General features: G+C 38.1%; 2 long non-coding RNA genes across 2 annotated transcripts; both read left to right on the top strand.

Moving 5' to 3' along the window:
• The first annotated feature begins 13,496 nt into the window (after nucleotides 1–13,496).
• On the top strand, nucleotides 13,497–49,626 carry LOC122327855. Its single transcript, XR_006247728.1, has 3 exons — nucleotides 13,497–14,450; nucleotides 16,043–16,397; nucleotides 49,129–49,626. It is a non-coding gene; the product is annotated as an uncharacterized LOC122327855 (long non-coding RNA).
• A 2,791-nt stretch (nucleotides 49,627–52,417) lies between these two features.
• On the top strand, nucleotides 52,418–58,283 carry LOC122328197. The gene is made up of 3 exons (XR_006247777.1): nucleotides 52,418–52,482; nucleotides 55,263–55,307; nucleotides 57,386–58,283. It is a non-coding gene; the product is annotated as an uncharacterized LOC122328197 (long non-coding RNA).
• The last annotated feature ends 13,806 nt before the right edge of the window (nucleotides 58,284–72,089 follow it).

Genomic DNA, 72,089 nt, shown 5'->3' with positions numbered 1-72,089 from the left:
TATTATCTTATCTTATATTTTAATATTTTGTTTTCATTGTTAATTGAATTTATTAATTGTATTATTTAATCTGAATACATTATTGTATATTATTTTTAATTTTTTATAGTAAGTTGTTTATATTCATAATTTGTTATTTATCATTTTATTTTTATTATTTGTTATTTTTCGATTTATCATTTTTATTTATTATTTTATCACATTTTCTTACATTTTTATATTTGTAATTTTTTTTTTTTCTTACGTTCTTTTTTGTTCGTCTTAACTGAATTAATCTCCGTCACGGATAGCTAGCACGTTAACAGTCAGAATAAAATGGAAAAACTAATATTTTACTGAATGTGCATTTACCCGCTTGAAAAGTAAACACACATCCCATAAGCATATTTATTTTCTCCACACTTTGTCACACGCGTCCTCTTCCAAAGACTGACCCCCCGCTGCTGTGTTCTTGGGCCGAGGCGCTTCCAGTTCTCCTGCGGCGGCGGCGCATTAGCGCTAATGACCCCACATTATCGACTGCAATAATCCACAAAGCTGAAACGAGCGCGTGTCATCTGTCCATAGGGCTGAATATTAATAGTTTCATCCAGGCGATCGCGCGGGAGAAAGTGACCTGAGCGACCCTCTAGAGACGCTCAAGACCGGACAAACCGTCCTGAAGAGCCACCCGACGGAGATCACTAACATTATTAGTGTTATTATAAAAGAGGTCTAAAGTAAGCAGTTTCTTTTATTAATTAGGACTCATATTTGTTTTATATATATATATATATATATATATATATATTGCTTTATTCATATTTATCTTTTGTACCTGTAATTTTTACTGTAATTTATTATTTATTTATTCTATTTTATCATATATAATTTCTTAGTTTTATTATATTATATTTGTCCTTTTACAACATTTTTCATTTAGTTATCTTACTTGTTTCTACATTCGTAATTTTTTTTTTTTTTTCACAATTATTTTGCATTATTTTTCCTATTTTAGAATTTAATAATTTTATTCTTTAATGTTCTTTTGTGCTTTTTTAATTTATATATATTTTAATTTGGTACAATCATCTAAGTCCAGTTCTATCAGCACATCATTTATTAGCAATATTTTTTTATTTTTTTTTAAATAATTATATTAATTTTTTTCTCCCGTTTGCATTGATTTAAACATTTTTTTTTTCATGGTGAAGCTTGATTTTTATTATTTTTTATTGTATTTTTTTTTCTTATAATTTAATTTAAAATGGTTAAAAACACTGACTTGATCGGTGTGACCAAGAAACAAAAAAATCAACCAAAGATTAAATTTTTTTGCACCGACATGCATTAAAAGGCACTCAGATGTGTTGTATCTGAGCTCTAGGTGGGCTCTGTTCCTCCTCCACCTTTGGTGTTGTTGTCCTGGGACAGCGTGGCACTGAGGCCTGTGTTAATGAAGCCTGAGAAGCTCTCTCTTACTACACCCTCATGCGTGATTACGGAGCTCATTTGAACAGATTAAGTGTTTCTTCCTCCATGTGGCTCTGGGACTTGGCGCTCTGCTCACAATAGAGCAGGCCGTGTGTTGCTTGAGTCTGTCTGGCAGGCGTCCGGCGAACTTTCATCAACATCTGACACCAGATCTCCGAGCTCATCGTGTTTTGGCTGGCAAATGTTTACCTCAGAATCGCTTCATCGGCGTTAGCATACAGTTTACAGTCATTTCGTCCCAAATATCCTTGCTTAATTCGATTGGCGGTTGAGTAGTCATTTTTGGCGATGTTTGTACAAATCAAGCTATATTTTTACTGAATAAATGCGCTGCTAGCTAACAATTGCAATTACACGGCTAACACTGCTATTGCTGGCGTTGTTTCATGCTGCTGCAGCTAGTTCTTAGCTCTAGGTATTAGTGTTTCACCATCAAGTCCAACGATACATAGTTTGTTTTCACTATTTCAGTATATTTTCTCTTTTACAGCAGCGTTAGTTTGCTTACATATAAGCATTAGCATATCGCGATCCATTTAATGGCCGTGCTGCATTATTTAGCTGTAAATATAATTTTTGTGCTCAAATGCCAATATTTTGTTTACATCGCTAATTCGCACATATTAGCAGTGCTAATTGCGCTAAATCGGCGTGTTAGCATATAGCAATCCAGCCGAGCCCACACTGTTATTTTTACAGTGTATATATTTTCTTCTGTGTACTTTTGCAAAAGAATGCTAATGTTGCTAAGTAGCTGTAGCGCTAGTTGCGTTAAATTTGACTATTAGCATATCACAATCCATTCAAGGATCATGCTACGTTATTTTGCAATAAATGTAGTGTTTTTGCTCGAATGTCAATATGTCGTTTGCTAATTTTGATAATTCATGCTGCTCTGACAGCGTTAGATGTGCTAAATTGCCACATTAGCATATGTATCTGTTCGAGGCTCACCCTCGTTATTTCACAATCATTATTCTTTTAAATGCGTGGAAACGTCAAGATGTCGTTGCTAATTTTAGCAATTCATTCAGATGTAACCGTGCTAGTTACATGAAACCGGTCGCGTTAGCATGTCTCAGTAAATACTGTTTTATTCTTAAAGATTATTATAAGATAATTTGCTGCTATAGCAGTGCTAGTTGCATAAAATTAGCATATTGTCATGTGCGGTCCAATCAAGTCCATCCTGCAATTTCTCTCAGTAAATATAGTTTAGCTAAGAAAATGTCAATGTATTCCAACATTCTCGTCAGCTGCGCTTAGCTGTCCTAAATAAGCTAACAACAAATTTAAATTTGTGAACAATAACCCGTTGAGTCTTGCAGATGTTATTTATCAGTCAGTTTTCTTTAATTACAAAAATGTCAATGCCGTTAGCATGATTTGGGCTAATTTTGTTGCTAATTTAGCAAATTCATGTTGCTCCAGCAGTGTTAATTCACGTTAAATTATTTTTAGCGTAACTAACACACTGCTCAAATCCATCCAGTTAGCCTCTCATTAGCCTAAATAATTATTTTTGTTAGTAAAATATTTCAACACTCGTTAGCAGCGCTGAGTCGGTGCTAAATCGTCGAAGTTGGCAAACGATGACTCGAGTCTCACTGAACGTTATTTCAGTATTTCCATAGCATTAGAAATGAGCAACACGCCAACGAGTTTCAGCATCCTGCAATAGTTGCGCTAAATCATTTGCGCTATCTTCGCGTTATTCTCTTCTTTCAGTTTTAATCGTCACGACAGCCCGTTCTTTCCGTACTATACTCTGCTCGCCTCAGTACAGCGGCTAATGATCTAAGCGTTTGCTAATCCCGCATTAGCTGGCTAATTCTCGTCAAGCAAAAGTATTCACCCCCGCAATTAACCGCTAACTTCAGCTTGGATTCCTGTAGTGCAGATGCGCTCATGAACAATTTGGGACGCTGCAGAGCGATCCGCTGGCAGCAAGACGCCGCCTGAACTGGGGCTACATGGCAGTTAGCCTGTAAATACACCATGACTAATGCGCACGTAATGGAAAGCAAATCTGTTGTTGCGCGAGATTATCCCACAACCTGGGTTCAGCGGGACGCCGGGCCAACAAACGCCAACCTCACGCTGAGAGGAGAATATCTGTGACCAATCCACTGAGTATCTGTGACTTGTTGTCTTTAGCCCCAATTACGAGCGTTGGCCAGATATTTTCAATATTCATTTCCCACTCTTGCGTGGCGGCGGCAGTCGTCATGGAGCCGTTCCTCTGGAGAGCCAAACAGGAGGCGAGAGACGCAGATGGTGCCATCTTATCTGCTCTCACTACCCAAACACCATCTTGAGAGACATCCACTCGATTTCTCCTTCCTTTCTCTTGGCAGCACGAGATCAAGACGTACCGTATCTCTGTTTTCAGGTGGAGGGGAGGAAACGTTTGCTTGAGACTCATGCCGAATCACTTGGCCAAATGACATATTAAATATAGAGTAATTCAATCATTTACAATTATTAATATTTGAAATATTCAAGTTTTCATGTTTTAATAGATGTAATAGTGATTATTAAATAATCGGATAAAAACTTGTTTTCAGAGATTATATCTTTTATTAATTAATTTTTCTAATTTTTCCACTTTATATGTATGCAAATCTTTTGCAGCCTTTGAAATATCTTGAAATATTTTACATTTACATATATATATATATATATATATATATATATATATATATATATGTATATATATATGTGTATATATGTATATATATATATATATATATATATATATATATATATATATATATGTATATATATATATATATATATATATATATATATATATATATATGTATATATATATATATATATATATATATATATATATATATATATATATATATATATATATATATATATATATATATATATGTATATATATGTATATATATATATATATATATATATATATATATATATATATATATATATATATATATATATATATACATATATATATATAATATTTTTCTTATGATATATTAATATTTTTATATTGTTATTTTTTTATTTTTGCTTTTTCTAATGCTTAATACAAAAAGCAACCATTTGCCAGTGGACTAAATTACTATATTTTTAAAAACAATATTTTGTCTTGTTTTAACAATGTTTATATGATTTTAAAAGTTTTTAAAAATTTATAAACATAATTATAATATTTTTATAATTATACAATGTATAATACGTAAGATCACATATATATATATATATATATATATATATATATATATATATATATACATTCATACATTTTAATTTAGTAATTTATTATTAATAGCATTACAAAATATGTATTTAAAAAAGCATATATGTGTATATATATATATATATATATATATATATATATATATATATATATATATATATATATATATATATATATATAGGTTATTATATTACTGAGCACACTGTGTTGCATGTTTAGTTCAACTATTTACTATTAGAAATAAATGAAAAATAAATGATTAAATTAGGCTTAATTGACTTTATGCAATATATAATTGCTTATTTTTCTTACTAACTTGTTTATTATACTGTGTACCTGTGCAATGCAGCAATTAATTATCATCAGAAATTAAAAATCAAAAAGAGAGCGAGATTCATTTAATTCATGCAATACATAATTGCTTATTCTTCATTAATTCGGGTATGAAATCGAAATGTTCCTGCCAGGTTTAGCGTTCGATTACGCTTCCCACAGGCGTTTGATTTATATTTCTTTACAGCGTGTTGTTCGCCTTGAATCTCTCGGAGTACAAATTAAGATCCCGTGTGTGATGAATGGAGTCGTCTGGATAACGAAGCGCGGGTGTCTAAACAACTTCCATTGTCCTGTTCAGAGGAAAGAGAAGGTTTCAGTTACGTACCACGCGACTTTGTTTTTGTCAACCATTGCCTGAACAATAGGCGCAAGTGAATAGCTTTCACTTTAAAGTGGCTTTCATTTACTACGTGTATTCACCGCATTCATGCCTACCTGACAATCCAAGAACAAAAAGAGGCGTTCAGCTCCTGAACTATAACGAATAAGCTCAAAACCGACTAGTACATCTCAATGAAGCTTGTTCTTTCCGAGCACCATTTTGCATCGGATTCTCATGTCGCTGCGTGGCTCATTCAAGGTTTTTCAGATCATTGTTGGTTTCTGGGTTCTTTAAAATGCCGCTAAAAGCGGTTCTTTGAGGAACCAGCGCAACTCTTACGTTTTAATTACATCCAGCCAAGCGGCGTACTATTGGTTGGCAATCGGATCGTTTTTTGGATTTTGAGCCAAGATCAAAACCTGAAATGCCATCAAAATAAAGGTATTTCTCGTCCAACCATTTTCCATTGGGTTCTTGAGTGGCTAAATGGTTCTTCGTTGAGTTTAACACGCATTGAAGGTTGTTTACATCGATATCTGACGTTTTGGGCTCTTTAAAGTTGAGGAACTCTCAAATCTCATTTACGTCCGATCAGATATGTCGTGCAACGGGTTGATGGGATTATTTCATGAGATTCAAGAGCATTCAAGTGAGGTCTTTCTGCTAAACATCTCACTTTGTATTTCTTCCAGAAGAAACACAATCAAATGTATTTAGATCGACAAGTCTATAAATGGTTCTTCAGGTTTTTTTAAAAGCTAATCTTTATATGAGCTTGAAGGAAACTCTCAAATTACAAATATAGCATGGTAAAAGTTCACATGATTGGGATTATTTCACAAAATGATGAAAAGCATGTACATTTCAGTCTGTTCCTTCCGTTCTGTTCTCCGTTTGTGTTGTTTTTCCAGAAGAAAAAACATCAGACTGTTTGGAAATAACACGAAGGTGAGGAAACGATGATAAAACGCTTGTTTCGGGTCGTGAAATGTGGTTTTTGTGTTGGGTTCTTCAGTCGCTGTGTGTGTTAAAGTCTTGTTAATTGTTCTTCATATCGGTATTTAGGGTTTTGAGGTTTGTAAAGCACCAGAAGATAAAGTTTACGGTGGAACAAATGCTCTCGAGTCCCATCAAATATAGCCTACAGAGCTTTTTTAAGGCTTTGAAGCTTCTTCACATCAGTGTTTGAGGTTCTTCGAAGCAGAAGAAAATAAAAATGATGTGTGGAACAGAAGCAACTCTCAAATCTCATTCACGTCCAACCAAATATGCACCAATCACAATGGGATTATTTCATGAAATCACTAGGGCACAAACAAATGTCGACACCAATCACGACTGGAATATTTACGAATAAACAGTTTTTTAAGGCTTATTAAACTTTTACTATTTGGGGTTCTTTAAAGCACCAAAACACCAAAAAAATCCTTTATGGAGGAAACGCATCTCTTAAATCCCGTTTGCCTGCCAAGGGCTGGCGTCAATCAAAATGAGATCAATCGCAAAACTTGATCTAAGCGTTATCCAGCACAACATACTAAATTTCCACTTGTGTTTCTTCCAGAAGGATGATCTTCAACCCGGTCTGGAGCAGCGGCGCGGTGAGTCAGCGATGACAAAATGCTCGTTTTAGGGCGCTAGCTCGTCTCTGTTTTTTTGCAGACCAACGCGGTAGCTCGGCAGAGTTTGGTGTCGGAGCGTTGCGGACGGCGGAGGGTTAAGCGGTCTGTGCGTGGTTTCGCGCTGGTGGGCGGCGAGCGGCGTGCCAGCATCTCCAGCTCCATCTGTGCTCGTGTTACAGCGCGAAAGCTCTCCAAACACACGTCGTGCTCCACTCTCTCCTCGCAGACGTGGTCAGTGAAGCTTCACGAGCATGTGATTAGAAGATGATCGTGTCTTAAAGTAACTGCGTGTGACATTTTCACTTGAACTTTTAAGTTGCTTCCTTAAAAACTTTCGTCTGTGCAACAGGTGAAACGCACTCTTCTGGAAATCTTTTCAGACTAACATTTTTAGGTCAACTTATGTAAATGTCAGGTTCCCAAAGTCAACATGATCCTTACATAACCCATAACTTATTCCATAATATACATTTTTGTGTGACATACAGTATATAAAAACATACTTGTTATATGTTATTGGCATATTTTGTTATACTTTTATATTGTACTGTAAACTATATATTTTTAAATAAAATAAATTATATATATATATATATATATATATATATATATATATGATATAATACTATAATACTAAAACACACACACATACACACACATACATATATATATATATATATATATATATATATATATATATATATATATATATATGGTGCAAGATATAAAAATAATGACTAAATAAATGCACACAATAATGAAAAAAATACTACAATGTAAATCATGCAAAAATGATTGAGAAAATATACATCATATGTTTAATTTAATATAATTTAATTGTAGTATTTAACAAATTTATGAAATGAGTCTGTTCAGATTTCACGTTTGTTTTACTAAACTCGCGCTCGTTATCTCTCGGCCTCGACGTGAGGACGCACGTAAACAAATCCTCGCGCGCCCAGGGCTCTTTTAGGCCCCATAAAAATGCTAATTACGCAATCCCAGAATGCATCAAGCGTCGGCGAGTCGATAAATCCGTCCGTTTCGGGGGTCCTGTCCGCTGGTCAGATTTACGAGGTCCCTTATCCCTCCTGTAGAAAATTGGGGAAATCAATCGGCCGGAATCCGTTCCTGTCAGGACGAAACACTCGTGTGAGATTGGACCCTCTGGACCCGGGCTCTTTATTGCGTGGTTTTACGCGACGGATCGTATCGTAATCGCCGTCTCCCGAGGCTTTTATGTAACTGAGCAAGTTTGTAAGTGACTGTAATGTTCTCGTGCAGGGGTTGATGGGCCGTCGAAGAACGGATCCGTGTCTGAACTCTACACCCAGCCTCGTTCGTTCTCGTTCTCGTTCTCGTTCACGACTCCCGCTTCCGGTCCCGTCACTGCTGGGGTTTTATTAAGTAGCTGAGAGTATGATATGCATCATTTTTAGGATGAAAATTTAATGCGTCTAGTTAATGATAAATCTATTATTGTAGCTTAATTAAAAAATGCATAGTTATGTGCGAAGGAACTTCGTGTGAAGACATTTAAGATTTGTGTATTAATAATCATGCATGTTAAAATCGCATGCATATATTGATATTCAAGTTGGTGAATATGCATTTTTGCAGCTTTTACGTGAAATGGCAAATTATTATGCATATAACTACTATATATATTTACTACTATATATACATATATATATATCAGATATATACTATATATATATAATATATATATATATATATATATATATATATATATACTATATATACACTATATATATATATATATATATATATATATATATATATATATATATATATATATGCTATATACACTATATATATATATACTATATATATACTATATATATATATATATATATATATATATATATATATATATATATATATATATATACTACTATATGTACACTATATATATATATACTATATATATATATATATATATATATATATATATATACACATATATACTATATACACTATATATATACTATATATACACTATATATCAGACACTATATATATATATATATATATATATATATATATATATATATATATATATATATATATGACACATGCACTATAATATATACTTTTTCCCCAAAATGAGACTTTTGATGACTATATATCTTCAGGTCTAATACATATAAAATACATAAGAATTTTATATGAATATATAGTAAATGTAAATATTTCGTTTTTAAATTTTTTTTTAAATATTATTCCAAATGAATAACAATTCTATAATGGTTCTATAACAAATTATATCATAATTGCACACAATTATGCTAAATATAACATAAATCAAATCTTCAGGTCCCACGCTTCACTACACTTTTTCGCCTCGACGGATCTTCGTGTTCGTGAGGGATTTTCTCTGGCTATAATTCATCGAAAGTCATCTATTCAAAGTCAACATGAAACCATTTAAACAGTGTTTTCCATTAAATTGGTCTTTAACAAACAGCTCGGTGGCTATTATCATTATGGTGAGCAATGCGGGCCTGTGAACGTGGCCCCGATATCCTCATTAGAGCAGGTATTTCTGGATGTTCGGCCCTGCTGAGAGACGCCGGGCTCAGGAACATTCGGCTCCACGGGACACGCTAATAAAATCCAGCTGGAGAAGCTTTAATGGAAGCCAAACCTATTCTGCCGTCTAACCGGAGACGAGACGTTGTAGGAGAGAACAGAAAGTCACCGCTTCGGGCTCGAGCTGCTGCTTTTACGCTGCTGTCTTCTGTCTGCGGCCAACCCTGATGAATAGAGAGCAATACAGCTTTCTAATTTTGCATGAAAATAAATACAAAAATAATATAAAAACACAATTCCACTTATAAGAATAATATACGATTTGAATAAAAATAATATTCGTGAAAATAAATATAGTATGGTAATCTAACATAGTAATTAATTATATACAAAACAATTACAAACAAAAATAATAAATTGATCATCTTAATTATACATAATGAATAATAATAATATAAATAATTAAATAAATATAATAAAATAAAATCCTAAATATAGTAAAATATAATAAATAGAATTTAATTAAACTTGGTAGCGAACATTTTGATGATGATAATAATAATAAAACAAATAATAATTATTAATTATCATACAAATAAAAATAACATAAAGTTAAAATAATCTAATAAAATATGCAGAAATATAATTTAATAATAATGTACAAATTATAATGCAATTTAAATGAAATTGGTAATAGTTCTAATGAAAAAATATAGTTGTACTAAAAGAACAATTAAACAAATGAAAATAATACAACGTTTTAATCGTTAACGTTTGGTTGGTTATAATGGGAATGATTTAGCGCTGACTAAGTTTACGATTGCGATCCTCATGATGGTGGGTTTCCGCCGCAGGTCTGGGCTGTTTTCTGAATATTTCAGCGTGTTTTTAAGCCGTCTCTTCCTCCATTAGCAGGAAGAGGCGCTCGGGCCGGTCACAGTTCATCCTGCCTCCTCATTAAGACGTCGGATGTATTCCTGAAGATCGCTCTCTCCGTATTTCCCATCATGCTCGGCTTCCATTCACATTCCCTTCATATATACTGATTCTCAGAGTCAAGAATGAAGCTTTCTTCAAAATGTATCCTGTAAGTTAACATAGTTAACGCTTCTCAGCAGCAATCAGTGAAGTCTGTGAAAACGTTTTCCCAACGTTTGTGCAACGTTTACGTACCTTTTCAGATCATTTCTTGTTTGTTAAGACAGTCCTTTAGACAGAAGCTGGATAACAAGCAGTGAACTCATCCAGATGTGCAGCTTCTTTCACTTCCAGGCTCTCAAGAGTCAGGAATCTTTGCGAACGTTTCCCCAACGTTTACAAGCCTCATTTTCAGAAGGTTTCTTGTTAGTTAACAGTTCTTTCAGGCAGGAACTACTAAAATAAACTATCCAGATGTAAATAACGTAACAACTCTTCAACCTGATGTGTAGCTTTCTTCACTTCCGGTCTCTCAAGAGTCATTGAAACATGCAGAAATGTTTTTATGACATTTAGACAACGTTTTCAGAACATTTCCTGCTCACTTTTAATAATAGTCATCATAAAAATGTGAGAAAATAACATTTGCGCAACCTTTACGTACATTTTCAGATTGTTTCCTGTTTTATGACACTGTTCTTTGGGCCAAATCCTCATAAGAAACACTGAACTCATTCAGAAGAGCAGCTTTCTTCACTTTCAGACTCTCGAGTGGCACGAATGAAGCGTAATAACTTTTCCCTAATGTTTACGCAATTTTTACGTACATTTTCAGATTGTTTCCTGTTAGTCGACACTTTTCTTCGGGCAAAAGCCTCATAAGAAACACTGAGCTCATCCATATCTTCTCTCAAGAGCCACGAAGGAAACCGTTTTCCTTATGTTTACACGTTGACATAAATTTTTAAAAAAGCGTTCCCTGTTAGTAGACGCTTTCCTTTGAGCAGAAACCGTCCAGACACGCAGCTTTCTTCACGTCCAGGCTCTCAGACGCGGCGTTCTCTTCCTCCGTCGCTGTAATCTCTCAAATCTCCCTCGTGAGAGCGAGGCGTCCCGCGGCTGCCGTGTGAAAAGCCTGCGCTCGGCGGCTCGGTTTAGCTCTATGTCTGAAAGCGTCGGTGCTCCAGGGTCGTCTAGTTCCAGTGTGAAGTGGCAGGACGCCCCATCCGGGTCCCACAGGTGTGTTTTTTTCATGCGTTGAAGTGATTTCTCTCTCTTTCTCTCTCTTGTGAAGTGCAGACAGGGGACGCCCACTCCAAAAGCCTTTTAATGCGTGTCGCCGGCCCTCGGGGACAGCGGCTCTCACAGACCTGTCCATCTGACAGACATATCAGTCCAGCCTGGCAGAGCGACGCAGTCGGGAGTGCCAGGAAAACGAAGAGGAGGATGACGAGGAAGTGCTCCTGCCAAATAAAAGCTTTTGCTTCACTGCTTTTATATTATGACATGTTGTTCGGGTAGGTGGTTTGGCACTGAACAACGGCGACAACTAAACAATGGCCTCTTCAGCGCCTGCCGAGATTCGGAGCTTAATTGGGCGTTTGTATATGCGAACAATCTCGCTTATAGGCAGAAAAGACACGGAAGTTGTGTTCACGTTTGTACACAATCGTGCTTGTCGAGGCAATAAAGCAACAAAATAGGGTTTTATTTTTAAATCATAAAGCACTTTTGGTTCATTTAACCATTGCGTGAGTTTTGCCGTGATGAATCAAACCATTTTTACCACCAATTACCATAAATTCAATGCTAGTGTGTTACAGTTCGAAATTAGCATTAGAAAACAAGCGAAGTCAAAAAGCGAAGAATGCCTTTGACCCTTTAGTCCTGTTTTTAATAATAACAAATCTTTGGTTTTATTTAAAATGATTAAACCTCTGCTTGCGTTGTTTTTATTTGACTTTTAATGACATTTGTTGAGTGTTGCGTTAACTTAGTTAAGCTAACATGCTAGCATGTGAAATTCAGACCACGGTTTATTTAAAGTAATTCTACGTAGCTTTTCACTTCTACAATTTATAGTTAATTCATGTATTGATTTATTTGCATTAGCTTGGCTAACCTGGAGTTAGTTTTATTGTAATTATTAGGATGCAAAATTTGAAAATGGCGCGAATGAGGAGATCCAAAGCGTCGCTAGATATTTCGATACTTAATATTTAATTCATTTCTGTTTTCTACACTGAATCCATCTCAGATGTCTCAACTCTCCTACACTCGCACGTACGACTCAAAAGGCCTTGGCACATCATTCACTATAACTCAATGAAGGCTTGAATTTTTAAAGGCCCTCATTCCACCTCGGGCAGGACGGCGGTGCTGTTTGTCTGAGATGCATTATGCCGCTCGCTTTGTATTCTTCACAGGGTGTCATTTTGGCCCGATACTGCCTAAACGTGCTTCTAAATCTAACCAAAGATCTTTTACATGATATCAGAGGTTGATTTGTGATTAGATGTTAAGACTGAAGGTCAAAATTACCCTTGAGAGCGTCTCGAAGGTAACGCTTCTCTTTCAGATTACGTCATTATTCGCTGTAACCTTTATTAAATATTAAATCAACGTTAACCGGCATTAAATTACTGCATTAACTAAACTAGTAAATTACAGCGCTTATTAGGCAATGCTAACTGAAAAGTCCTCTCAGAGGCAGATGAATATCAAAAAGATTTCAATTACAACTTTTTTGTTTGAATAACCTTCAACGACAAATTGTTCATAATGAACAAGAACACACATTAGGGCAAAAAATGTGCACCACAACCTTTTTTTTTTACATTTTCAAACTCCGCGATGCCAGACGAAAAAGAAGGAGACAGCAAGTGCTACATTTTGACAATTGTTCACGTCGACAATTATTTTTTTCCCTTGAAATTGATGAATTGTGCGCAGGAAGACAAGAACGAGAATTTAATTAGAGTAAAAAAAGAAATTTGATTCCACTTAAAAGTATTAAATTGACGTTTTGTAACTTTTATAGCGCTGTTTTGTGTTAGCATGTTAGCATGCAAAATTCATGAGAACGTTTCGCCAAAACAAAGTTGTTTTTTTGCAAAACATTGCTGGATTTTCCATAAAATTTGAACATTAGAACTATTCTCACATAATGTTGCGTTAACTCAACGCTAAAATATTAACATGTACACATGACTTTCGACTCGCGTTGTTATGTTAACTTCAAGCTAGCTTGATAGCGAAATAGTAAAATTTTGACGTTACGATTTTTGACGCATATTGTTAACTTCTAAAGTGTTTGCATGCAAAATTTGGACAACCAGGAAACCTGTGCACTACAAACTTTTTCACATGTCGTCGATAAAAAAGATTATTTCTACAAATGTTGCTATTAATACAAACTCTTTTTGTTGGAATAAACATGCTACGCTGTATTGTGCGCAACATTATAAGTAGGGACAGTTTTGATTTTATGTTGACAAAGGTGCTAAAACTTCACCTTCTTACTTACTTTAAGTCATAATACTGTACAAAATTTGTGATTCAACATACAGACGTGTCGCTTTGTCAGCGCTAGGAAGTGGGATTATTTCCTCTCTCTCTTCCTGTCTCTCCTTGATTTTCTGCCGCTCTCTTTCGACGTCTCGCTCGCTCTTTGTACTCGTCGAGAGCCGAAGATCAAAGACTAGCGCCGTGAAGCTCCCAGGCCTAAATTAGATTCATGCTTCCTTGAAAGAACAGAGAAATTGGTAGGATGAAAACTGAAGGTCAATGTCAGCTCGCTCTCAACAAAATGCCGCCTCCACGCGAGCGGGATTAGGTCTCGACGCCGGGGCTCCGGAGAGCAGGGGAACGAGGAGCGAGCGGAGAACGGGCATCAGGTGGAGAGGGGCTCTTATCATCCGCAGCCACATCTGAACTGGTTCCACCTCAGAAACGTGCTTGAAGACACATATTAGACACGGCAGAACAGCAAGTAAGAGCTCAGGGCGCTATTATAGATTAAAGACATCAATATGGTACGTCAATAAAATATTTACAGAGGCTTGTTATCCGTGTTTTTCTTTTGCAAACATGCCTTTAAATTCCTAGCAATTTTTTTGTTATTCAACAAGCTACATTTCAACCACGTAGCAAAGCTGTTGAATGCATTAGCATTGCCACTGTGACTTCTGAACCATTTTTTCAAAAGGTTGTAATTATTACTTCAACCCTTGGATATCATTTACTGTACAAATGGGCAAATATTAAATGCTATTCATGCTAACCATAAATTATCGTCGCATTCCTCAAACAGATTGCCGATGACATTGAGCGTCAGCAGTCTCAATGTGTTTTTTTAGCATGGACATCAAAGTAATTAAAAAGAATAAGTGGTGGCCAATAAGCAGGAAAGCATGTAATTACGAGATGTCTGGGTGGCACTAGCTTTAGCGCTTTAGCCTGTGACCTGTGATGGCTCAACAGACGAATTAATTAACGAGCGTGGTCCTCTGCATTTCATTACAGGAGCTTCTCAACCCATCATTTCATTCTGCTATTCATTTCTAAGATTCGTCTCACTACAGCTGAGCTCTTCATTTTGGCTAATGCTAATCGTGTGGCTTGTTGTCTTTGTGCGTTGTCTTTAAAGTTACTGTCTAGTTGAAGATTACCTGTCAAATGTAGCTTAACAAAACTGTTTATTTGGGAGTTAATGTTAGAACAACTTTAATTAGCAATAAATCAGCTACAAGCTAACTTAATGTAGTCAAGATAGCTTTTTAGACTTGGTTTGACTAGTGAAACAACTAAAAAAACGCTCAGCTAGCAACCTGCTAGGTTGGAAAACACCCTTTGAGTTAGTTTTGCTAATGCTAATCATACAGTAATATTAATGTTTCTATAAGTTTGAAGAAGTCAAACCCTGTCAAATAATAAAGCTGACAAAACTAAGCTAATCCTGAATAAAGATTTTAGACATTTACCATTAAATCAAGTTACGCTTTGGACTGCAGTCGTGCATCAAGCTTTTGTGAATCTTTCTCCTTCCCAGCACTTCCTTCGACTCTCTCACGTAATTAAATCCGGGCAGAACTGTGGAGAAGCAGAACTTTATGTAAAACCTGCAGATGGTCAGTTTTTCAGAGCGCTTCCTCCAGACAGTCACAGTAAAAGCACAGTATTTCGCCCTCACACTGACACTGCAGCACCGCTAGCATACCAACATCACAGTTCAGACGCAAATGACACACTCGATTTCGCGAAGCCAACTTCCTCACACCTTGGCTAGTGCACTGCATGCTTCATCAGTCTGGCTCGCGTTGCTGTAAGCATTATCGGCTAACCAACATGGCACAGTATAACTATTAACGCTAAGCAAATCAGTTAGCTTAGTCGATTTGACAATACCTTTAGGATATAGGGAAATGAGAAGCTTCCTCCCACATTTGCTAGCTTAGTGTTAGCATTAAAGCTAACCTACACAGTTTAACAATATTATAAATCAGTAACAGCAGCTTAGTTCTCATTAGCTTAGTTTGTTTTACTTAACTAACTGGATTTTCCTGCGTGTTTTACTGTCTGCAGTAGCTGATGGGTAACACCACACAACGCTGAACTGAACATTCGCTCGTTTGGCGGATGCTCTTACCCTGCATCTGTGGTACGTGTTTCCAGCTGCATCTCGCCCATCTCTGGTTGCTCGGGACTCTGCAGCGCTAGCTCCGGGACGACGATGGCTGTCCGCCAGCAGGAGACTGCAGGGGATCTTGGCTGGCAGAGCTGCTTGTAATCGCCGCTGATGGGCCCTTATTAGCCATGCTTGTCTGCGGACGTCACCCGGGAGACCGTGTGGAAAGGGACAGGGACACATCTGCTTATCCGAACCACAATCATCTCACATGACTGCAGGCCAGTGGCAAACGCCAAACCCGCTGCCCAGGTAAATAACTAGCAGGGGTAATGTGGGTTTGGAGTTTGCATGTTCTGTATTAATTTATCACTCGGATGTTAGTTTTTAATCTGTTTTACTAAACTATATTGTACGTAAGGCTCTTTGGCTGGTTTTAGCTGGTCTCCCAGCCTGGTCTTAGCTGGTTTAAGCTGGTCAGCAGGGGTTCTGGACACATTTCCAGTCTGGAAAGACCAGCTAAAACCGACCTAGCCAGTCTGGGAGACCAGTTAAAACTAGCCAAGACCAGCCAACCAGATGTTACTGTATGCTTTGTTAATTTTGAGCAATACTGTTTTTGTGAGCCAGTAAAACCATAATGGACATAATTGAGTCTTTACATTATATTCTATTTACGTATATATATATATTATATATATATATATATATATATATATATAATTTATATAGACCTGTGGAAAAGCAAGCATATGCGAAAAGCACCTCAGCTTGAAGAAACAATACGATCAGACAGTAGATGTTGAGACGTTAGCATTACATGGAAAGCTTTGTAGTCTCTGACGTCGTGTGGGAAACAGATGGCAAGTACAGGTTCAATCCGCCGGGAACAATCTCGCCGACTCGCCGTGTTGCGCTTTTCACCAGAGAGGCATTTCGAAGAAACATTAGCCATAATTAAGTTTACAAATATTTGTTTTCACGCAGCCCGAAGTTACGTAACATGCAATATAATCAAATAGCATTCGGAAGCCCATAATTTAGAGCAATTTAACCCAAACTCGTTACACGGAAGCCCAGAAAAGAGCTTAAATTTCATGCAAGCTGTCACGCCGGCCTTTTTTCTTCTCGTCGAGCATTTCCCATGCCTCTGAAAAGTGCCATTCTGATTGTCAGAGCAATTATGTTGCTTATGATTGGGGTAGCGATTACACAGCCTTCATTTGGCGTGATGATTCTTGTCGCTGGATTCTCCGAGTAATTATGCCAGTGTGCCCAGGTACGGAAGACAGCAACGACGTATTACAACGTTTATTTAATCTACCCCCCCCTTCCATCTCCAAAGCATTATTTGAGATGTTGAAATGCTCCTCTCAGATAATGCAGGTGCTGAACTAACCATGATTACGACAATTATCTGTAATTACCCAACTTGCGCAGGCAAGAAAGTTTCACAGATGCATTCAGGAAAGTTTCGAAACGCGGCAATGATTGTAATAATTGGCAACTGAAAGTCCTTCATCCTTCAGTCCCAGAGCGATCGGGGGTGAAGAGGTGACGCTAAGCTTTAACGCCTGGGTTTTTATTCTCACATACGTTTTTCTTTGAACTCCACAGTTTCTTCATCAGATTTGGAAAAACTTGCTCTGCTGTGAACGGGTGCCGTCAGAATGAGAGTCAGATCAACTGATACAAACATTTCAGCAGTCCGTACCAGTCCTGTCCTTCAGTTGAGAAGACCAAAAATATTAAACAAATCCAGCATTGAAATGTTTTAATAGGAGTCCTTAATCCATAATGACGTTTCCTCCAGAAATGATCCTGGCCTGAATCAGGAGAGAAATCTGCACTGATGAAGCAACGTTTATCTCAATCAGCTATAAATAAATAAGTGGGAGAGACAACAGGAGATGAGCTGTTAGTATGAATTATGGACTAATTATGGCGTTAAAAGCGTCTGAATGATGGACAAGAGCTCCTAACTGATTTTCTGCTTGAAATTAGCTTTTTGATTTTTGCGAGTATTAAAATCCATATATATTTTGAATATATTTTTAGTATTTAGTACCAGTTTAGGTTGTCGTTATTTATATATATATATATATATATATATATATATATATATATGTCTTTATTTGATATGTCTTTATTTATTAACAAACTAGATAGTTTTATATTTTATTTTAAATCTGATGTATGAAGCCTATTTCCACCAATCAAATTCTTTTTAATCTCAGAATTGTGAAATTCTGAAAACATATTTGTCTTTCCCCCATCAGAATTGGACTTCATAACAATTATGAGATTATGTCTGACAATTATGCCTACAAAAAAAAGTCAAAAGGCAATTACCCTTTTTAATTATTAATTCATCATTCAGTGGCAGAACTGAACTTACAAACCAACCAAAAAACTGTATTTATGATAATCTTAATGCATATCATTTAATTTAATCTTAATCGTATATCTGATTAAAATTTGCTAGTGTTATCAGTATAGTTTCCTGTTTAGTATCAGTTTCAGTAGCGACGACGACCTTTCAGAACTATTATTAATATTACTCAATTGCTTCTTTAGACCATGTTGCAGAGTAAATAACGTTTAGCGTGCCGTGGCGCCTTCAGTAGGGATAATGTCCCAAATCCAGCTCGATTCCCAATTCCCGAAACGAAGTCCTCCGGAGCTGATTCAGACTGCGCACGTGACGGCGGTTGAAGAACGAGAGCGATCGGGATGTCAGAGTGACCATTACTCTGATGTGTTGAGGTCCTTCTGACGAGCCCTGCCGAACCGTCTTCACCGCGCCGCTCTGTTCGGAGCGAGCTGCCGTGACCAATGTATTTCCCACCGCCGTTTGTCACCCTCGTTTCTCTGGCCGGCTCGGGTTAAGTGCAATTTATATCGGCCGAAGAGCTTTGGGGTTGTAACAGCGAAGGCCGCGCTAACGGCGTGATTCGAAAACGAGCGGAAATGCTCAACTTTGCTACGTAAACGAACGCACAAAGGCGGGATATTTTCCCCTTCGGATTCGCAATCACGCTTATCGTTCAAGCTGGAATCGATGCTCGAATCGCCTGGATTGCACGTTCTCGAACAGCTCTACTGTATTCGCTCCGCTCATAAAAGAAAAGATGACTGCAGACAAACCGCTCTGTCATCCTTTCACTGGAAGCAAACCAACACTTTTGATGTTGAACTATTGGCAGCCACAGCGATTTGGTTTGTTTAAGTTTCTCGGCTTCACAGGCTTTCTTGAAATCCTGAGAGTTTGAGACGTTGAAACTTTCAGAGGTGAGTGAGTCACAATGAAAAAGCGCTGAACAAGTGATGGCTTTTCAAATGCGTTTTTTTTTAAATATTCCATTTTGCTGCGGCACCGCTGCAGTTCAACGTTAAATCAAGCGTTTGAGTCGGAACATCTACAAAACGATCATCAAATACGTGATAAAGAACGTAAAGAAACAGTGGTGCTACTGAGTAGCTTCAAAACTTTCAGTTAATTACGTTTTTTAATGATCTCCAAAACAGTTTATAAAATTTTTACTGTAAAGTTTTACGGTAACAGAATTTTTAAAAGATTTTGGTCGAACTTTGGAACTTTGGAACATTTTACATTTATAACAATTATAAATGTTACAAGCATTTTTTATGAAACATTTTAGAAAACATTGGAGCCATTTTTAACAGGAGAACAATTTACAAACCTTACTATATTATACTATATTGAATATATATATATTCAATATACTGTTTCAATATTCAACTGTTTCAATAATGCAACAATACTTAAACTGCTTTCAAAATCTGTAGCTTTATCAAAAACAAAAAAATGGTTACGTTGAAACCAATAGCACATATGCAGTTAAAATGTTTAAAAATTAAATTAAATTGACATGGTTTTAAAACTTTTTTTAATCAATAATGTCCATTTATATATTTAAAACATGTTGGAGAACGTATTCATGTAATAATATAATAACCAGTTTTAGTAAATAACTAACTAAAAGCTAAGCTTTTCAGAAAACTTTTATATTTACGCTTTATATAACTTTTTTTTAAAAAAAAGATGCTAGTCTAGTGAATGTTTTGTCGTGGTTATCAGTATATTTCAGAGGTAGAAAACAGATATAAGTGCATCAATAGGTTGGTATATTAACATTATATCAGTTACGTTAATTAACTGTAAATTTAACTTAAAACCGTAAAACCAAAAATGTTGTTACCGTATTTAAATTTTTTTTTTACTTTTTTTAATCGATCATGACCTTTTTATTTATTTTGAGTGATTTTTAAACATGCTGGAGAACATATTCATATAATGATATATAATCATACCATTTTTAATGAATAACTAACTAAAAGCTAAGCTTTTCAGAAAACGTTTATACATACGCTTTACATAACTTTTTTTAAAAGAGATGTTAGCCTAATGAATGTTTTGTGAGTTTTGCTCCAACTTTTAAAAACAAAAATCACACTGTCCATCTCTGAGTCATCGTACGCTGAAACTACAAACTAGTTTGCACACGATACGCGACCATAAGCTATTATGGTCGCGTGGCTTCGGTGTGCAACTTTTTTACTAGTTTGTAGTTTTCGCGTTACGATTATCTCGCAGCTTGGCGAGTTTCAAAACGGCTTCGGCAGCACAGCTTTGTTTCCAGAAATGGGGCCCGTTGTCGCTAACGGCAATCTCCTGTTGGCGTTCGACGGAAAGCGAACGGGATGCCTCTGCTTATAAGCACCTGGATAGATGACAAACCGAGAGGAAAACACGACGCGATGGGGGAGGTGTGGGCTCGCATTAATCCACTGAAAGGCTTTTAGCGGTATTGCTTTCCAACGGTGCGCCGGTGCTGAGTACACCACCCCCATAATTCCATTCCAGCAGTAATTTAATTTAGTGCGAGAGCTTTTCATTTTGTGAATGAATCTACCCTCCACTCCACTCGGCTGCTTTCTACCATCCCGCTACAGCTTTCGCTCTCCGCGGCGCTCATTAAGCAAACTCATTTGATAGTTTCGGCAAGTGTGACGGAGCGCCGCCAATGAAGCCTCCTCCCTCCTGCGCGCCATCAACGGAGGGTCTCTTCGGAGAATTACGCTGAGTCATTGAGCTATTTGGGTAATGCATCGGCATCTCCGTCGTAAGGACAGGCTCTTCCCGTCTTGATTTACGCCGCCATTATTTAACTGGGCCGTACGCGTCTTTTATGCATATTAAGAGATCTGGAGCGAGGAGACGTTTGGGAGTAACGATGGCTGGTCTTTTTTTAGGCTGTAATCCATGAAAAGGAGTTCCCTGTAGCCTCGCTCGCCACGAAAGATAGCGTTGCTAACAAGAAAGCACCACGGTAATCAGTTTTGGGGGGCGTTTAACTAAAACTAGCAGGTAGTTGTATGAATTGAATTATAACTGATTAATGGTAGCTTGAGTTGGCTTCGGTTACTTTCATGAAACCGACTTTTTTTATCTACAATAACATGAGCAAAATGTGCAAGTCAGAATATCTAAAAGCTTTGGCCAGCAGTTTTTTTTTTTTGTTTTTTTGCTGATTGCATTTGCAGTAACACAACAGCACGCGCACTTAAAAAAAACAGGGTAGTTTTACATTTGCAGGATTTAAAAACTTCCCAGACTTTTTGCTCTAATAACCATCTTAAAGAAGAAGAAACAAAAACGCTTTATAAACAAGCAAAGTCTAACATGATTTATTTTTAAATTAGAATTGAATCATTATATATAATTTAATAGAAAATATATGGTTGATTAATCTATGTATATTATATACCATATATACTATATATTATATACAATATATACAACATATTTTATAAAATACTTGTAATATTACATAAATATTACAAAATTTTTAGTTTTTTTCTTTAAAAATTACAGTGTGTATATATATATATATATATATATATATATATATATATATATATATATATATAAGTAGTAGTAAGTATATATATATATATATATATATATATATATATATATATATATATATATATATATATATATATATAGATAGATATAGATATAGATATATAAATATATAGATATATATATATATATATATACATATATACATTTTCAATCAGAAATAGAAATGTTTGTTCTTTTTTTCCCTGGAACTATTTTAAACAAGGTAAAATTGACCATCATGCCCAGCTCTGGTGATGATTTTCTGAAAGCAAAGGCTCTAGAGAGCATTTGATTGCAGTCCATTTTATTCCAATCGTTCGCCAAAACAAACCATTTTCTTGATCGGGGATCAAAAATACACATCCGTGAAAATCTCACCGGTTGTTTTATACATCATATATTTTTGGACCGACAATACCTCTGTTCAGTCTCACATATCTACTTCAAACGCATCTATCCGGCCCAGAGGTGAGACTGCCCACAACATGGCAACCCGAGCATCTGAGCACATCAAAGCTCACGGATCAGTCGACCCACGGGCCGCTTTGACAGCGACGTCCCCGCAGCTTTGATTTCTCCTGATTCTGATGAAATAGCAAGAACCCGGCTCTGCGGGAACCCCAGGCTACTGGGGCGTACGCCATTACCAAAGAGCATCCGCAGGAGGAACAAACATCCCCAGTTCATGCTTGACCTACAGGCATAAAATACCCCATGCTACTGAATGTCCACGTATGTGCAGGTTCAAGCTAGTGTTGGGTTGCTAGACACGGTGCAACACCGAGAGCGTTTAGTCTACTGTAGCTTTAATATTACGTATTGAAGCTATCCAATTATTGTCTAAAAATGTTTTGTTGAAGGCTGTGAATTTGTAGCGGTTACCATTAGCATGCTAAAGCACAGCCCATCTGTGAAAAGTCCGTAAAAATGTCATACCAATGAAAGCAATTTTCCACGTTTTTGGTTTTCTGTGCATTTTTGTATCAAGTATTGTATTATTATCTTAGCAACATGCTAACTCTCTGCCATTCACGTTTTGTGTAACCAACTGCTCAGAGTTGCTGCCAAATCCCTCCTTCAGTTAGCATGCTCTCTACGTAGGTGGCTATAGACAGCAATACAGCTCACTAGGTTTTAGAACGCAACCACTGTGTCCAAAATTGATGCCTGGACACCAACTTTAGTAACAAACTCCCAATCCTGGCACGACACATCACCGATGGGGATTAATTTGGCGAGATGGTAGCGTCAACAGACGCTGAAGATAGTTAGTCGGTGACACTCCTGGTTGTTAGCAAGACAAGGGCCAGTATTACCTGGCATGTGACCTCGGGTGGCTGGAGATAAACCAGACCTGGCTTGGTCATTAGAGATTCACTGGGATGTTTGTGTCAATAGTTGGACAATGCGTTGCGCAATTATTTCCCAGACGGGGGCGAAATAAAATCTATTTTTTGGATGTTTATGAGGTGGAACATTTTTAGACACTTGGGCTAAAATTATATTTCCCTAGAAGGCTGGTATAACGATGTGGATACAAACAGAAGAGGGTGTTTTTACACTGCTTTGACGGGTAAGGTCTTGCATGTTAGATCAAATGTGATTTTTGGGAAGGTAATCGTAAATTACACACTATTATGCTAATTTGAGACGGATGTGTGTTTTCTCAGCTATTATCTTGACCGGTGTGAGGCCTGCCGGGTATTAGATCGCTACCAACGAGGTGTGTTAACGTACACCATCTCCGTCTGAAATAACGCATAATGACGTTTTATGACTAATATTCTGTTTGTGTATTTGTTCGTTATTAGTGTCCGGAGCTGAAGTAGGTCACGCTTCGCTTTCAGAGCCCCCATTAACAATCGCGTCTTTCTTTACCTCAGCGTTCAGGGTTTCTTTGCTGTTCATGGGCAAAGCACTGCATTAAAGCTTTTATATTTCATACATGCAGCTGTCGGATTGGTAGTGGAACCTGTTTGACATGCTCGAGTACAGATGGAAGCCGATTAATGAGCGTCCTTTGGCCACCTCAGGTTTCCCATGTTAATGTGCTGGAGAAGTTACGATGGTTTGCGGTTTCTAGGTGATTATTTCAAATCAAATAATGGTTACTATAGTTGAACCACGGTAAGCAGAGATTAACCGTGGTTTTGCTACACTAACCATAGTTTGACCGTGTTAGGTGTAGTAACACTGGTTTTTCCAAAACAAACGAACAAAAACAAAAAAACACGGTTACCGCAGTCTTACTGTAATACAATCATGATTCATTGACTTAAGGGTTTGTGTAAACTTTCTTTATTCCTCCGTTACTTGTTTTGTTTGTACAATGAATATTCAAGAATGGTCTGCGTATCCATAGTATGGTGAATCAAGTTGACAGTTCCAAGATGGCGGACGCATCTACGTGCTTGGAGTGGTCGAATGGGGAATCTATGCATATCTATTCAGACACAAGTTATGATAAATCGAATTATTCGCTAAATCGATTGGAGTGAATGAAAAGTACATTTTTTTACATTGATTTGGAGTGTCACGAAGATCCATTTCAGCCAACACTACCCCTTTTTAAAATCATTACAAGCCATGTCGAAATTACGAAATGAATGGCTTCTTTATCTTGTTTTTGCTAGTGTGTCGATGGAACTGAATGATCCGAGTCGACGATCGATTGTAAATGGCTTTTCACATCTTCGGGAATGTCAGTACTACTAGTTTTATGAGTTTAAATGAAATAAGCCAAAAAACGTAGGATGCTTGCAAACAAAATATCCATTCCAAAAATATATCTATGAACATATTCAGGTAGGCTGACCAGTTTGCTGCCAGCGCGCCTCAAAATGCGTGTCAGTCGAGTTTGTAGCTAAATACAATATTTGAAATAGTTTGAGCCTTGCAGTCCAGTAAGTGGCAGCTCAAATTAGTTGAAAGCATCTATATAGAAAGGCAAATTTATAAATTTAGATATCAATATTAAAGCGCCCCTGTTATGGATTGTGCAAGGTTGACATGCATGCAAGGTCAAAAAACACTTTCATTTTCTTATAATGTGCGTTTATTTTTACCTTATTTGTTCAGCGGCTCCCAAACGATCCGCTTTTCCGAACCCCTCCGGTGATTGGTCGATTTCATTTAAAGCAGTGTTCATGACTTTCTAACGGCACCTAGTGGCAAAGAACGAGCTTGTTATCCTTAATAGGGACACATTAAGCCAAAAGGTCTATTAACACTGTTTGTTGTTTGCTTCTGCAATCTGATAGAGCATTCGGATACGGAAACACGTGACGCATGACGTCCGGCTTAATAAGCGTATAATGTTATCGCTATAGTTATCATTTTAGCTATCATTCTTGTTGTGAATGGGCATTTAGTGGCCCGGGACAGGTGAATGTTCTTCTATTATCGCCATAAATGACTCCTCACCCGTAATAACCTCAGTCAGTCGTTCCGGTCGCCTTTTGTTCGGCCCAGTATGAAGGTCACTTTGAGCTTCCCATGTTTCCATGCTCCGTCGGAGGTGTGAAAGCCGCCGGCCACCCGACCGCCTTCAACCCACCCGGCGTGTCAGAGCGCGTTTCCCCACAGCGAGCGAAGAGCCCGGATCAGCGCCCCGCAGGCACATCGGCTTGACGTGCGGCTCCGAGAGCGGCGTAATTAAGTCCGTCCTATGACAGGGCGAATGAGGTTGAAAAGCTTCAACCTGCCAGTGACTTCCAGTGCTTTTGAAACGGAAGCGGCTGCGTTTAGCTCGCCGCGGCCCGTTAGCTCGTTACGAGCAATTTCGCAGAAGCTTGATGGAACCGAGATCCAGCTTTCGATGCTACGCTGTATCATAAGCCCTGTCTTCTTCTATTGCGCGAAAACTCTCCAAATTGGCCCCTGGCACCTTGTCCTTGGAAAAGCGCTAGCGTAACCTCTAAAGAGCCTTTAAGTTCAATTAAAAATGGTTTTCAGATGTAAGATGGTCTTGCGTGTGATAACCAGCCAAAACGTACTGGAATATTGATGGTTACGCGCCAAACGCCTTATGCAACGTGTCAAACTTGTGCTATTTTTTGCCGTTCTACCAAGTGCATGTCACATTCCACTTCTTTTTCTGTTTAAGATGCTTCAGGAGCCGCTGACAGTATGATGGACTGTGAGAAGCCCCTGTAGATCAATGTGTAGAGAGAGGGACTGTGGAATTTCATCTCTTCTCTTCAGGGCCACGGTGAATATTCATTATCTAGCAAGTCTCTTCGCTCTCAGATTGATCTTCAGACGAGCTTGTAGACAAATATACGTAATCGCGCAATGCTTTTGGACGTGGGTGAATCTGATACGGATTCAACGAGTCTTTTTGTGACTATTCTGGCTATTCTCGACGCCAGCTGTTCTGCATTCAGCAGGGGTTTCGAGGGAAAGCACCTCTCGGGTTTTAACGTAAATGGTCTCTCACGTTTCCTCTCGCTCTTTTGCATTGATGGAAAGTCTGAAGTGCCTTTTTAGGCGTTCGAAACTTATGCACGCAGTAATGGATTATTGAAAAGCAGCCCGAGGGTGGTTTTATGAGGGCTTTGACATGAACAGACAAACTTGTTTTTTTTTTTCTGTCTTTCAGAGATTCAAACTTTGCAACAAATGGCGGAGACACAAAGGCTTTTGACGCAATCGCCGTTCTAAAAATAAATAGCATAATGACTGCGTCTCATTTTTAAGGCCTGAAAACCCGAAGTACACTTTAAAATGAATTATTATTTCAGTCGTTCTGTTTTAAAATGTTACATTTATTTAAATGCTACTATATCTAAAGACAGATTCACACACATTTTATGAGCTGGCTAATTTGCATGAATTTATACACAGGCAGTCGTTCGTACAAGTTTGGCACATCGAAAAAAAAACATTCTTTGAAATATTTGTTGTTGTACTTTTTGGAAAATCTGTCATTAAATTCCTACCAAATTTGGCACCTCATGAATATAACATATACGTTAAGTCATACAAATTCATACAATAAAATATATACGAATTGCTGAGATCAGTTTGTTTATGCAAAATCTTTGTATTTAATTACATTTTTTTTCACTGTATGTAAGAACAACTTTGTGCATTATTGTTAATTTGATGCAATTCTCAAGGAATAACTATTCAGCTAAAAAATGACCAAAACCTTTTGAAAACCAGACTAAAAGACCAATTGACTTGTTTAATTATGTTATAATTATTTATATATATATATAGTGCATACTTGATAGCTTAAAACACAATTCATTGATGCAGTAAATGAGAATATTGTGACTATAATTTCAGTATATTCAGTTGCCATTTAAGGTGTTAGCTTAGCGACATGCTAACACTAAACTGAGATTGTGTAGAGCACAGATAGGTTATTCTGGTAGCATTGGGTATTCTTGTGCGTAATGCAGTCATAATTTGTAAACTCTGTATAAATATAATGGAAATATAAGTACCAATGTAGTTAGAACTGTGTCTTTAGATTAGCAACATGTAAAGACCAAACGTAAAACTTTCGTGCTAGTATGCTCATTGCTAGCATGCACTACAACCCAGCCAAAAACAGAGCTAGAATATTGTTTAATAAACTACTTTATTTGTGCTTTTATAGCAAGATTTCGTAGGCTGATCATTTACATCTACAGTTGCAAATCTGCATCAAAGTCCGAATTGTTATCCCAGAATGCATTGTCCACTTCCTGTGCCTTCCATATAAGTTCTGTGTGAAAAAACATAAATTCGAACCTTATCCGATTTTTTTTTTTGGACAGCTGAAAGTATAAACGTATTTTTTTCACGTGCAAAATTTCAGACTCGAAGATTTTTTTTGAAACCGTAAGCAATCGAGTTGCTCAAAGTGTCATAAAATTGACAACATCCACCGCTATTTGAATTCCACACAAACTCTATTAACGCCTACTTACATCCGCTTTCTATTCTCGTACACCTTCGGTTGGATAAATCGCCATTTAATTAGCATTACAATTGAATATTTTATGCCGGAATTATTTTTGATGACTTACAATTTGATGCGAATGGTCGGATAAAGCGGTTGCCATGGAAACAGCGCCGGATGTTTATTTATGAAGCGGCCCTTCGCTGTGACCTGCTCATAATATCAGCGTAACACGGCATGCTAATTCAGAGTTACGCATTCATTATACTCGCCCGCGCGCATCTGAACGTGCGGCCACGCCACGCTCCGCTGAAATCAATGGGACTCGTGCTGGTTATGCAGAGGAATGCAGAGTAGCCGTATAACACTGATCTCTCTTCACACACACGCATTCATTACATAACATTACAGACATATTCAGTCCATTGTAAATCAAACTGATATATGCGGAAGCACACGGGTGACCAGTATAAAATATCTCGAGAACACCTTCAGATATTTCACGCCAGAATCAAAAGAGTTTACAGGAAAAAAACTACATTTATTTGTTTGTTTGTTCTTGTTCTTGTTCTTCTTAATATTATGTATTTAAAATACATTCTGTAATATAATAATAACTTTTTATTCATTAATTATTGTCATCATTTTTTCCCCTCACCTTCCCGATGCATTATATTTATAATGAACCAACGATAAAAATCGTAAGAAAATGTGCGGTTTAGTATTTGTGTTTGAAGTAAAATGTGGGACCCGTTTCTAAAATCAAGGCGTGTTCAGCTTCTTGGCAGTGTGATGTCACACAGACCCAGGCCCCTCCCACGACTGTTGATTGCAGCCGGTGTTTTACCCTAGCTCCGCCCTGTTGAGTTAGTTCGCGCAAATCATTTGTGATCAAGCTGCACCTCCGTAAGAAACGAGTGTAAGGTTTTTTAATGAATTATGCGAATCGCTTTTCCTGATAATGAGCTAGTTATCCAGTCTCTCAGCTCATTAGCATTTAAAGCAACACGACTTGCTATGAACGAAGCTGTTTTTAACGAGGTAAAAAGGGTGTTGTTTTACACCACCATTGAGAAATCGACGAGTTTTAGAAAGAGGCGACGTATTTCTTTGATCAGTGTTTTGTATTTGTTTCTGTGCGCTTCACTCCCGACTGTTTTAAAGTGTTTTAAAGCGAAGCCGGATCACCGGCAGCAGAAGTCCTGCTTCACTTGAGCTGTAAATTAGCTAATTAGCTGCATAATTGGCCGAATTAAAGCTCCAATCAGTGAAGCTTTTGCTGTCAGAGGTCCTCCAGGTAACTTAAATCAGCCGCCGCTCGAGACGCTGAAAGGAAGACAAATTTGCCCAGCCGAGCGAGTAATGACCCGGGCCTGAACGAGGAGGTCTGAGGGAAGCAAACAAAAGAGCCTCGATTAGCGAAGGCCTCTTCATGCGTCGTCGTGATGGTTTTTTCCTCTCAGACGCATCAGTCTGCTGCCTGCTGCGAGCCAGACGAGACGAAGCGGGTCACCGGTGCTTCAGATCTCTTCAGGTCTATTTCACGTCTGAGTTTGTCCTCTTCCATATTAAAGATGTGCGCTTTAGCTCCGGCAGAGTGAAGGGTTTGTTTTCTTCCATTAGCGCGGTTGCTTTCAGAAATAACATTTCCTGAGATCTTTCACGTTTTCACATTACGTACAAATGTGCTCTTATATAATATATATGTATTTTTTTGTAAATAATGATTAATTTAATTTAATTATATAAGTAAAACTAATGAAAATGTATTGTTATTATTATTAAAAACTGACTTTTTGTTATCGTGATGATTATTATTATGCACATCATTTTTTTGTTGTTGTTGTAGTTTTGCATTCATTTTAGAGACGTATCTGTTCCTGCCACCGTGGTGGTTTAATATAATAATAATAATAATAATATAATGCACATACATGTGATGAAAATGAAATCAATTGCAGTTAAGTGTTACGCAAAGGAGGGGTTTGGAAAAAATAACCGTAGAGCGGATGGTTTGGTAGCTGTTGAGCAAGTAAAGTAAAAATCAATCAATATAAGACAAGGACAGTGTTTTTTGAGCTGGCATGCACATCAACCTGTTTTTAGAGACTCCCAAAACCAAAATACGACTTTTTCGTGACACATATAATATGGGCAGTATACTGTAAAATGATCAGTCATCTAAAATCCAGTGGTTAGTGTTGGTTCTTCTGGACCTCCTTCGGGCGTCATGTTCCAGGCTTATCTCGGGCTCTCAGAAAGTCCCCGCCGTGTGTGTGTATTAATCGCGAGCGCTCGCTCTAGACGGGATGTCACGCTAGCGTTTGTCCTCCGGGGCCCGGAGACGCCTCGAGCGGGGCCCGCAGCGGCTTCGGCTGGCATCTGGACGGAGGGGACCGGAGCCTATCGGCGGGTGCAGATGTGTGGACATTTCCCACGGTCTTGAGAAAAACACTGAAGATGAAGATCGACGAAATTCGGAGAAATCAGAGATTGACAGCGGCCATTTTTAACCTGGATAATGTCTTTTTGTTCGGTAGAGGAAGGAGACGTTTCCGTGACGTTTTTTCACGTAATTAAATGCGCGGTCAAATCGCGTTCAACGACTATTTTTGTCATTGAGTAAAGGCTTTGTCTGTAATTGGTTTAATTAATTGTAATTGGGGTTTTTTGGTGCATTCTTCATATTTTTGGGTCTGCAGCTAATTGGCAACGTGTGGAACAATTTGGCAACGAATAATTATTATGTAATTAATATTAATTATAATTATATGAAATCTAAAATTCTAAATGAATTTTGCATGTTTCTTTATTAGTGATTGCAGATGTAATCCAAAATGCATTGTCGTTATTAACCATAATAATGCATGTAAAGCATTATTAATATTATTATTAAAATAATGGCAACAATATATGCATCATATTAAAATTAAAGCTAAAAGACTTTTATACCATATGAGTCGATATATAGCACAACGAATATAACACATATTTAAACTGAGAAATATTCAAGAAATAGCTTCCAGTAGAATAGAAATATTGCACTAAAATAGCTCATTTCAAATTTGATGCCTGCTACAGGCCTTAAAAATATTGGCATGGGGCTGAAAAAGCAAGAAACGTTTAAAAAGATTCAGCTGGGAGAACATCTAGCAACTAAATTAATGAAGTTAATTGTCATCAAGCTTAGAGGAAGTCTTAGAGAGGCTCTTAGAAGTAAAAACAGACAAAGGCTCTCCAATCTGTGAAGACAAAAACAACGTTCCTCAACGTCAAATTACAAAAGCTTCGCAAACCTCATTTTCTACAGTGCATAATATCCTCAAAAGATTCAGAGACACTGGAAAAATCGTAAGGGACAAGGCTGAAGATGTTTGTTGGATGCTTGTGGTCTTCATCAGCATGATTCTGTAATAACTAAATGGGCCTGAGAGTACTTCCAGAAACCTCTGTCGGTAAACACGTCCCTCTGTGTCGTCTGCAGATGACAACCAAAGGCCATATGTGAACATTTCAAAGTGGAAAAGTGCCAAAAATTGACCATTCTTTTTGGAAACCTCCAAGCAGAAGAAGAGGAGATCTTCCAGTCTGTTATCAGTTGGGTTCAGATGCTCGAGTGCATGCTTGCATGGTTTGGAATGCTGAAAGGAGTATATATAAATGATGAAAGGTATTTTAGAGCGACATATGCTCCCCTCCAGATGACCTGTGTTTCAGGGAAGGTCTTGTGTATTGCAGGACAATACTAAACCACACACTGGACCTATTACAACAGATGACTTCATAGTGGAAGAGTGCGGAGCTGAATCGGCATGCAGTCCAGATCTTTCACCTAGAGAGAACATCCGGCGCATTAATAAGCAAAACCTACGTCAAAGATGACCACAGACTCTTCAGAAGCCGGAAACCTACAACATGCAAGAATGGAGACAAATTCCAGCAACAAAACTCCAGGAACTCATAACCTCGATGCACGGATGTCTTCAGACTGTTTTGAAAAGGAGAGCAGACGCTAAACCCACGCCGCAACTATCTCGAGCTCGTTTTGTGCATAAAACGGCGCCGTTTCTCAGTTCCGTTCTATTGTGAATCAAATAATTTAATTCAGATTAAAAAAATAACAAATCCCAACATTTGGGGTTTTTATAATTAGCCTGTTATTTTTTTATTTTTACTTCAGATTTAATCATCTAAAATAATGCCAAAAACAGCATCATATCTTAAAAACAAATCATGCTTTTATCGCTTTACAGTAATTTTCATTTTGTATGTATTTTATAATTATTACTCTTTGTTACGATTTCAACTACATGCATATCTTATTATAATTAATCAAATAAACTGCATATGTTACTTTTGTAATGTAAGATATGTAAATTGCATATGCATCTCGCATTTATTATAAAATACGATGCATATTATGCTGCTCTGGTTGTATTTCGCAGGTTTTCCTCACTTTTCTCTGCACTCATTGGGAGTTTGGAACAAGCTGATGTAACACATGTAAATGATTTTACACAAACTATTCCATTAACCCGATCCCCCAAACCTGCTTATGGCGCCTGGATCATATATTCGGCTCTTCATATCTGAGCTCGGAGTCCCGGGATATGATTGAAAATGGAGCGACTGAGCAGGTGTCTCTTCCGAATGTACTGGTTAAGTGGCTTTGCCAGGCATGACAGTGGCGCTTTTCCCGTCCTCTCGGCCGTAATGGATAATTCCCGACCTAGCGCTTTTTAATATTGCATTTCTGATATTAAACACTTCGTCAGCGCGCTGCCTGGAGGAGAGACACTACTATGACAGATGATAAAATTTCCCGCTCGTTAAAAATGCAGGAGGCTGCGTCTGGAAACGCGAGGTGACGCGGGGACACGTCGTCCATCACGGTGTTCAGATTAGGCCGCCGGTGTCCGGCTCTGGGGTTTGGGCTCTTGGCTTCTGGCTGAGGTCAGCACAAGTTATTGTTGGGCTGCTTCATTGTTTAGATGACTAATAAAAGAGTCCACTCAGCCGGAAGAAGCCAGTCGCGCTGATAATCAGGTGTGAACAGCTTCCGCTTCCTACTTTTTCACGGCTAGTCAACGGGCCTAGGACACTAAAAATATATATAGCATTTGCTTGTTTAATATTTATAAAGTTGCATGCATTTTAAGTAATTACATGTACATTAATAATAGTGCTATTAATAAAACATGTTGCTTTAGTAATTTTAGCGCTTATTACAGTTCTATGTCTAGTAAAAAGTTCTAAACATTTGTATTTTTAGATTAATTTTAGTGTTTTGAATTTTTCATGTTCCATGTTCAAGTTTCGATTTTAACATCAGTTTATCAAATTCAGTCAACAACAACAATAATGCCATTTAATAATATATTCTGTCGTTTTAAATATATTTTAGCCTTTTTTAAATTTTATGTAAAATTATTAATACAATTTTTGGTATTACTATAGAAAATGTACACATATTTCTTAAATTTAACATATAATATAGAAGAATATAATTACTTTCAGCAGCAATACTACTACTAAGAATAACAAAGATTACGCTTTTGTAATTTGAGATACATTTTAGAATTTTTTTAATTAATATAATTTAGCATTTTCATTATTATTACTACATAAATCAAATGCGCATTTTATTGCTTTTGTGTTATTTTAGATCCGAATCTAATATTGAAATGTACCACAATTAAACCCTACGCTTTTCCTTGACAAGTTAATGCTACTTCATCAAAACTTTAGATTTTTAGCTCGAAAAGATGGCTTTTCTTTATGAGATTCACCCAAGTGGGCAGATGTTTAGCTGGAGAGCTATTACAGTCGTCATAATAAGCAGCATGCTAGCCGAACAGCCCGCTCTACAGTCCATCATAATTAAAGTACGGCGAACACAATAAAAGCCACTTAAAGACATTCACCTCTAAGATTGCGTCAAGCATGTGCTTTATATTTTTAGCCACATGCCCTAGTAATTGCTAGTTATACTTTCTTTGAGGACGTACATGTATTGTTAAACTAACACGCGCTCTACCTCTAGAATCACCGCCTGCCTCCGTATAACACTTCGTACGCTTTAGCAGAGGTGTCAAAGGTCGACTGACTCACTGATGGAGCGACAAGGCCCGCAGCCCGAACCTCCTCTCGGCCCCTTGGATCCTTCTCCGTGTGTGTTTTTCTCGACTCCCACGACGCAGAATGTCATCTCCACTTCTGCTCTCTCTGACACGGCGGCGGGAAGCAGCGAGACAGCGAGTCATTAACGGGGACTGGGACACCTGTGTGGTGCTGCGCGGCCCTACGGCGCTAATTGGTGCAACAGCAAGTCATAAATTAGAGGGCAGGGTGAGGGTGTGAAGGACGGAATCAACAGCTCTGGCCTTTCGCGAGGAATTTCACGCCGCATGAACAAGCCAATCACTGGGCAGTACCAACGGCTGCTCTGAAACAATAAGTTGCGGCAGCCCAGACCTCCTCTCGGTCCCTGGTATCCTTCGTTACATGTCAGATAGATGACGGATGGGTGGACAGATGGATGGACAGAAGGGTAAACATAGGTAGATAGGTAGAAATAGTGATGGATGGACAGACGATTAAAGGATAAATCAATGGGTAGATGGATATATAATAGAAGGATGGATGGATAGATGGATGGATGGATTGACGGATGTGTCATAAATTGGTGGATGGATGGAAGAGTAAATATGTAAATGAGTGGAAACACTGATTGAAAAATGGATAGATGATTGGTAGCTTGACGAGATTGACGATAATGGGCCGAAAGATAGGTGTGTGGATGGATAAAATGGATAGATGGGTGGTTGGATGGATGGATGGATAGAACGATGGGTAAAAATGGGTGGGTAAACGGATGGACAGAAGAGTAAATACATGATGGGTGGATACCTTCATGGATGAATGGAAAGATGGATAGATAATTGAAAGATTATAGATAGATTGATGAGTAGAAAGATGGTTGGGTAGATGAAAGGAGTGATGGGTGGATGGATGGATAGAAGAGTAAACCAAACATTGATGGATGGATAGAAAGAAGGGTAAATAGATGAATGGATAAAAACATTGATCGATGGGTAGATGAATGGATGGATATATTGATGGTTGAAAAAAGTGTAAACGGGTGAATAGAAGAATAAATAAATATGGAAATGGTGGAAACTGACTGATGGAAAGATGAATAGATATATTGATGGGTAGATGGATGCTGGATGCATGGATGAATGAACAGGTGGATTATGGATAGATGGATGGATGTACTGATGAAAATTATTGAAATTGGTTCAAATTTGGTAGAAACATTGATACATGGATAGACAAATGATAGATAAATAGACAGGTGGATGTACAGAAGAAATGCTAAACTGATAGATAGATAGATAGATAGATAGATAGATAGATAGATAGATAGATAGATAGATAGATAGATAGATAGATAGATCTAAGGCAGGATGAGACTCGTCAGTGTTTTCTGCTCGGAGTCAAGTGATAATCATCTCTTGTCTTTTCTCTCCGGCTGGTGTTGAATACAGAGTTTAGACACGTGACTGTAGCAGCACTCAAGGGTCGTTAGAGACGCGGTGTCCTCAATCAAACCCACGACCCAGTAACACCGCCAGAGAACGACTAACGGTGCTGTTCACACGATGTCTCCACAACTACTTTTACAGAGGTTTCCATGAACCGCAGAGGAAAATGTCACGCTAATAATATTTCGCCTGATCCAGTAATTCTGTGTGCCTCTTTAATCTCTAACATCAAGAGTTATTCTGCAGCAAAGACTCAAGAGACCCTGCTGAATTTACCACTGATGATTATAATAATAAAAATGTAATGTAAATTATTCTTCTTATTATTAATAATAATATTACTAAAAATGATGTTATTTTAGAATATTTGATATTAATTGAGCGTGACTAGTCCAAACAGAGGTGCTTTAAAATATTCATTATTCTCAACATCAGTGTGACTTAATTTCTGTCGTCAGCACACGCAAAGGCATCAATATATGAAAGATGCTGTTAGGAGATCATCAAGACGGCCAATTAGAATCCATTACCCGAAACAATGCTCGGTGTCAAGCGCTCGGCAATTAGTAGCGCGTCGTAATTAACTCGGAGCTATTTTGGACGAATGCCTGGTGCAGAATCATGCAAATGTTTTCTTCATTAATACTGTAAACGATCCCTGATGTGCGTCACTTTACTTGCGCTAGCGCCACGACTGGAGAATTTTAGTGATGTGTGTTTACTCCGTAAACCGGATTTTAGAGTTGCGTCGCCGCTTTAAAGAATTACGCTTCACGCAAAAATGTTAATTCGGTGAAAATCTATTTGTCCGACCATGATTTGGAGAAATGCAGCATTCCGTCACTCTGTAGTGAATGGGTGGCGTCAGAATGAAACAAACAGATGCTAAAAACATCCCAATGATGCACAATTGAGACGTTTTAACTAAAATATGAGTCTGTGAATGATCCAGTGAAAAAATCTCTCCTGTTGTCTCGCATCAAAATCCAGCCAGATATTAATCACCCATTCACTGCAAAGGACTCATTGCTGAGCAAGCGATGAAGAAACAAGATGGCTTGAAAGCGAGCACATTTTCATTTCTGGGTGAACTGTTCCTTCGGGTCTCAAAGCAGAACCGGTGCATTTTTCCTGCTGGTTTTATACGAAGGCCGCTGCTCGCTAAGCCCTACAGGAAATCAAATCTGTCTAATCTCAGGCCCTCCACCCCATCCCTTTCCACCGGCTGTATTTGTCTCTCTTATCACCTCGGAGTCAATTACCGGATCAAACGGGTCGGTTAGGTACAGCTGTCGGAGGCGGACGCGAGCTTTGGATCTGATACGAGATTCCATCAGTTATTCCTCAGGTCAAACGGGAGGCTGTGCATCTTCTGTCGGCTACAGCTAATGCTCTGCTAATTACTCCTGGATACGGGAGCCCGAAAAAAGACTGACTACATGGAAAAAATCAGCAAATAGTTAGTTTGTAGAAGCCATTTTTAGCGTAATGGCTTCAGCTCCTGGTAGGTAATGACCTCTTGAACCGCTTTAGAAACATACAGATCTTCTATTTGTAGATATTTTCTTCTTTTTCATCCATCAATCTCTTTCAATTGCATCTTTTAAAGAGCTCTGAGAGGATCTGGGTCATGGACAGTGCAAAAAGAGTCACAGGACCTTAGATCTTAAAAGGCATCTGTAGACCCTTGAGAAACTTCCCGAATCCATGAGTTTTACCATCAAACCAATGTGTATTTAAAGGTTTTGCCGATTTTATGACTGTGCGTATGCATTATCTCTTGCGACCGAGGTTTAATAGAACGCTGGAAAAAGAGGTTAAAGGTGTGGTCACATTTACTGTTGCTTGGCAAAATTCACTGAAATCATTTCCGTTGGAATCCAAGCAATCAAGGCAAGAGTTCATTACACAGATTTCACAATAAGTGCGCACGATAAGTTAGTCGCGCAAATTCTATTTAGCAAATGTGACCAAACTTGTCTGATATAAATGCTGCCACAGACTATTGACTATTAAAACACAATTTAATATAACACAGCTATTAAAGACAATTAAAATAATTAGTAGTGAAATAGTAGTAATGCTGGGGGTGATTTGTTAAATGTTAAAACGTTCATTGAAGTGATCCTTTGTTTCGTTTTTCTTTCTAGTTTCCTAGACAAATCGTTTTTAATTAATAAGCATTGCATTTAAAGTAACATTACTATTTACTTGGCCTTGTTTATAGAGTTTATGCCATGTTGTTTACACACTGCAGTATTCAAGTTTGACTGATTTATCTTTCGTAATTAATTATTTATTCGTGAAAAACATGAAACAGCCTGTGTTGTTCAACCATTTCTGTTTACAGAGTTACCTCTCGAAGTCAAACCACCTAGCAACCACCCGCAGCACCTTAGCAACCAAACGGCGTCTCCCCGGCAACCATCACGACACCCTGCCATCGCAGCGCAGAGCGTTGCACGTGGCAATCTGCAGAAATGCAGCAGTCTTTCAAGTTTACTGTTTTTAGCCTCTTCCGGGAAACGCGGGAGTTTCTGAGAAGAGATTTCGCGTTGGCTAATCTGCTTCAGCGAGGCCTTATAAACTCGTTGTTTCTTTCTCTTTGTTATTTGCAGCAACGCCGATGTCTTCTGAGGGACGCGCGCGCCAACGTTGCTGCTGTCGTCGAGTGAAAGATCAGAACAGCAAGCGTCTGCGTTCGATCTCTGGTCTACAGTGTGGATATTTTTAGAACACGGTTCCTTTGAAGAGAGAGAGAATGAAGCTCTGGCCACTGTCTGATCTCGATGTGATTTTCTCTCTCTTTCTCCCGTGCTGACCGCGTCCTCCGCCCGCGAACATGAAAGACGCATGAAACATTCATGCATTTCAGTCATTCTAGCAGCGCGGGGCTTCGTAGCCTTGCAGTTTTAATGGAGAAGAATACAAAGAACGTAAAGAAAAGTTCACCTACATCAATTACACAGATCCAGGCGTGCATTTACCGAAGCGCGCCGACATTTGTCTTATATAGACCCTTCACACCACAGAAAGTTTTAATATCGTTCTAATTTTACGTCTGATGACGACGCAAAGTCATCGAATCACTTTCAAAACATATTGAAAGATGATGAACGTTAAAAAACGCTAAACCAATGAGAATCCAAGAGTAAAAATAGCGCGAAAATTTTAATTGAACTGCACGCTCTTATAAACTATTCACTGTTGGATTTTATAGTTACGGTAATTTTCTTGAATTCTAATTTTTATTTTTTTTTTTTTTATTGAGCAGTGAGCAAAATGCCTTTACAAAAATACTTTCATTCAGTTTGATATGAGACCTCATACGCATTCTTTAGGAGAGCTAATCCCAGAATGCACTGCAATGATCTCTGTGTCGTAACCATAGAAATGGTTGAACAGGCAGGAGTCTGTATAAATAAATTGATAAATAACTGACTTAAAGTATAATAAAAATTTTAAGTCTGAATGAAAATGCACAGTTTTATTAAATGTATGTGATGTATTTTTGCGGTAAAAGTACGGTATCGTTAGCTTAGCAATGGGCTAATTCAGCGGCATTGCTACAAATTTGAATATGAAAATATACATTTAAACTGGCTAAATTAGATTAGAAATTGTTGCAGTGAATGTTTGCTAAAATGCTATGTTTGTAGCAAGTATAATATAATATACATTATGTGAATGTATGCTAAATATTTACTCACTATATTAATGTTATTCATTTTTTATTTTTAGAAATATAACGTGGTGTCACATTTTCATTCTTCAGTTTGAAATGCAGTAAGAACGAGAGATTTATTTTTAACAGAATTTAATTTACGTTTATTTTCAGACCTTGGGAAGTTACAGGAGCTATTTTCTGTATCGTGCAAGATATTTTGCTCTGAGATATTTGATCGTCTAGCCATGGGTCTGCTTTAAGAGAACGAATCGTAAAACGTGATGCAAAATTCATAAAAAAAAGAATTAATAGAAGGCTGTTGGAGCCCCGGATTCTACACCCATTTAAATAAATGACAATAAAGTAGACTGAAGTGAAACACGCACGATCCGAAGATAATGAATCGCACCGCGTTTTAATACTTCATTCCCTAGAGTGACGTGTTAAATGAGGCCGTGATGTATCTCACCACACAAGCTTCGTTTTAATATTCAGCATATATTTAAATGCACGGACAGAACTGGAGAAAGAAGTGCTCTACAGTAAAAATCGTTTTTTTTTTCACCTTCTCGTTCTTCTTTATCCTCCACCTGTGTGTGGCTTTTGATTGAGGTGATGAGCCTGAACGGAGGAATATTTTCTCGCGCGCTCGTTTGCCATTCATTCCGTAATTCCTCTCTGTCGCTACACTTTTCATCGCATTCAGCTCCACTGTTATTGAAGCTACAATAATTCTATTACGGAGACAAAAGCCCGAGATCCGTCAGGAAGGCAGTGAAGTGGATTGTGCTAAGGTCTGAATGAGAATAGAGAGAACGTCATCTTTTTTATATATAGAGGTAGATTGTGTGACTAACACTATTTATTGTAGATTAACCGTGTAGAACAGAAAAGCAAGTACAAAATGGGTAAAAAGAGGGTGTTTGTGGGTGATTCTTCACTTTTTCAAACCATTTGTCAGGAGTTGAAGCGCGTGTCTTGGAATAAGGATCTATTTACGGATTGCGTGTGACGGTAATGACATTTCTCTCACTTTTTTGGAGGAAAGCTGGATAAACCTTGCACAACATTGCACAGTCAGTTAACTCTGAAGAAATAAAAAGAAATGGAAATTAATAAATTGCTGAAATATTCAATCAAATAAATTTACACTTTCAATTTATTAAATATATATATATATATATATATATATATATATATATATACATAATTTTTATTACTTTTATATAATTTCATTATTATTTATATATATATATATATATATATATATATATATATATATATATATATATATATATATATATATATAATTAGGAAAATGGAAGTGAAAAAGTTCTTGTAGCTTCAAAATACCATTTACTACTTTATATTTTTTTTTGTTCGTTTCTAAAATAGCTGTTTAATAAAATTTTTGGTGTGACATTATGACAGTGATATGGAGAATTTTTGAAATATCAATTTTTTATTTAAATCAAACTAAGGGGAATTAAGATCCCGTAACAGAAGAATCAATTATATAATAATAATAAATGATCTGATTTTATTTTGTGATAAATACACTAAACTGTACAATTACTTTCATTAAAACATACACCATATAGCGCTTATCAAATCAGTGGTTAGCGTAGGTTCGAATTCTTCACTGCAGACGGACTCTGGTCAGAAACGGACTCAAGTCTGTCAAACAATCATCATCTGAACCCTGATCTAATGTGTTTTTACAGTGAGTAAAGTCTACACAGCAGAGCCGGCACATGCTTTAACTGATGAAATTTGCACAAGCTCTCGATTTCCTTGAAGCTTTGTTTGAACTTACGACTGTGCTCTTAGCTTTATATTGCATGTCGGCATGGTAAAGGTCAGACCTTGATAGCTCGGTGAAAGTGGGATCGCTTCACTGAATACACTTTATATTAAAGTGCGCGGTATGTAAATATGATACTGAGTAGTAATAATAATAATCACTAAATTTGTACATTTACTGAAGGGTTTGCTGAAACTCGTCTGTGAAAAACTTGCCATCACATTGCTAGGGTGTTCTGGGTTGTTACTAGGGTGCTTTCTGGGGTGTTCTGGGTGATCACTAAAGTAGGTGGTATCTGGTTAGTTTCTAGAGGGTTCTGGGTGGTTTCTAAGGAGTTTAGGGTCATTACTACAATAGGTAGTGTCTGATAGTTTCTAAGCTATTCAAAGTATTTTTCTGGTGTTCTGGAAGGTTACTGGGATGTTCTGGGTGGTTCTTAGGTGTTATGGGTGATCACTACAGAATGTGGTTTCTTAGGGTGTTTTCTTGGTGGTTGTTAGGGCATGTCTTGGTGTTACTGCGGTTAGTAGTTACAAGGGTATTCTGGACGGTTACTAGGGTGCTCTGAGTGGTTTCTAGGGTGTGTGCAGTTACTTTGGCTCTGGGTGGTTACTGTGGGGCTCTGAATGGTTTCTAATGTGTTATGGGTGGTTACTAGGATCTATAATAGGTGATTTCTGGTTAGTTACTAGGGTGTAGTAACTATAATAGGTGATCTATAATAGGTGATTTCTGGTTACTAGGGTGTTCGTGGTTTCTTGGGTATTTCTAGAGTGGTTCTGGGAAGTTAATATGTTAAGTAGCTGCTAGGGTGTTATTGGTTATTAGGGTGCTCTGGGTGGTTTCTAAGAAGAAACTAGGGTGTTCTAGGTGGTTAATAGGGGTGTTTTGGTTAGTTCCTGGTGGTTTATAAGGTGTTCAGGATGATCAATGCAGTAGGGACTGTCTGGTTAGTTATTAAGGTGTTCTGGATGGTTACAAGGGTGTTTATATGGTGTGGTGGGTGGTTAAGTTGTGTTTAGGTTGAACACTACAGTAGGTGGCTTCTGGTTAATTGCTAAGGTATTTTGGGTGGTTATTAGGGCATTTCTAGAGTGTTATGTGTTGTAACTATGGTGGGCATTACAACAGGTGGTTTCTGGTTAGTTACTAGGGTGTTCTATGGGGTTTCTAAGGAGTTCAGGTTTATCACTACAATAGGAAGTGTCTGATAGTTATTATAGTTACGAGGTGATAGTGTACTAGGTGTTCTGGGTAGGTACTAGGGTGTTTCTGTGGTGTCCTGGATAGTTAGTAGGATGATCTGGGGGGTTACTAGAATGATCTGGGTGGTTTCTAGGGTGTTATTGGTGATCAATATAGTAGGTATTTTCTGGTTAGTTACGAGGGTGTTTTGGGTGGTTACTAGGGTGCTCTATGTGATTTCTAGGATGTTCTTGGTGGTTGTTGGGATGTTTCAAACTTGTTCCAGGTCATTATAGGCTGTTCAAGATGACTACTTAGGTGTTCTGGGCAGTTTCTATAGTAAGTAGTTGCTTGGGTGTTTTTGGCTGTTTTGGGTGGTTAGTAAGAAGTGTCTATTGTTTTCTGGGCAGTTTTTGCAGTAGTGGTAGCTAGGGTGTTTTGGTTGGTTTCTATGGCATTCTGCACAATTACTATGGTGTTCTGAGGGTGGTTACTTGGATCTTCTAGGTAGTTACTGTGGTTACTTTATCAGGTGATAAAAGTGATAAAGGTCAATTTTGGTTGATTACTAGGTGGTTGCTAGGGTATTCCGGGGTGGTTTCCGGGGTGTTCTGGGTCACTAAATGGTACTACTGATCTTCCTCAAGTCCCTGTAATGTTCTGGTCTCCAGATATGGATTGTGTTTCTCTTTTCATGAGTCCAGCCATTTTATCAAACATTTGGTAAAAAACTTTAAAACAATTGAATAGCCTCGTGATTTAAGGTGTCATTCATCTCTGTAGCACAAAATATGCAGGATGAATTCGGCTGCAAAATGTGGAACTTCCTATGAGCAATAGTAATAGCAGTGATTAGCAAACAGCGCTAATAAACATCAGGCAGCTTAATTCGAGTTAATCATGCAGTTTTCTTTTGGCATCAGCACTTTAATTTTAAGTGATTGTTTTTCTGTTTTGTTTTCCTCTGTTTATTATTTTTGAGTCAAATCATTGGTTATTTAAGACGGTTAGCGCCTGACAACCTCACAAAGCGGCAAATAATCACTCCCGACTTTTCAATGCCGCTCACTGTCGGTCTTTATTAGCGATTCCCTCAGCTGAAACTACCCAAATTACACATAATGAAATCCAATTAACATTTGGAGTCAGCAATTAAGTTGCCTTCCAGAGGCCTGATGTGAAAGACGAGCTTATGTGGCTGGACGCTTAGCGTTAGCGTTAGCGGTGTGTCTGCGAGCTTGCGTCCAAATGTTTACAATCCAATTAATGGCTCTGTCCGCTCTCTCATCCCGATCTAAATGCCACATTCCCTGAGAATGTGAAGTAAATCCTGGGAAAAAAACTTTTATGTTTCTTCTAGTCTAAAAGGATCAGTTGGCTCTTAAATGAAGTTTCTTTTCTTTATTGGCTCACCTTCGTGTTCTCTTTCTGACCTGTCTGTTGTTTTCATTCTGTACAACACATGAGGAGGAATTTATGCAGCCTTGGTCTGTCGAGCCCTAAAGGACAAGAAATTTATGGCTTCGGAAGACGTGACAAATAGCACACAGGTAGTATTGACCACTTTTATGAGGCTTTTTGCAATTTGTCAGATGTTGTCACAATGAACTGCTAAAAAAATATTCTTCTTCTTATTATTATTTTTACGTTTGTAGTAATAATAAAATATTGGAAAATATTTTATAGTATTAAAATATTAAGTAGTAAAAAAGTAGTAGTAGTATTTTTTTAAATTAGATAAAATATTTCAAATATAATTTTTATATATAGTGTGCTGTCGTAATAAGATTTTTTATAATAACCGATTTTATAAAATGTTTTTCTAAAAATATTTAATAAACAGGTTTACATGTATAATAAAAAATAGTAAAAATAGCAACTATTAATACATTTTTATTATTCATTCATTCATAAAAAATATTAGAATGATTTATTTAAAAAATATTATTAAAATCAATTTTACAAAATGGCTTTTTTGTTATTACTACATTAATAATTGAATTTTTACATTTACTTTATTGTTCATTTATACACAGATTTCTAATGATTTTAATGATTTCACTGTTATAAAATATTTCAAATAAGATTTATAAATGCTTGGTTTCTAGATTTATAAATAATTGGTCATTCATAAAGAACAGGCTGGTCTTGATTTGCATTTTTATCCTTCCTTAAGTTGACATGGAAGCAAAATCGTATTGCTCATAGCTTGAGGGGCTGAAAACACAGGAAGATGCCTAGAAATGGTCAAAGATGTCCGTATAGTGCTTGTTTACATTGCCTAAGATTAAAAACAGACGCTCCTTGTTTGAAGAGCGTTTTGTTGCACGAACACGCTCAATTTAAGCATTCCAAGGTGAAAATAACCGCTATCTGAAGCCTGTTTCATAACGTTGTGTCTTGTGCACGTGACGGACGGCGTCTAATGTCGCTCTCCGTGAAGGACCGAGCCCTTCCCTTCATGGCTTTTAAAGTGCATTAGACCGTCATCCCTGATCCTGCTCTCTTTTTTTCGTCCGTCTGAGACAGGAAGCTTGGCGCAGGTTAAAAGGCTCGTGCCCCTCTATCAGTCCCTCTCCGGCTCTTTGTCGAGAGGCTCGGCAGGGAAAAAAGGGTTTGATGTAGTGACTCGAGAGCAATTCTCCGAGTCTTGAAATCAGTGCGGCCCATCTGATCTCCAGAGCCCTGGGCCGGCGATGCCAGGGACCAATCAGGAGTTAGTATCAGCGTGGACACGACAGCACCTGACCTCCTGTCTCGAAATGCTGGCGTTCCTCTGGATTTGTGTTGATAAATAAAGCCAGGGAGAGAGAGGGAGAGGGCGAGGGGGAGGTTGGTCCACATTACCGGGAATAAGAAAACAGTCTTTTGAGTTTGATGAAGGTTGGATTTGGCCAGTGTCCCGGGCTTCTTATTTCAGCAGGTATCGGCTCCATCTGGCTGATTCGTTTCTGATCGTATCGCCTCTGAAGGAACTGGTTTATTTCGAGAATACATCGGGACAGCAAAGATGGCCGTAGATAGGGAGCTGTGAGGGCCAGGTCGGGGCTTATCAGAGCTCTGCAGATCAGTGGGCGGGGCTAGAGGGTGACGGGCGGCGCCGAAGACCAATCGGAACCTCATTGCTCTTATAAAAGAACAACATATCTGTGATTTATTGTATAGTGCTTTGTAGGGGCTTTCTGTCTCCGAATTGAGATTTTAGCAATATTACTATTTTTTATTTCGAATTTGGTTTTATTTAATTATTTTTGAGCTTATTATTATTAACACTAAAATGAATAATATTACTTGAATTATTATTATCATTTGCCTCTAATCTCCTATTAAACTCATAATTTAATTTAAAACAAAATCTCAAAATATGTTAATAATACTAAAATCATTATTATTTATTTAACTAAACTTGCTTTAACTAAATGTATTATTGTTTTATAGATTTAGTCTAAGCCCGTTCTTGGTATTATTATAATTCATTTTATAATTAAACTCTTTAAGTGTTTTATTTTGGAAAAACATTATCATTAAATGCCTAATTATTATTAACTCGCTAGAGAAAGAAGTTTTATCATTCAAAAATTTTGTTTAACATCATTATTTCCTCCAGTTTCATAAGAAAATATATATTTAGCTCAGGGAAAATTAATATTAGCAAGTGATGCCTTAAAGTAAACAGATTTTGTTATAATACACACAGTGCTTTTTGGCGAGACTGATTTAAATGACATTACGAACGAGTTGGATACAACCGCAATATTTGAGAGCTCAAATTACAAGCAAAGATAATTAGATTTTTTTTTTCCTCTAATGCATAAACAAGATAAATAAGTGGCAGATTAGTAGGTTTAAACTCGACAAATTTGATCAAAAGCTAAAATTCATCCGAAATTTCGATGCAGTCGCCGCGGCTTTCTCCGCTTCAAAAGCGTCACCCAAACGAATCTCCCAGGTTCTTCGCCTGAAACACTCAGAAACGAGAGCGTTCTGTCATTAGCCCGCATTAATATTCAAGGGGCGCACTTATCTCAGACGAACGCAGATGACGGATCTATCAGAAAGTCATAACGAATGATAAATCATGCTGTTGTCCTTCGTTTCTGCATGTTGCGTGCTTTAATTAGTCTAAATTGGGAGCAGAAGAAAATGAATAAAGATGATCGCTGGAGTTACGGCGAGGCTCGGCGCTGGAGGGGCCACTGGTGGAACTGAGACATACTGACATTTTTAGCGGCGTAATTATTGTAATTAATGCTAGACGATGACCTGCGCGCACGGGCTTTGAGGCGTGAGAGACGGAAACGACTTAGTCACCGAAATACTCGAGTTTTCAGTCTGTCAGATTGGACCACTTGTAGTAAAGCGTTGGCTGATTAACGTCGCGGACTGAATGCATTACACGACGCGAAATGCGGTGAGAGTGTCTGGTTCGACAGTTATTGCTAATTATAACTGCTTCTTTGAAATGCAACCACCCTTGACTCTTAAAATCAGGCTGCTCGTTTCTTCTGCCACGTTTTTGCATCCTTTATGAGGCGAAGTTTTGCAGCGTTCTCCCGAAACGTCCCCGCGAGTCGCGTGAGTAAACGGTGACAGGATTTTCATTTCGGATGAACGATTCCCAGAAAAATGACTTTAAAGTCTTCAATTTTGCAGAATAATACCGCTCATAACATCGCTTCACAAAAAAAACGTGGTTTCGGGTAGACGAGGAGCATTTGCCGCAGCCTCCTAACAAAGACGGATGTCTCTCGTTCAGAGGAGCTGATGGAGGGCCTGTCATATGAAGTGAGATCACGGAGGTCTGTTGGCGCACCAGCAGGGGAGCGTATTTTTTAATAAAGGAAGAGTGTGTGTGTGTGTGTTTCCCGGTCTGACAGGCACATGCGCCACGCTGAGCCTGTACGCCGCAGTCTGTTGCGTGGGCTCCTTTCTGAATGAGAGCAAACAGGCCCGCTCTATTTGCTGTCCATCCATCGTCCGCTCTTTGTCATCAGCATCCCGAGTTTATTTCCTAGAGGTATTTCTTTTGAAGCGCCGAAAATTCAATTACAGGGTAATCCTTTGATTTGCGTAGCATCTGGGCCGCGGATCTCCGGAAAAGGCTTGGGAAGGAGAAGATGAGGAGGAGATTCGCAAACTGCAAAATGTGGCTAATAAAGAGGCGGTTTGTTGGCAAATCCGAAACCGCGGCTTCCGGGAATAGCCGTACGAAACAATGAAATTGTTAGCTTAAAAAAAAGTAGCTAACTACTTTGAAACTCACAGAAATATCACATGAAAGCATCGCACAGATTTAACGCAACTGAAATTGTCACGCTAACAGAATTTAATAATTCGTGGAATCAAATAATTCGTTCGAATGAATTATACGAACGAACTGGCTCGCTAAAATGAATCGGACTTCCAAGCAGCATATGAATCAGCTAATTAGCTAGTTGCACGAAAAGTTGTCCCACTAGTTAAAAACGTTGCTAGATTAGCAGCATGACTTCTGTTAGAAAGTTCAGCTAAGGCCTTGTTAAAAAGTTAATTGTGAACATGCTAACGTTTAGCTATTCACTGAAAAATCTACACTAGTGCAGTATTAGATCAGCATTTAAGCTACTGATAAATGTGACTACGTGATTAGCATGGCTGTTTACGTTCAGCTGAGAGCTAGTTAAAAGAAAAATGCTACAGAGAAATATTTGTTAACACGCTAATGTTTAGCTATCTACTGGAAAATTTCTTTATGTAGATAGTCAATAGTTACACCACCGAGAAATGTAAATAGGTTATTAGCATGACTTCTTGCTTTGTCTCAACTCTTAGCGAGTTAAATGTTGCAGATAAAGACATGCTAACCTGTTGAAACATTTAGCTACTCAAAAGAAAATCTACGCTTTTTTGACAGATAGTTACATTACTAAGAAATGTAGCTTAGTAGCATTGCTACTTATTAGCATTACCCTGTTCACTCACTTACAGCTTAATTACAAAGAAAAACACCGCATAGAAAGAATGCTAGCATGCAAAGACTCATCTATATCACTGGTCAATATCGAGCTTTTTGGCTATTTCGAGAAATTTGGTTTGTAAATGATCAGTTCCTGGAGCTAGCGCGCTAGTTTTGCGCAGCTAGCAAGGTCAAGCCAAGTAAATGTAGTGTTTGTTTTGAAAGTTGTTTGTCAGGGCGGCGGAGGAGACCCACGTTGGGACGTGTGATGCTGGAGGTGGTGGGGTGGGCCGGCCTGTTTTGATGGATACAGAAAGCATGCTAGTCCCACAGCAATTAGCTGCTTCTCCACCAGAGCCGAGCTGTCAGGCTGATGGAGTCTCTCTGGCCTCAGCTGTCAAGACGTCCTGAAGGAGTCCAAACAAATGCTTCCATCCATGTGTTTGCTTTGTGTTTGACCTGCTCTCTGGCTCCTCTTAACTGGATTGTAGCGAAATTGAAGCTCGCTCCTCTGAGGCTTTAACGCTAACATCTCCCACACTACATTTAGCCACTGTTCTTTTGTAGAGACTTCTTTAGTAGTGTTTTTAAGTCAATCGGGTTCTAAAATATGTACATTTATTGGGACTGTTCACACATCGTCACTCCGGCGTCTAAATGTCCTCCAAAATACTTTCAAGACATATTTTATGTCCAAACTTCTCAAACATCTTCTCAAACAACTTCTCAAACATCTTCTCAAACATCTTCTCAAACAACTTCTCAAACATCTTCTCAAACATCTTAACAGTTAATTTTGTGTATAGCATGGGAACCGAAAATCTGAATTATATCCGTTTTAACAATTTTTTTTATGATTAGCTAAAATGATTAGGTTAGTTATAATGACTAGATTTAGATATTATATATGTAATATGCTATAATGTCAATCGTGAACTAAAAATATAGGATATTTTCTTCTCTGTTTGCATTTTAGTACATACAAATATTGTGACAATCATTTTACTGCGACCGAATCGCGTGAAATTATAAATTATTTGAGTAAAACATGCTATTTCGGCTTCGCTTTTTCTCTCGCAGAAGCATCAGCTAAATCCAGCCTGCCATATTAACTGGCCGAGAGGACAAGCGAAGCACTTAATCTGCCATCCTGAATCGCGTGCAGACGAGTGGATGGGTACCAGACTCCTGCCTGGAGCACATGAGGGCGGAACGGGGCGTTCCCGGTGTCCGGCGGCGGTCGATACTCACGCCAGGAGGACTGAAGGGTGACGCCGCAGGCCATCCAGCATTATGTGTGAATGTTTGCAGCTGACCCACACAAACCGCCGCGGATCTTCGAGCTGTAGGTGGACTGATCTTCTGTGAGGACATGGTGTTAAACAGGAGTGCGATGAAGCGTGACGGCTGCCAAGAGATGTCTGGATCTCTGCTTTGTGCGCCTTAAGTATAAATGTGTCTCCCTGTAGAAGAACATGATCTGGGAATGATGCACTGTACAACTGAATGCTTATTAGGGTAAATTTGTGCATTATATACAATCACACCAATTCACACCAAATAATATTTTAAGCCTAAAAAATCATTTTGCACAAAATGTCCTGCACTGTAATATTATTTGCATGGACATTAAGTACAGAAAATGTAAATGTACTAATAATATTACAGTGCAGGAAATATTTATACAAAATATTACACATTTTTCCTTTTAAAAAATATTGCCATAAAATGTTTGTTACAATTTTCATGCACTTATTTTTATGCAAATAATGCACAAAATGTTGAGACTTTACATTTATTTCTTAAAAAATAGATGTATTTGTTTTTCAGTCAAATTAATTTGTAAGACATTTTTAAGTAATAATAAATTCTTTAAAATGTTTCATATATTTCTAATATGTTTCTTGGTAAACGTTTCCATTTTTTGTCAGTGTGTCACATCCGTTCATCGCCATCCTTCCGCTTTCCCGCATCATTTTTCTTACATTGTCATTTTTTAGCCAGAGCTTAAGTTGACATATCTATTTATTGATGGGTTTAGTCGTGTAGAGCGCTGTGTAGTTGGAGCTGTTTATGTATCGACCCGTCTGTTCTGTGGTTCTCTGAAGCCTCAGCGCTCTTATCAGCGTAGCAAACGTGCATTAGATAAGCGACTATCTGATATATCGCACACCGTCCCAACAGCATCCTCTACGCTGCGCGAAATCGATGTCCGACGCCGCTTTGAAGACGCTCGTCATGTGAAGCAATCGTTTGCACAAGCGCTTGAACTGAGAGAGGACAGGAAGTTCAAAATTGTTTGGCGATAATACATTTCCGCGGATTTTTATTTTGTAGTTGACACGACGTCGCAAAAACATTCTCACGATGTTCTCGAAAGAGGTTTTTTTTTTCGAAAGAAATGAATAAATAATTTTGTTCGTTATATTAATCTTAGTTGTGTTTGTTAACATGTTGCTAAAATATTTAAGGATAAAAATGCAGAACATGATACTGGCTTTGAGTCCATTTTTAATTGTATTGTTAAGTATATTTTTTAAGAACAAAGCCTTATTGCGCATTTGAGGTAATTTACGTACTTTCTTTTTTACGTACGTCTTCGGTGTTTATTTATGTCAAACAATATCGAGAAAGTGTTCGTCAATAGGTGTCAGCTATCCTTTAACTTCAACGCAGTTTTTTCTTAAATCGTAAAAATTCACAACACGCATTTTTGTTGTAAGAAACGGTATTGCGAAGAGAATTTCTGCACGAAACGATTTAGGTTCGGTATTCATTTTCGTCCGTTATAGACTCTCACGAAGGACGACCGAAATATCGTAGAGATGTTTGCTGCTTTTTTGGGGTTCAGTTGGCTTGTCGTCTTACGGGATTGTCTTATTTTACCGTAAAGATAAAATTACGGTTGTTTCCGAAATAAAAACGTTTGTCAATTGACGCGACTATACTGTTACGCCCCGCTCTTTCGTGCGCTTTTATTTACTCCAAATATTAATGCAGAGTATTCTGCCAAGTATATAAACATTTCGTGCGAAGTTCTACTTTCCTTACCGCTTGTCATACGACGTCTCCGAGGTCTCTTTAATGGGCGTCCCGTAGTAGGACGTCTCCGTCTTTGATGTCCACCTATTAGATATCTGGCTGAAGCGTCTCTCCTCGTTGCGCGTCCCTGCGCTCTCATTATCACTCTTGCCAAATTACCTTTGAAGTTGTTTTTCCTTTTTCTAAATTTATCCCCCCTGCCAACGCGATTTTAACAGCTCGTTAAGCTACGAAAGCGCGGCATCCCGACTAAAACACTACATAATTAAAAACGATCCTCGCTTCCGCAGCCTGCTTTCCTGCCGAGGTTTGACCTGGCTGTGCTCGCTTTACCAATTTAAGCCAGTTCTGTTGTTTCACAAACGTATTTCCTTGGGTAAAACTAAACCATCAACATTAAGTACAAAAACCCAAATATCGGCAAAAATCTTCGAGAAGCTATTCATGCTAATCTTCTGTTAGCACGGGTGAGTGACCCAGTGCATTGTGGGCCACGGGCGGCAGCGCTGGCCTTTGCGAGCTGGTTTTATTCACTCGCTGCGAAGGAGGTCGAAGCCTGAGGCCGGAGATCATCTTTTTGTTCCAGCGCTCTCTGATGAAACCCCGACCTCTTATTTCACAGCGGCATTTTAGAGCGCTTTCCTACAGAGCCAGCGCTATTGTTGCCCTATTCACACGCGCTCGACGGTGGTGTGTTTGCGAGCGTGAGAACGTGTGTGCGTTTCTGAAGAAAGTACAGCAAAGCTGGGGCTATGACCAAAATCTATATCGCAGTATGAATATTTCATATCACAGCAACAGTGTTTTTCACGAAATTGTTATTTTTGCTGGAAATTCAGTGGGGGGAAATATTATTGTTCTCAGGTTTTTTCTTTACAGGGTACAGGTAAATAAATACTTATATATTTTACTAATAAGTAATTTTACTACAATTACTTCAATGCTCCATTTTAATTATAAAGTTTTACACATTTTTTACAATTGATGATTATCAAACGAAATGCTTACATTTATTGTTAGAAATTATTATTATTATTATTAATTGGTTATTTGTTTCATGATCGACGATAACTAATAAATATTGCTTTATTAAATAGATTAAGAATGCGTTATTGAAATGAATAATAATAATAAAAATCTCTACCAATTTGTGTATATTTCTGTAGCATCCAGCTACAGCTGCAGACAGATAAAGAGCTCACTGCTGATCTTGTTCGCAAAGGTCGAACCACGAGCATTTCAGGTCATGCAATAATGGTCCGTCTGACTTATTTATGAAGGGAAACATTGATTTCTTTCTCTTTCAGTCGCTGTAAACGTTTCGTGTCTTGGACTGGGTCTGAACACGCGGACGCTTGGACTAGATTAAATGCAGTCGCCGATTCGATTGCGGTAAGACGTATTTCTTCTACGGTAAAAAAAAAAATAATAAGACCACGTGACCTTGTTTCTTCAGCGCGTCCGTTATGCATTGTGTCTGATTCAATGCTTTTGTCTGGCTGAGATATTATAAATAGCACGAGTTCAGTTATCATGGTGAATGCGAAGCGGAGCGGCAAGATACGACACACACTGAACTACTTCATTAAAAAGACTAATAACTAACAACAGACCAATAACTACACCGTTTTGTGGCTGGAGAGCTTCGGCATCCATTCAGTTTTACTGTTTTAAGAAAAAAAGAGGCTTTAAATGAGATATCTTTCATATTTGGATGAAATATTCCTGTAAACATTGGTGATTTGATGCTTCAAATTTTTGCTTGCATACAGAAATGGTATTTAAGTCTTTACGCATTAGCTTGACTGAGAATGTAACCCTAATTTAATATATCAAATTAATGATTTAATTATGTATAACAAAATATTTTATGTAATAAATGTAAATCGAAACATATTTAAAATATATCACCATATATATATATATATATATATATATATATATATATATATATATATATATATATAATGCACTATTTATTTAATAATTCATGTTTAAAATACAATAATTTACAAATTATTTGAATGTAGTTTAACTAAATATATATATTTGATTATTAAAGTTTTATATAAAATGGATTATCCTAAATTAAATATTACATACATCATTACGTAACTATATCATATAATTATCAATGTAATAATTTACTATTATATATATATATATATATATATATATATATATATATATATATATATATATATATATATATATATGCACTCACATGCTATTATTATTATTTTAATATATGCAAGAAATTGTTTATTTACATTTTAAATAAACAACACTAATACATGTATAGTGCTAGGACTCGATGCTAAAAGTGACAGATTCACAAATAATGAGAATCACGGTAAAGCTTTTCTCTTTTCCCCCAATCACTCGCTCGGCTATAATGTCTAACAAGCCTGAAATTCGCATTCAGTCATTGAATTTTTGAGGTGGCGTGTAATTACATTAATTTGAAATCTCTTGGCTTGTGAAGCCGACAGACTCTTTGACAACGCGCCTCTTAAAACACTTAATTGAAGCAAAGACGCGCGTGAAAGCGGCGCGCGCGCTGACTCACCGGCATTAAGCAATTAGCCGCCTTTGATAGACAAAACCTGCCGTAATCTCATTAGTCTTTAATAGACAAATTGCAGTGGTTTTGAAAAGACTTGTAAAGTCTGCTTTGCCGCTCGGAGAAAGAGCGGGAAAAATACAGCTCTTCGAATAAACTTTCCGTGATTTATTTATGCGTATTAGCATTATAGTGTAGGAACACGGGCCTCGGCGGCGTATATACTCCATTAATAGCGGCATACGCGGCATTAAGCCGCTCAAATGTCCTGAAGCGCGGGATAATGTCAGCCCGTAGTTTCTCACATAAACACAAACCAAATAAGCAGCAGCCCCGGATCCTTGCGACAAAAACATTATTGTTTTCCTCTCACCTCTAATAGGATTTCTCGGGTGTCTGCGGCGCGCTGAATTACTGCCGAATAACGGCAATAAAGCAGAAACACGCGGACAGGATCTCTCTCCAGCGGGCCGTCCGGCGTTATGAGCGAGCTCGTTTGCGATATTGGACCTTTCTATCATCCTGCTAGCGGCTAGCGGTGGATCACGGGCCCGGGAAGGAGCTGAGGGAGACGAGAGGAGGCCCGCGTTCAGCCGTTAGAGCCGTTTGAAAACTCCCGCGTAAATGATTAGCTTGCTTAGCTACGGTTTCACGCTAGCTTCTCCAACGTGAGAGTGTTTAATCTAAATCTAAACTACATATTGAGAAATCTATTTTTATGTAGGATTTACACATAGAACATCAAAATATAAAATAGCAATAATGCAATTAAAAAGGACATTTAATACATTTTTAATTTCGCAAAACAAAGATAACGTTCATTTACAGATGTCTAAAATATTTTGTTATATATTAGCTTTTATTATGCTACTAAATTATTACATGTACTGTCATTTATAATGTATTTAAATATAAATGAATGTAATATAAACATTGAATTATTCCAATTATATATTAAATGAATTTTCATAGTCGTAAATGAAGTATTAGAATATAATAAATGTAATATAATTTTTAAAATAATTTATTGATTTATTGACATATATATATATATATATATATATATATATATATATATATATATATATATATATATATATATATATATATATATATAATTGCATATTAATTTAAAATTTGCCATATTTTAACAATGCTAAAATAAGACTAAATAATGAAAATAATTTTAAATATTATTTATAATTATATATATATTGCATATTAAATTCTAAAATTGCCATATTTTAACAATGATAAAATAAGATTAAATAAAAAAAGATCTTTTAAAATATAAGCTATCTTAATAAGTTTACTGTTTCATGCCTGGGGTGTATGAGTTTTGACTAATTTTGAGTTAGACTGTAAAGTATTCCCTCGCTTACAAAGTTCTGCTAGTTTTAGCTGCTTTTAGCTAGTCTGGCTTAAATGTTCTCCAAACTTAACCAGCAGCTGAAATCTCTCTTGAATGATGAAAACAGCACAGCTAGGCCAAGCTAGAAGAGCCGCTAACCACCTTTAGCTGTTTTTTTGTCAGCAGGGAGGTAATGCTAATGGGCGAGTGAGAGAGATTTTAATTAAAACTTTTATTCTCTTGCTTTTTTTCCCACAGATATTGAAACGAGGAATAATTAACGTCGCCGTGGGAGTCATTCCAGTGAGCACAGAGTTTTATTGACACAACCACCGCACATCTGCGCCATAGCACATCTGCCGATGCTAACGCTAAACTGAGCAGAATTATATTTGCACTGTAATTTTATTGTTATCTATTTCAATAACGCAACTCTCCGGTGTAAAATCACGGCTGTTATGGAGACAAAATCTTGCCTGCGTTGTGTTATATTGCATGCTGTTGAATTAAACAGAGCCGAATCTGGAGTGCCACGCTGCTTTCTGAGGCCCAAAGCAAAGAAAAACACAATTACGAGTGGCACAAAACACAGAAACCACAATAAAGCGCAGACAAAGAGAGCAATTTATTCTCAAATGCTCTTCTTTTTCATTTTGAGAGGTGTAAAGTGCACAAAAAGTAGCTTCGGCTTCGAGTTTCCGCACAAAAGCTTCAAAGGAGGAGAATCAAATTTAGTGCTGTACTGAACGTGACCTTGTGGTGTTTTCCCTCAGGTCCTTGCGGTTTTAATATTCACGACTTGATCCTAATTGGTCAGATCAGATGGGTAAAATACGCTGAATAATCACAAACCGAAAACACGAGTCAAATTTCTGTCCAAATGAGCCAAAAAGCAGAATTTTTCTGTTGTATTTTTTTTTTACTGATTTACCTCAGCCTTTTTAGTGTTAGGGTAATTGTGTGTGTGTGTGTGTGTGTGTGTGTGTGTGTGTGTATATATACATAAACTTTTCAAACTTGACATCAACAGGTCCACGTCAACACGTTTAATCTTTAATATAACACCCAAATGCTCTATTATTGAGAAGAAAACATTGTTTTGCTCTTCCTATATTTTGGTACTGCGCTACGAACAAGCGCTAATGCTAATAACGCACACCGAAGATTTCAGAGATGCCTTTGAAGTGAAAAAAGGTGACCGACAAAAACAAAGGCAAACCTGCAAACCTATCTTCATATGAAGTCTGAGACTCTTCGGACGCATGTAACATTAACATTTACCTCAAAATCTGACGTATTTCCAAATGAAAAAGCCACCAGCTCGCATACTTCACGCTAACGGACGAGTTTCTCTTGATGTTGAGCCTGATGAGCTGCTTGAGTCAAACAAGTGACTTTAAAGACTAAAAAATACAACCAGACGTGATGTAATCATCATTATGAGATGAAGGACGATCCTTTATTGGTTTTCAAAGCCCTTTTTTTCTTGTTTTTTTCTTTAATCAGCCAGCTATCGTTCCTGTTGTTAGCATCATCTTGACCCGCTTTGGTTTCTCTAAATATCTGAGCACATCAGACGAAGCGGAGGGAAACCGTCCTTGAATTAAAGCACACAATTAGGTGTGTTTTATCAAGATTTTAATGATTTGCTGGCGGATTGAAGCGGGTTTATTTCCACTCCTCTGGGGTTCGCCGGCGTTAGCGATGTTATTTGGCCTCTGGCCTAAACAAGCTTCAAGAGCCCGAGAGACAGACCTGAACTCCACGTGAACCGTTTTGCTAATTGAGCCGTTTGATTTCACCAGCTAGTAGAAAAATTAACCATTTAAACTGATTGGAGATTGTGATTGAGACTCATTTCTGTAGACCACATGTTTGCTAACGCTATTTGTGTTTCTTTAAGAGCATTTACATAATTCTCTGATTCATTCAATCATACCTGTTATTTAGTACAATTTCTGTTAGTTATTCAATAGTTTGATATTATTGCAGTAAAACCGCTCAGGAAACCTTGGCAGCAACCACATAGCAGTGCCTTAGCAACTGCCTAGAACACCTTAGCAACTGCATAACAACATAAAAAAAACACTTTTACTACTGCATATCTATGTCCGAAAACACCCAGAACACAGCATAGCAACATTAAAAACACTCAGAATACCACATATCTACTTTCCAAAAACATTACAAACACCGTAGCAACTGCATGACAACAAAAAAAACAGAACACCTTAGCAACCGCATATGTATACCCGAAAACACTCACAACTACCGCATAACAACATTTAAAAAGATGCCCTATCATCATCACAAAGAACAATCCTTTTCTTCAGAAGGTGTACTGTTATTAATATTATTATCGCTCCGTTTTGTTTTCTCAGAATCCTGTCTGCATCACAGAAGTCGTCCAAACGCCGGCGGATCCGAAGATGCGCTTTTGAACGCGAGTTCTCACCCTCTTTACCTTTGAAACGCGGCACCTGGCCCAGCTCGTTACCACCTCCTCAATAATTCACGCACGCCTTTGCATCATGTTTTATTCATACGCTAAAGGAAAGCACGTTCTAATTTAGCAACGGCATCTCATCCCAAACTCCACAGCTGTGGGCTGCGACGCGGTGACGTCACTACGACCCACCCCAGGGCTCGGGGAAGAGTGACAGGCGCCGCCGAAAGTCGGCGATTCCCCCGACGCTTCACCGCCGCTTTAAAAACCGTCCCACGGTTCATTTGTGTTCAGATACTGATAGAGAACTAATTAGCCGCTCCCGCAGGCTAACTCATCCGCGCGTTATTATGAAAATTAATGAATGGACTCCTTGATGGATATCACTCAGTTGATTATGCGCCGAGTTGCTTATGACTTCTGAGTTCCAGCGCGTAGGCGTCGCGCTTTTGGGTTTCGCTGCTGATCTTTACATCGTAAATGCAACAAGCGATGACTTTCGACGCTGCGGCAGCATTAGCCTCGCGCTCGCTGGAGTGATTCTCCTCACCCAGGCCTGTTATCTCCTCACATTTCATGTCGCCCCACTGTTCGTATTTGTTTGTTTTTGAAATGACATAAAGCTGCTGGAAACGTTGAGGAAACCTGCTGCAACACCCAGAAAGCCGCAGCTCATTAGAGGGCCAGAAGTCGGCCAAGAGGCATCAATTACCACCGAGGGACATGGATCATATTTATAATTACACGGCACCGTGAACCATGAAAATCGTAATGTGGTTTAATCACCAGCTGTCTGTTCCCCAAGATCTCCACCTCTCCCTAACAAACGTCTGTTTTGATGACAAGCCTATCAAATGACGACTTGATGGCGAGACAAACCCCGAAAAAGCGGGAATTAAAGAAATTACGATTAAGTAGGTATGGGAATTGTGAGGAATTGCTATTCTGCTTGCATTAACGACTCTGTTGGAAAGCAGAAATTCGGTCGGGTTGCCAAATGCTGAAATCGGTTTAATAATGAATGAACAAGAAACGCTTCATCTCTTTGTGTTTTAAAGATCCATTAGCATACGAACAACTAGTCAGTTACTAGTGATTTATGAGTCTTAAGTACAACGGATTTTGGATCATTGGGTCTGACGTGACAAAATTAATGCCAGTGAGTATTTATTAGTTTAAGTGAGTCAGGTTGATGGAGAAACTGCTCCAGTTGATTTCTGTGATTCAGTGAAATGTACCAGCTCATAAGAGTCATTGGCTCTATAATCAGACTTCACTTACCTTGTCCGAATACCCACATTTGTGGTCTTTACACTTGACCACTTATATGACATATTTCCAGTATTTGGCTCAAGAGTTCAAGAGAGGATGAAGACCACAATTGTGTGTGGAGCTTTTCATCACCTGATGGGACATACGTATAGTGTTTACACAGCTTTAACACTTTGGCATCTTGAAGACCAAGGGGTTTACCCTCCGGAGTGAGAGTTGTTGTGACCAAACGTTTCTTGAAGTACCCTTCTGCGTCATTATCTTGTGCCCACACTGAGGCTCCATCACCACGAAAGGAATCAACACAAAGGTTCATGCCGGCCCAAAGTGTCCATAAGTCATTCCAAAGGGCCCTTGGAAGTGGCCTTCGATTTGGAATCGTTTTCAATCCAAAGAGTTTGATTCAACAAGGACTAGCTCGTATGTTAAGCCGTTCAAGATTCTCGGAATAGAGCCATTTATGTTTGATTCACTAACAAAAAGCAGATCAAATAGATTTGTCTGGGAATTTGTTGTTTTTATTCACTAATATAGTAGTGATTCACTCTGCAACCTTTATACTTTATATTCACTAAAAAGAACCGACTCATGTAGTGATCGTTTGGGAAGAAGAGTTCACTGATTGTCCTTTATGTGTTCGATTCACTTAAAAGAACCGACATTTTAAAGACATCTCGTAAACGTTCATTTGACAACTGATCAAACTGTAAACTTGTTCATGATTCGAGTTCATTTTGTCTTATGCCTGATACACCGAAACAGCACTGATTGCGCTGTATTTCACGCTTCAAAGGACAACCATTAATACAAATAGTTAATATTACATTGTTTTCTTTTCTTTGTGCCTTCATTTAAAGTGTGTAGGTGATCGTAATGTGATTATTAAAGGATTCATTTCTTCCGCGTTCCACCCTCCAGGCCAGACTGTAAGTCCTCTCTCATTTACTTTCTTTTTTTTCCCGTTGGAGTGCTGCACAATAATTCCTCAGGTTATCTGCGGCACTAGCTTATCATTTTGCGAGGAGAAAGAAAAAATATCTCACGCGCCTTATCTTTAATTAGATGAAATTACACTGCCAGGGGTTCGAGACTAAATGCACAGAAACGGAAGAGATGATACACGTGTACGTGAAAACAACCGGTCTTTAGATGCTGTTAACCTGGAATAAAGAGCCGAATGGAGATACAGAACGCTCTCAAATAATTCATTATCATTGATTCGTAATTAAGTCATTCAGGCAGCGTCCGCTGTGTGGCAAAAAGTCGATACACGCTCTGCGAAGAATAGCAGACAGCAATTTTTTGAAGTGTAAATACTCAGACGACAAGTACATGACAGTGTCATCTTCATCTGCGGCTGATAAAAGCTCCTCCTCTTTATTTGTCTTTGACCGCCGCGTTTCCTTCTCGTTTGCGTTAAGCACCCCCATCAGTTTTAGAGGGGGTGGCTTGACTGACAGCCGGAGGGGCATAAATTGCACTCTTCGCACGGCGACTGACAGTGACGTCTTAATCAAAGTGAGAGGCGCATCCGTCCGTTAACACGAGCGCAGCATTGCGCGCTAGCGAGGAAACGGAAGAAGTTGAACACGCCGGGCTTGTCTGGGCCTGACGCTCGGCCCGGCACTAATGCACTACCGCGGCAGGGAACATTAGTTTTGGATTGTCGGTGCCAGACGCTCCCGGCGTCGTTTCTCTGATCGTGACGTGCCTGTAAAGCTAATAAGCGAGGAAGATGCTTTCTGAAGAAGCCGCTGTTGAGAGCCGCTCCGATGTTCGACAAGCGATCGAAACTCAAAGGAGCAAAACTACTTTCGCGCATTTGTTTCTAATATTGATTGGGTGAGCACGTCCCGTGCTAGAAAGATACATTCATGCTCAGTTTGGCGAAAGAAAAATTGCAGTTTACCGTTTTTCTCAATTGCTTTGGCTCAAGTCTCGAATTATTCGTTGTTTGCAGATCTCGGAACAATTCGCTTCTTGTTCGCGTCGGATTGGAATTTCTTATTGATTTCTTAGCAAATTGCAAATGCTTTGGCACGTGTGTGCTAACTGTCTGCGGTTTGCGCAAAAACTAACTGCATAGATAGATAACGGGGGTGGGAATCTTCAGGCACTTGATCCGATCTGATTCGATTCCGATTCTAGGAGTCACGATTCCGATTCCAAAACGATTCTTTATCTACAATCAATTATTCCGCTTTCGCAAATCCTTTACATTCGATTTTCTCTGTTTTTTTTCTATGCACATGTCTATGCCTATGCACTATTTCTATGTCTACATCTTTATATCAATTTTAAACCCAATGCTTACAGAAAATAGTTTTTTTTTACCCTCGGCATTATTGTCCTTTGATTATTGCTGATGTGATCAGTGACGGCTTTAACAGCCTGCATTCACGCTAATGCACAGATTATTCCGATATATCAGATGCTTTGTCCTGCCTTGAAAACATAACTGACTGTGTGTGCATCAATTTAATAGAAAGGTATTCGAAAATGCAAGCGCATTTAGGACAAACAAGCACAAAGCGCACATGTCAGTGTTTCATGCATCTAATAGCGCTCCATTGCGAATGGTATAAATGAAAGCACATCTAAAGTAAAACGCGGTGGGTGGAAGCACACACTCTCAAGCGACGTGCACGTCTCTTACAGTCATTAAGTGTGTATGACATCAAAGCACCGCAAGGGCGTTTGACAGCTGATGGTTCTATATGCTCTTTATAATCGCTCTTGTGGTACTTTGATGTCATACACCTTGTGCAACGTAGCCCGCCGCGTCGCTGGAACGCACACGTACCGTATGCGGAACAAAAAGGGAGTTTTCTTCTGAAATATTTAGCATCGATTCAGAACGGTTGAAGAATTCAGAATCCTGAATGACTCAATTCAGAATGATCCATCCCTAACAGATAATATACAATGTAGGCAGCTTTCCAGGTAGATAGATAGATAGATAGATAGATAGATAGATAGATAGATAGATAGATAGATAGATAGATAGATAGATAGATAGATAGACAGATAGATAAGCAGACAGACCGATAGAGAGAGAGATCTATGTAGATGACTGCCTATATAATGTATAGGCAGACATCTATATAGATCAATAATAAGCAGTTGATCAGATAGATAGATAGCTAGTGTATAGGCAGTTGATTAGATAGACAGATAGATAGAGAAAGAGAGACAAATATCTATATAGAAGTCTGCCTATATAATGTATAGGCAGACATCTATATAGATAGATATATAATGTATAGGCAGTTGTTCAGAAAGAAAAATGTATAGATAGATGGATAGATAGATAACATATAGGCTGTTATTCAGATAGGTAGATAGATAATGTATAGGCAGACAGACAGCCAGATAGAGAGAGAGAGATCTATATAGATGTCTGCCTATATAATGTATAGACGTACATCTATATAGATAGATAGATAATGTATAGGCAGTTGTTCATATAGAAAGATTGATAGATAATGTAGTTGTATATGCATAATGTATAGGCAAACAGACAGATAGAGAGAGAGATAGAGCTATATATATGTCTGCCTATATAACGTATAGGCAAACATCTAAATAGATAGATAGATAATGCAGTTGTTTAGATAGCACGACTGACAGTTCTTTCATTTGACGGCACACATCGTCTTGTTCAGCTTGCACTTAAAAAATCCTGTAACATTTTAGGTAGATACTCGGCTCTGCTCATCTGAGAGCGAACTGTAACGTGACTTCACCTCTATACGCTGAACTGAAGCGACTCCGATCCGAGCCGGCGAGAACTCGCCGTCCGTCCCTTCGGGCCCCGAACGCTCCGTTCTCATGACGTCAGCAACTGAAGACCTCGCACACGAGCTGCGCAGGTGTTTGTCACCCGCCGAGGTCTCCATCACGCAGCAACGACTGCCGGCGGTCGGCGTGTCACCGTGTTAGCGTCCACGCTAACACACAGACGCCATCTAATTCAATTAGCCACAGGGATGAGAGTTCAGAGACGTCTGATCCTACTGTTGTTTGGCGCTGGCTCGCTTCTGTAACGGAGCGCTGTCGTTGTTTGTCAGCTTTGAAGCCTTTGGTGGTCACAGCGTGTGGTTTTTTTTCAGTTTTTCTGGATTTGAGTCACTACAACATTTATTAGGATCAATAAATAACGCCTTCAGCCCGTCTAGACAATTACTCTGATCAATTTAACCATGCGTCTTTATGCATTTTTTTTATTTTGCCCGAGTGACATATAATAAGCTATGAATATGCAAATATGTACATTAGTCATTTAAAAAATGTATTAATTTATTTCATTTGATTTTTTTTCATTAAAATACGTATATATTTATTCTTTGTTACTCTTTTGCAAGTTTAATAGGTAATACTTTTAGTTATTTATTCAAAAGAAATATAATTAATTTATTATATCGTTAATATTTAATAATCTAGTATTTTTTTCTTTTCAATTTTTCTAAATGCTTTATTTATTTCAAGATGTAGAACTAATATGTACAAATATTATTAATTGAGTATTGTTGTCTTAATAATGCTTCACATAAAAAAGTAACTGATTAACTGATTATTTGAATCACATAAATATTGATAAATTTTCTTAAAGTACTATGATCTGGGGGAAAAAAGTAAAAATTTTATAAAAAACGTATTTCCTATTCCCCCAAAAAATTGCTAGTTAAATATCTTGTATCACTACCATTATACGTCATTACTAATCGTCCTGAAATGTTGTACAATTATGCAAAAAATCTTGAAAATATTATATAATGGTGAATTGTTTGAATACACTAGCTGTAAAGTCTCCTTTAGAAGATCAAGGCCATTTCATCTCCAAAATGCTTGAAATGTCATTTCCGCTAACAGAATCACAGGTCATTTCGGACGTGAAATGATGTTTGTCTATAAGTAAAAATGTGAAAAGCGCATTCTAACGGTCCATTTTAAGTCCAAAAGTGCCCATAGAAGCACCTTTATGCTCAGGCCCTTTCTGCATGCAGCTAAGCTGCGGCGGTAATGAGGGCGGCTTTTTGCCATCCAGCAGAATAAATAAAGCAAACAGGGAGAGGCCAGAGCCCCCGTCCGCCAGCGAGCTCATTACGAATTAAAATATTTACACCACCGGGGACGGCGTCACTTTACATCACCTTTCCTGTATGCTAATAAGGCAGCTAGCAAAGCGAGCTGCAGCACAACCTCCATTTTTCAGCCGTGGCATTTGTCTGGAGGCTAGACTTCAACAGACACGCTCACGCTTATATTTACAGCTCCGTCCGGCATTAATGCATGCGGGAGCACAAACCAAACATATGCTTCACACGCGCAAGACGCACTGCCCTCCCGAAGCTATAGGACAACTTGGTGGCAGAAAATGCCAAGCGACAGAACCTGATTGAATTCAAAACAGGTCGGTCCCCTGGTGTTATGCAGATGTATCAGATTCGCGGATACGAACTTTTTAAAATTAGCATCAGCACGAAGGTGTGAATTACTGCAGCTATATGTGAATGCAGATAGCGAACATCTGTTTCACCATGAACGTAGGGAAAATATGGTTATGTAACGTAAAAGGTAAAAATACGAATGGGACTTTTCTTAGAACTGTTAACCTCTTGTTTTTTTCGTCCTTCGCAAATTGTAGACCTATTGTGAATTTTTATTTAATAATATACAGTGCCTTGCAATTTTGTTACCACTTTAATTCCACATCAGTCCACACTCCATACACCATAACTGTACAGCAAAAATAACAGGTTTTTTAACATCTTTATAAAAGGCTAAAATAAGTGCGTTGCATAAGTATTCATACCCTGAACTAAATATTTACCTGAAGCATCTTTGCAGTCTCTAGTCTTTTTTGTTTGATGTGACAAGTTTTGCTCATCAGCAGTTTGTCAGTTATCATCCACTCTTCTCCTCTCTTCTTCTCCTCTCAAGCTCTGTCAGGTTGGATGGGGGCGGATGCACATGTTCAGGTTTCTCCAGAAGTATTCGATTGGGTTCAGTCTCAGGCTGTGACTTGGCCACTCAAGGACCTTCACAGGGTCGTCTATAAGTCACTTCGTGCGTTTAGGGTCATTGTCCTTTTGGAAGGTGAACCTTCTGCTCAGAGTTTCTGAATGCTCTGGACTGGGTTCCTTTAAAACTATCTCTATATTTTGCTGCACTGAGCACACTTTATTTTTGGGATGGTAGTCTGCAGGTCATGAGCAAAGCTGGTTTCCTTTAAACATGATGCTTAGATTTGAAGCTAATCAGACCAGAGAATCTCGAGTCTTATAGGTGGTTTTTTGCAAATTCCAAGTGTGTTTTCGTGTCTTAACTGAGAAGAGGATTGAGTCTTACCACACTGCCATGTACCCCAAATTAATGAAATGTTTCTCGAACCTGTTTCTATTCACCTTAATGTGTGGTTTTTGCTCTGATTTGCATTATTAACTGTTAGACCTTTTATTAAGACGCGTGCAACTTTTCAAATCATACCCATTCAATTGAATTTGACACAGGTTTACTTCACACTAAGTGCACTAACATGTACAGTATGAATACTTATGCAATGGAATAATTTTAGTTTTTTATTTTTAATAAATTTATAAAGATGTCAAAAACCTGTTATTTTTCAGTTATGGTGTATGGAGTGTAGATTCATGTAAAAAAAACTGGATATGAATACTCTCACAAGGCACTGTATTTAACAATGTTGTACATTTTATGTTATTCTTTTTGATGCACATTCTTTTTTATCTGCTATATTGTACGTTTGATTGTTTGTCGTTGAAGGAGCACTTCACGTTTCAAAGACTCGTGATTGTTTAAATGATCATAGAAACCCATAAATTGTTTATCATTGTTCTCATTAGCATCCCCGTTTCCTAATGAATCCCACACAATGTCAGGATAACGAGTCTTGATTGGAGTGGCTTCTGATTGGTTGCGATTGTTGAAAACAAATTTTGAATGACAATGACAAACCCCTCCTCCTAATAAACCTTTCATCTAATCTTTAAACACACCAATGTTTTAAAAGGTAACCGTTATGTAGCACTCTTAAAATGCACCCTATGAAGACAGTTCATTATTTTTTGGAGCATACCCTCTGAGTAGGAAATTCAAAGCAATTAGCACCTTGTCCTTAGGTTTTGTTTTTAGTTTTTTTGTTTTTTTCTTAAATTAGGAAGTCAGTGTTTCTTGCCACATCTGGTGCTAATAGTGACAGCTAAATGCTGGATCCAACACCTCTGAAAGTAAGATTTGGGAATAAGGTGGGTTGTATCCAGGCCTGTTTTTTCTCAGATCTCTTGACTTGGTAGAGCTCAAATTAGATTTTGCCCCTTTTAACCCCCCTTCTATTCCTCTGTGACCTTGGGTCGCTGCTAACCAAAGAGAGGAACGAGAAAATAATGAACTCACACGGGATATATGAATATATTAACAGGGCTCGCTGTTCATCGCCCTTTTTTTTTTTTTGGAGTGGATCAAAAAGCGCTTTTAATTTCAGATTCAAACGGTTTCAGAGGAAATTTGTTGATGGGATTGTATGCGCGGGTGGAATGACAAACTAAACAAAAAAGGCCCCGAAGGCCGTCGACACAAACCAGCAACAATGATTCCAGCCATCAAGGCCTTCACAACTGGCAGAAAGTCTGATTCTTTTCTGTGTTTTATATTGAATCATAGCGTGAAACGCCATATCACTGATAGCAGAGACCAATTCATGCTTTGGATTCATAAAGCAAATGCAACCACAAAAAATAACGATGCAGAGCTTGTAATGAATTTATTTAGTGATGGTTATTTGAGGATAGGCTTGCATCAGTAACTATCAGACTAGAAGAAAACCCACACAGGAACACACTAAAACCACTCAAAGCAACAGCATAGCAATGTAGTAAAACCATTAAAAACACCCAGCAACAGCATAAAACTAAAACTAAAACCACTCAAAACAGCCCAGCATAGTAACGCACTAAAACAGCCCAGCAACGTCATAACAATGCACCGAAACTGCTCAAAACAGCCCAGCATAGTTACACTCTAAAACAGCCCAGCAACGTCATAACAATGCACCGAAACTGCTCAAAACAGCCCAGTATAATACCGCATACCATCATAACAAAACTGCTAAAAACAGCGCAACATAGTAACAAGCTAAAACAGCCCAGAAACATCATAACAATGCACTGAAACCGCTCAAAACAGCCCAGTATAGTAACGCACTAAAACAGCCCAGCAACGTCATAACAATGCACCGAAACTGCTCAAAACAGCCCAGCATAGTTACACTCTAAAACAGCCCAGCAACGTCATAACAATGCACCGAAACTGCTCAAAACAGCCCAGTATAGTAACACACTAAAACAGCCCAGCAACGTCATAGCAACGCACTAAAACCACTCAAAACAGCCCAGCATAATACCGCATACCATCATAACAAAACTGCTAAAAACAGCGCAACATAGTAACAAGCTAAAACAGCCCAGAAACATCATAACAATGCACTGAAACCACTCAAAACAGCCCAGCAATGTCATAACAACGCACTAAAAACACTCAAAACAGCCCAGCATAGTAACATGCTAAAACAGCCCAGCAACTTCATAACAATGCACTGAAACCACTCAAAACAGCCCAGCATAGTAGCAAGCTAAAACAGCTCAGCAACGTCATAGCAACGCACTAAAACCCACTCAAAACAGCCCAGCATAGTAACGAGCTAAAACAGCCCAGCAACATCATAGCCACATTCTAAAAACCGCTCAGCAACATTATAGCAACACACTAAAACCATTAAAAACCAGAGTTGGGCAGCAGCGTCGTTACAAGTTGTGATTCTAGTATTAACCGCATTTCTCAGTAGCATGCTGGTAGCGTCATTGTTTTCTGAATCAAATAGCTTTTTAATAGCGAAGCTCTATTTTTGATCAAGTAGCGCTGTAGAGTAAACAAAAGCTACATTACATTAAAAGATACATTATGGCCGAGCATCGGCTTGGAGTGTCCCGGCCTTAAAACCAATAAAAACTGCCAAAGCAATATCATAGCAACACAATGAAACCAATCAAAACACCCCAGCAACAAGCTAAACATTTAAAACAGCCCATCATAGCACTGCAGTAAAACCACATAGCAACGCACGGGAAACATTGTATAAGAACAGCAGAGCAACAGCTGTGCATCTTAAGGATGAGCTTCTCCAAATATCTGTGTAGTATTTCCAAGCTGTAGTATTTGCGTGGTTTATGATTGGTGTCATATTACTGAACATCCCTTATTCTGCGCTTTGGCCTGAGGTTGTTTTTCTTTCTCAATCAGATACTCATTGATCAGAGGTGCATGGTGGGAAAGCAGTTTAATGTCAGCACTTCGGCGTTCCCCCCTGCATCTGCAGTCCTGACACAGGTTGCGGAAACGAGCTGTTCATTTTTTTCCCCGCTGTCGTGTGTGTGTTTGTGTTTTACACTCGCTCCTAGAATCGCAGGAAGACTTTTATTTTGAGTAGAACGTGTCAAGATTCGTTCTGATTCAAAAATGCAAACTATTACCAGGGGACCAGATCTGCAGATGAGTCTTTGACGCATGCTCACTGCTAATGAAGTTGAATGAACATTTGCATTTAGCTTCCCACCCTGTTTAGCATTTCAAAACTACTTGACTACATCTGTCTATCTATCTATCTATCTATCTATCTATCTATCTATCTATCTATCTATCTATCTATCTATCTATCTATCTATCTTTCTTTTTCTCTGTCGTCTGTCTATCAAATGAAGCCTCACCATCTGAATCTCATTGTCTTCCACCCATATTGTGTCTCGTCTGCGAGTACATACTGTGTACACAATGTGATTTGGTACGTAAACACTATCAAGGGCAAAATGAAAGGCCTGTCACCGCGAGCGCACACTAGACATCTGGGCTTTGTTTCGCTCGAGTAAACAGTTGTTTGTATCTGCACTGGAGGAGGAACTCTTGACAGGCAGCCGGATGTCAGTTCGAGAGAGAGAGACTGTAACGCTAAGGATGCCGTTTTAACCTCTCTAAAGTGCGATATAAGCAGCTGACAGGACCGGCCGGCCGTACGCAGGAGGACAGCTGCGTCCTTGAAGCTTTCGGCCTTTAAAACGCCATCCTGAAATTCGGCTGGAGCGCTCAACAGCGTTTATTTAAGGGGTATTCTTCTCAGGTCGGTGTTAGCACGCTTTAAAAACCCAGCGATCTTTTATTCGCCGTCTGTCGCTCTCTCTGGTCGTTTATTAATTCATCTGTAGTTCAGTCAGCAGTGTTGGTGAACTCATCACGAGTTAGCGTCACCTCGGGCGATGTGATTTGATCACCGCTGGGACTCATTTACACTTTTTCTTGGATTTCGACACTCCCTTCCTTTCTCTCCACCATTTGAAATCATTTCTCGACGCTCTTCAAGAGTCTTTTCTCTCGCATCCAAACCGTCATGTTTGGGGTTTGTGCGGGTTACAGTCGGGAACGCCGCTCTTGCATCATTCCCGAAAAACACACCTGCCATGACAAAACTTCACATGCTGGTTTACCCATCTTCTGAAAGCCGCTACTTTCTCTGAGATCAATGAACAGGTGAAGGTTTGTGTCAGGATGTCGCATTCGTTAAACTCTCGAGGACAAAGTGCACTTTAAGCGCAACGCGAACGCTCGAACATTTAGGGACGTGGAAACGCATCTGAATAGCTCTCGCAAAACATCATGAATTATTGAGGTTCCTGTCGGAGTGTTAAACACAAGCACATTACCACAAATGAATAACTGTAGTGACTAGCGAGTGTGGAAACCGTATTCATTGGAGTCTCATTAAATTTCATGGAGACGTTGTATAAGCTGAAACCTCTGATTACACGATCAAACGAATAAAAAAAGCATGAAAAAACTATATATATATAACAATAATTCTTAAACGTGGAATGAAATAAATCAAGTTAGCCAGAATTGCTTGGATACGTGTGTGTGTGCATATACAGGGATATTTCACGGATGTTGCAGAACATCTAAATAGCTCCTCCGTTTGCGAAAAAGAAACAAATGCCACTGTTTGATTTGAAAACGCAGTTCAGTTTCATTTACACGTCGGCTGAGCTCCTCCGTGGTTTATCCAGGCCTGAATCTAATGTATTCCTCTTGTATCTGGTGACGCAACATCTCTGGAGCCTCGCGCAGGCGGACGGGGATCTCCTCGTGTTCAGAATGCAGATTCTCGTGTGTTTTCTCATTCGTTTGAGTCAGCGTGTGTACGAGCAGACACAAACGCCCTTCATTTTAATGATCCTCGCCGCCTGCATTCAATTACACGCCATGAAATATTTAGTGCACTTCCGCTCACCGCTTTGATTTATTTCACTAAATCCTCCGCCATTGTTAATAGGATGAAAGCGATGATATCCAGATATTTTATTATGAATGATTAATGAGTAATACCGTTAATACAAACGGCGGCGCGCTAATACATTAATCAAAGGAGTGAAATTAAACTTCTCGTCATGCAAAAACTCAAAAATGTTTTCACAGGTGTTTGCCCATGTAGGAAGAGTTAGCTGAGTAAAGATCAATCAAACTAAACGCTATTTATTTTAAGTGTCCGAGATAAACCCGAACCATTGGGTCTCGTTCACACTATAATGTCATCCTATAGTAAATCGATTCGTATGTAAAATGTGACTCGGCTCGTTCTAAACGTACTTTTCTGAAACAGTTCTCTCATATATAGCGTTAAAAAAAGTAATTCGAGTGACCTTAAAGTAAATCGATGTTACAAACTGTATTTGTTCAAATAAATCGATGTTATAACCGTATTCGTAAAAAGTGAATCGATGTTTTAAACCGTATTCGTTCAAGTCAATCGATGTTATACCTTGTCTTTTGGTGTCTTGTGTGTTTAGATATTCGCATTATTTACTACGAGAATACGGTCAACCCATTTCCGCCGGTTTACCGTCGTTAAATAGCAAAAGTGGATTTGGACACGCCCCGAGTGTGTTAAAATAGGGCCCTAAATTTTAAAGTATACTAAAAATGCTACTTTTTTGAAAACGTTCTTAAAACTGTAAGATCGCTTTTAGTACAGTTGAAGTTAAAACATTGATGTAAACTAGTAGTTTAGTCAAAGTTTACTACTTACAAGTATACTTTTATCTACTAAAAATTGTGCCGATTTAAGGAGTATTGGAATAGTACACTGATGTTTGTATACTCGCCACATAAACTATACTTAAAATACACTTGAACTTTACTTAACTATACTTAACGATAAACTAGAAGTACGCCGTTTTTTGGTAAGGGATATCATTATATGGAGTTGAAGTGTGAAGCAGCAATGCTAATGAAGCGTGCGTTTGCTTGCTTTAGCTATTAGATCAAAGCTGGCTTCCAGACAGTTTCCTCCTCAGAACATAGCAGTGCTCTCCAATCACAGCATATTGTCTAATATTTTATTTAAGTGATGAGTTTAGAGCGAATTTGAAACAGATTTTGTTAATCACGAAGAGGCTCGACTTTGTTTTGTTTTGTTTTTTCTCTCGGATTCACGACGCAAACAACCGTCGCGTTAAAGGTCGTCAGCTCTCCGGTTCTGGCGGGACTTTCTGAACGTTCTCGTTCCTTCGCTGCGTTTCATCATTTATCGCCGAGTTTGATGAAATCCTGCGCCGCGAGTGTTTTAACGATCGCATTTCGGATGAGAAACGCGCGGGAAGCAGGACTTAATTGGGACGTTTGTAGATGTTTATTCAGGTCAGACGTGTCAGTCAGATCATTTAGCCGTCCTGCTGCTTTAATGCACGCTATGCTGGGATTAGCATATTAGCATACTGTTCTCGCTATTCCTGCATTTCTAAATTATTAAAACGCAGCATGCAACAGTAATTTAGATTAATGTGGTGTCCAGAATCATGGAAGTGAAGCTATTTTATACGTTGAGGGTGTAATATATACACCCATTAAAGTTCATGTTCAAAATCAATAACTAAAGTAATTTTATTGTATTGCTTTGTTGGTTTTACTCATTTATTTTGATTATTTAAAAACCTAATCAAGTGAGAAGTCTATAAAAGTACACCAGAAAACAAGTACATTAAGCTATTATTATTAGAAATAGTTGTGTTTGAAATAGTTGTTATATATATATATATATATATATAAATTAAAATAAAACATTAAATTAACACACACACATATATAGCAAATAAATTGTGTGTATTATATTATATATATATAATTTATTTTTTCATCACTTCTACACACTTCATAATAATTAATAGCCATAACTGTGATTTAACGTGATTGTTTAACCGATATATTCATCGATTTATTAACATTTTAATAGATTATTTATTTTTTTA

The sequence above is a fragment of the Puntigrus tetrazona genome, chromosome 22 (assembly GCF_018831695.1).
Source record: "Puntigrus tetrazona isolate hp1 chromosome 22, ASM1883169v1, whole genome shotgun sequence".
In the NCBI taxonomy this organism is placed as follows: Eukaryota; Metazoa; Chordata; class Actinopteri; order Cypriniformes; family Cyprinidae; genus Puntigrus; species Puntigrus tetrazona.
This window is presented reverse-complemented; position numbering and strand designations above follow the sequence as displayed.